The 55868-nt window shown below is 49.3% G+C and overlaps 1 pseudogene; it reads left to right on the top strand.

The window, feature by feature from the left end:
* Positions 1 to 22283: 22283 nt before the first annotated feature.
* Positions 22284 to 38145, top strand: LOC123107083 (glutamate receptor 2.8-like; annotated as a pseudogene).
* Positions 38146 to 55868: the final 17723 nt, after the last annotated feature.

The raw sequence follows: 55868 nt of genomic DNA on the forward strand, positions 1-55868 counted from the left end.
CGCACCCCGCAGCGCCGACCACTGTAGCGCCGCTCTGCTGCTGGTGCTCTACGCTGCCGCCGCCTACAGCCTCTCCCCGCTCACGCGCGCCCCTGCTCCCCGCACCCGCCTCGCCTTCGTCCGGCCGCGCCCTCGTCGCCCTAGCGCATGCGCGTCATTGCCCTGAGTCGCCTCCACCTGCCGTGCCCCGCTGGCGAGCCGCGCCATGACCACACGCCCGGCGCCGGCGCTCCGGCGCACACACGCGCCCGCCCCGTCGCCTCGGGTCCGCCTCGATGGGTGCTTGCGCCGCGGCCCGTTACGCCCAAACCCGCCAAGACCCCCCCGCCAATGACACAGGGGGCCCACGCCCCAGAATGTTAAAAAAAGGAGGTTAAATAAATAAATAAATAATAAAATTAATTAATTAATTAACTAATTAACTTAATTAATTCTGGTTAAATAAGCTAATTAAGATTAATTAACCTAATGACTAATTAACCTAATTAACTATTGTTAATTAGCTAACAGAGTATGACAGTGGGGCCCACCCCCCTAATTAATACTAATTAGGTTAATTAAAATGTGTCACTGACCAGTAGGACCCACTGGTGAGGTTGACCAGTCAACCCTGTTGGCTGCTGACGTCAGCATGACATCATGCTGATGTCATAAATCCATTTTTGAAATTAAATTAAATAATTAATTAAATTCCAGAAATTAATAAAATATTTAGAAAATCATATCTTTTAATACGTAACTCGGATTAAAATATTTTCAACATGAAAGTTGCTCAAAACGACGAGACAAATCCGGATACGCAGCCCGTTCGTCCGCCACGCATCCCTAGCATGGCGAACATGCAACTTTCCCCCTTCGGCTCCTCTGCCCGAAAACGCAAAACACCGGGGATATTTTCCCGGATGTTTCCCCCTTCACCGGTATCACTTCATACCGCGTTAGGGCACCCCTAGCACCGCTACTTGCCATGTCATGCATCGCCATGCATTTGTTTGCATTATATTTATTGTTTCTTCCCCCTCTTCTCTCGCTAGACACCAAGACCAACGCCGCTGCTACCCAGTACGACTGCGGAGTTGACGACCACTCTCTCTTGCCAGAGCAACCAGGCAAGCCCCCCCTTGATCACCAGATATCGCCTACTCTCCTCTATACTGCTTGCATTAGAGTAGTGTAGCCTGTTACTGCTTTCCGTTAATCCTATTCTGATGCATAGCCTGTCATTGTTGCTACAACTGTTGATACCTTACCTGCAATCCTAAATGCTTAGTATAGGATGCTAGTTTACCATCAGTGGCCCTACATTCTTGTCCGTCTGCCATGCTATACTATCGGGCCGTGATCACTCGGGAGGTGATCACGGGTATATACTATATACTTTATATATGATACATGTGATGACTAAAAGACGGGTCGGCTCGTAGGAGTACCCGCAGTGGATCTTTGTGGCGAAGCGACAGGGCAGGTTGAGACCACCTAGGAGAGAGGTGGGCCTGGCCCTGGTCGGCGTTCGCGGTTATTTCAAAATAACACGTTTAACGAGATCTTGGTATTTGATCTGAGTCTGGCTACTGGCCTATACGCACTAACCATCTACGCGGGGACAGTTATGGGCACTCGACGTCGTGGTATCAGCCGAAGCCTTCATGACGTCAGCGACTGAGCGGCGCGCGCCGGATTGGAACGTAAGCCTGCTCTTGTATTAAGGGGAATAGTTCTGCTTCCGGCCGCCCTCGCAACGTGCAGGTGTGCAATGGGCGATGGGCCCAGACCCCTGCGCCATAGGATTTAGACCGGCGTGCTGACCTCTCTGTTGTGCCTAGGTAGGGCTACGACGTGTTGATCTTTCGAGGCCGGGCATGACCCAGGAAAGTGTGTCCGACCAAATGGGATCGAGCGTGTTGGGTTATGTGGTGCACCCCTGCAGGGAAGTTAATCTATTCGAATAGCCGTGATCTTCGGTAACAGGACGACTTGGAGTTGTACCTTGACCTTATGACAACTAGAACCGGATACTTAATAAAACACACCCTTCCAAGTGCCAGATACAATCTGGTGGTCGCTCTCTAACAGGGCGACGAGGAGAGGATCATCGGTTAGGTTTATACTATGCGATGCTACTTGGTGAACTTACCATCTACTCTCTTCTCTTGCTGCAAGATGGAGGTTACCAGAAGCGTAGTCTTCGATAGGACTAGCTATCCCCCTCTTATTCCGGCATTCTGCAGTTCAGTCCACATATGATACCCTTATTCCATTTGATACCAATGCATACATATGTAGTGTAGCTCCTTGCTTGCGAGTACTTCGGATGAGTACTCACGATTGCTTTGCTCCCTCTTTTCACCCTTTTTATATCCGATTGCTGCGACCAGACGTTGGAGCCCAGGAGCCAGACGCCACCGTCGACGACGACTATTACTACTCGGGAGGTGCCTACTACTACGTGTAGCCCGCTGACGGCGATCAGGAGTAGTTTAGGAGGATCCCAGGCAGGAGGCCTGCACCTCTTTCGATCTGTATCCCAGTTTGTGCTAGCCTTCTTAAGGCAAACTTGTTTAACTTATGTCTGTACTCAGATATTGTTGCTTCCGCTGACTCGTCTATGATCGAGCTCTTGTATTCGAGCCCTCGAGGCCCCTGGCTTGTAATATGATGCTTGTATGACTTATTTTATTTGTAGAGTGGTGTTGTGATATCTTCCCGTGAGTCCCTGATCTTGATCGTACACATTTGCGTGTATGATTAATGTACGATTGAATCGGGGGCGTCACACTTCCGCGAGAGGTACGGCCGTGCCCTCTGTTGGAAAATGCAGTGCTTAGGAAGCGCTGAGGCACGCTTAGACGCTAGACAATGGTCAAACGCCTCTTTTAGGGTATAAGTAGAAGTCTAAGGAGGGCAAGTAAGAAATTATCTACCCAAGTGAAAAATCATATCATATTACAATGATATACCAAACGGACATATTCCAATGACAGTAACTATTAGTTAACTTATTCATATGCCCTGAATTAACATAATACACATATAGTAACTTTAGATACATCTTGATCTTGATAGTAAAAAGTATCTAACCGCCTAGGTTGTGCCTAGGACACTTAAGCAGCGTCTATGCATTAGGCGAAGATCAACCGCCTTGGAAACGGAAAAAAGGTCAGGATTTGCACGGTAAACGCTATTTCACTCTCAATGTATGAAGTAGTCGTTGTTTAACACAGGAGCCGACCGAATGAAGATAAGATGGGGTGACCGGTTCCTAATGGAATATTGTTTCTTTTTTCCTTTGAAGGTTATTTTGGGTTTTTATTTTTCTTTATAAAAATAAAAAATTCAAAAAATATTTGGAATTTTGACATGCATATTTTTCAAAAATGATCACATTTAAAAAAATATGATTTAATAAATCAAAACTAGTAAAAATGTTGTGTTTCAAAAAAATCATATTTTGGAAAAAAGTCCATTTAAAAAACATGTTTTAGAAAATATTCACTTTTTCCCCAAAAAAATCTTTGCAAACTATTATTTTTTGTGTTTTGAATAAATGTTTAGTTTTTGTAAAACATGTACGCAATTTTTGAAAAATGTCCGTACTTATTGAAATATTTTCATGCTCTATTTTACAAATGTTGAATGACAAAAAAAATCGCCTCCACATGCATGAGACCCTTAACCACTGTTGTCGTAATATGAATGTCGGGAGGAATAATGATGGCATGTGATATGGAGCTGCTGCATGTATGTATGTATTTGTACTTGGCTGCGCACAGTTGTAAAAACATATCAGGCGGATCGGTTATGTGAACCTAGAATTATGCATCCACATATTGATGATTCCATGATAGTTTTTTTAACTCTATAGTTGTTTTCATCATTTCCATTACTCTCGTGTTTTTTTATTTTATTCTTGTGTACTTTAAATTCTTGTCACGACACTCTTGCAATATTTTGACCTCCGTAACACTTCTCTTTTACCGAATTAACATGCAGGCACATTCTAATATACCTCTATAAGAGGCAAAGACCATTTCATATGCTTCTCGTGGAATCGATACTCTTACTTCGACAATGTTACAACTAAAACTTGTGCACTTGCAGGGCATCAGTCACCGTAACACACTTCTCGGACACATGAGCTTCAATACGACCACAAATGATGCAATTGAAGATCTCGATACATTCCTTCATTACATATCCTGGCTTGAGACATCTATAACGACCTAAAGCTTTAGGTGCATTAGATTCAACAACATTCATTGCCATAGCTAAAGAAATTTCACCCTTGCTAACTCTTTAGACTGAACCTGCTGCACATATTCTCCACCCGCCTGCATACCACCAGACAAACTAGAGTCCACACCAAATGACTGCCCAACCCCTGTACTATTGCTATGTTGCCCACTAACATCATGAAACTAAGCTTGGAGTTGATCCCCCTATGGGTTTGCCGATGGCGACAAACGGTGAAACTATTATGGGAACATGTTATGCGAGGGACACTGCTGCTGCCAGTCGAAAGGCGGAGGTGCACCTTGTGGGGGAAGCGCGTCTCTAGCATGAAAGGACCACTGTAATGGAAGTCCTTGTATTGGTATAACTCCGACGATGCGCATCCATACTGGCCTCCTAAAAGTGCAACCGATCCCGGGGTAGTTTTGATAATTAATAACAACATATACATCATTGAACTAATGCATATTAAAATATTATTTCTGGAAAAGTTCAATATAGGAATGGTAAGGACATGTGAATGTGGATGTGACGCCCCCGATTCAATTGTACACTAATCATGCACGCAAATGTGTACGATCAAGATCAGAGACTCACGAGAAGATATCACAACACAACTCTAAAACATAAGTAAGTCATACAAGCATCATAATACAAGCCAGGGGCCTCGAGGGCTAGAATACAAGTGCTCGATCATAGACGAGTCCGCGGAAGCAACAATATCTGAGCACAGACATAAGTTAAACAAGTTTGCCTTAAGAAGGCTAGCACAACTGGGATATAGATCGAAAGAGGCGCAGGCCTCCTGCTTGGGATCCTCCTAAACTACTCATGGTCGTCGTTAGCAGCCTGCACGTAGTAGTAGGCACCTCCAGTGTAGTAGGAATCATCGTCGACGGTGGCGTCTGGCTCCAGGGCTCCAGCATCTGGTTGCGACAACCAGGTAGAAGGGAAAGGGGAAAAGAGGGAGAAAAGCAACCGTGAGTACTCATCCAAAGTACTCGCAAGCAAGGAGCTACACTACATATGCATGGGTATATGTGTAAAAGGCCATATCGGTGGACTGAACTGCAGAATGCCAGAATAAAAGGGGGATAGCTAATCCTGTCGAAGACTACGCTTTTGGCAGCCTCCGTCTTGCAGCATGTAGAAGAGAGTAGATTGAAGTCCTCCAAGTAGTATCTCCAAGTAGCATCTCCAAGTAGCATCTCCAGCAGCATCGCAGTAGCATAATCCTACCCGGCGATCCTCCCCTCGTCGCCCTGTGGAAAAGCGATCACCGGGTTGTCTGTGGAACTTGGAAGGGTGTGTTTTATTAAGTATCCGGTTCTAGTTGTCATAAGGTCAAGGTACAACTCCAAGTCGTCCTGTTACGAAAGATCACGGCTATTCGAATAGATTAACTTCCCTGCAGGGGTGCACCAACTTACCCAACACGCTTGATCCCATTTGGCCGGACACACTTTCCTGGGTCATGCCCGGCCTCGGAAGATCAACACGTCGCAGCCCCACCTAGGCAAAACAGAGAGGCCAGCACGCCGGTCTAAACCTAAGCACACAGGGGTCTGGGCCCATCGCCCATAGCACACCTGCACGTTGCGAGGGCGGCCGGAAGCAGACCTAGCCTAGCAGGCGTTCCAGTCCAATCCGGCGCGCGCCGCTCCGTCGCTGACGTCTGAAGTGCTTCGGCTGATACCACGACGTCGGGATACCCATAACTACTCCCACGTAGATGGTTAGTACATATAGGCTCGTAGCCAACTCAGATCAAATACCAAGATCTCGTTAAGCGTGTTAAATATCCGCGAACGCCGAACAGGGCCAGGCCCACCTGTCTCCTAGGTGGTCTCAACCTGCCCTGTCGCTCCGCCACAAAGATCCACACAGAGGGCCGTCGGGACAAAGGTCCTTTCAGCCCCCAATCCGTGAATCACTCGCGGGTACTCTTCGAGCTGACCCGACTTTAGTCACCATCTGTATAGTATGTATGCATGAATAATATATACCCGTGATCACCTCTCGAGTGATCACGACCCAATAGTATAGCAAGACAGACTGACAAGAATGTAGGGCCAATGGTGATAAACTAGCATCCTATACTAAGCATGTAAGATTGCAGGTAAGGGTAACAACAGTAGTAGCAAGGACAGGCTATGCAGCAGTATAGGATTAACTGAAAGCAGTAACATGCTAAACTACTCTAATGCAAGCAGTATAGAGTAGAATAGGCGATATCTGGTGATCAAGGGGGGGGGGCTTGCCTGGTTGCTCTGGCAAGAGAGAGAGGTCGTCAACTCCGTAGTCGAACTGGGCAGCAGCAGTGTCGGTCTCGTAGTCTACCGGAGAGAAGAGGGGGAAGAAACAATGAATACCATGTAAACAGATGCATATCGATGCATGACATGACAAGTAACGATGCTAGGCGTGACCTGACGTGGTATGAGGTGATGCCGGTTAAGGGGGGAAACATCCGGGAAAATATCCTCGGTGTTTCGTGTTTTCGGGCAGAGGAGCCGGAGGGGGAAAGTTGCGGGTTACATAGGTTAGGGGTGTGCGGCGGACGAACGGACTGCGTATCCGGATTCGTCCCGTCGTTCTGAGCAACTTTCATGTAGAAAGTATTTTAATCCGAGTTACGGATTAAAAGATATGATTTTCTAAAGATTTTATTAATTTCTGGAATTTAATTATTTATTTAATTCAACATTATCCAGAATAGTAAATGCTGACGTCAGCATGACATCATAGTGATGTCAGCATGTCAACTGGTCGGTTGACCAGTCAAACCAGACAGGTGGGTCCAGTGGGACCCACATGTCATTGACAGGGTACTAACAGAGTTTTTAAAACTAACTAAATAGGTTAATTAGCAGGTAAGGCCCAGTAGTCAGTGAGAGATTAGGTTTTAATTAATTAATTTAATTAATTAGCAGTTTATCTAATTGTTATTATTTGTTTTAAGACATGGGGCCCGCATGTCAGTGGCAGTAGCTGCCACGTCAGCAGTTGACTGGGTCAACCCAGTCAACTAGGACCCGCAGGGCCCACTGGCAGTGGCGCTGGGTTCGCCCCAGGCCAACCACGTAGGCGACGGCCGGCGTTTAGCCGCCGGCGACGTCAGAACGCGGCGGGGGCACCCGGGCCTCGTCGGGATTTCGCTACACGGCGTCCTTCGGCGCGCAGCTTGGTCTAATCGAACGGCCACTCGATGCCGCGTCGAGTGGGGGTGGTGGTATGGCCGGACTTGGACGGAATCGGCACCGGCGATGAGCAGAGGCGGTGGCGTCGTTCGGGACATCATCGGGATTGCGCTAGGGAGCACCAAACCGCGCGCAACAACTTGCGTTCGAACCGCATAGGCATTCCGCGTCGTTTGGCGGTGGCGCTGGACCAAATGGTTGCCGAAAACACGGCCGGCGACGAGCTTTGGCGGCAGCGCGGTCGGGCCCCCGACGGGAAACACACTAGGAGGCACGGGAGGGAGTGTGCGCGTGCGCGTTGGGCTCCTGTGAGCATCAGGAGTACGATGCCGTGCTCAGGCGAGCACGACAGAGGCCATGGCCACGGCGGCGAAGCGACCGGCGGCGGTGAGCTCTCGGGCGCGACACCGAGCTAGCTAGAGTGTGAGCTAGGGGAGCTAGAGGGCAGCGGGGGGAAGGCAGCTCACCTAGCGGCACGCAGGGTGGCCCTTGGTGGCTTAGTAGCAGCAGAGGGGTGTCGCCGGAGTTGGTGAAGAACGCGGCAGCCGGAGATGTGGACGAAGGGGATCCGGCGATTCGGGGCTCCCCCGCTCCAGCTGAGGCCTCTGATGGACGAGGAAGACGATGGAGGCATCGACGGACACGCAGGCGCGGCGAGGCGGCGACTGTGGCCGCGCGATTCACGGCGGCGAGGCCATGGCGGCGCTCGGTTGCGGTGGGGAACGAGGAGATGGATCTGGAGGGGAGAGGGAGAGGCGCGGGGGGCCGAGGGCGAGCATGGGGGCGAATGGGAGGCGGGATCGAGGAGGCGGGGGGTGCTGGCGATCTTATCCCCCGTCGTCGCCGGCGAGAGGGTGCGGCGGGGACGCACCCCTGTTCCGACCCGGGTCGGGGGAACAAGGAAAGGAGGCGGCAGGGGGAGGCGGGCCGGTTCGGCCGGGTGGGCCAGGTGGCAGCGGCGGTGGCTAGCTGGGCCTTTCGGCCCAGGGGGGAAGGGGGGTTTCTTCTTTTTCCCTTTCTTTTCCTTTTCCTTTTTTTTATGTTCTGTTTTCTTTAATTTGGGCATTTAAGCAATTTATAAATTTGTGTCATCTACACCATAATTGCCTATGCCATATTTGGCATTGTCCGAACATTTTTGTTTCAATTTTTGAAAACTTTTATTGTTGACATTAATTTGAATTTGAATTTTGAAGCGGTTTCGAATTAACCCAAGATTAATTACAGTGACAGAGGTGATGTGGCACCATTAACGTGAGATTACTGTAGCATGATTATCCGGGCGTCACAATTCTCCTCCACTAGAAGAAATCTCGTCCCGAGATTTAGGAGGTAGAAGGAAATAGTGCGGGGTATTCATCACGCACGCGATCCTCTTGTTCCCAAGTGGCTTCATCTTCAGAATGGTGCGACCACTGAACTTTGAGGAACTTGATCGCCTTCTGGCGTGTGCGGCGTTCAGCTTGGTCGAGAATGCGGACCGGATGCTCTTTATAGGAGAGGTCCTGTTGCAATTCGAGCACTTCATGATCCACTGCTCGGATTGGGTCCTTGAAGCAGCGACGGAGCTGTGACACGTGGAATACATCGTGAACCTGAGAAAGGTTCGACGGGAGCTCCAGTTGATATGCCACTTTTCCACGCCTTTCCAGAATAGTGAATGGGCCAATATAGCGAGGAGCTAGCTTGCCCTTGATCCCGAAGCGGTGAGCACCCTTCATTGGTGTAACTCGAAGATAGGCCTTTTCGCCAGGTTGATAGACCATGTCTTTATGATGACGGTCATACTGACTCTTCTGACGTGACTGAGCAGTCTTGAGATGCTCGCGAATAATGCGGACTTGTTCTTTAGCATGTTGAATAATATCCGGACCGAAGAGTGGACGTTCCCCAGTTTCTGACCAGTTCAGAGGGGTTTGGCACTTTCGTCCATATAACACTTCAAAGGGGGCCATCTTCAGACTAGCTTGATAGCTATTATTATAAGAGAACTCAGCATACGGGAGAGATTCCTCCCATTTCTTGCCGAAGGAAATAACACAAGCTCAAAGCATGTCTTCGAGAATTTGGTTGACACGTTCAACTTGCCCTTGCGACTGCGGATGAAACGCAGTACTGAATGACAGATGAGTTCCCATAGCTTCTTGGAAACTTGCCCAGAATCTTGAAGTGAATAAGCTGCCACGGTCCGAACTGGTAACCAGTGGAATACCGTGAAGTGAAACAATTCTGGACATATAGAGAGTTGCAAGCTGACTAGCAATGATCGTTTCTTTGACCGCCAGAAAATGTGCAACTTTAGAAAGTCGGTCAATGACGACAAGAATAGCATCATTACCTTTCTGCGATTTGGGAAATCCAGTGACGAAGTCCATCTCGACATGGTCCCATTTCCATTCAGGAATAGAGATAGGTTGTAGAGTTCCAGCAGGCCTTTGATGTTCTGCTTTGATACGACGGCAAATGTCACATTCAGCAACATAACGAGCAATGTCTTGCTTCATGTTAGACCACCAGAATCTCTGGCGGATGTCTTGGTACATCTTTGTACCACCAGGATGGATACATAGAGGCGTATCATGAGCTTCTTTCATAACCTCCTGAGTCATATTCAGGTTTTCCTTCTTACATGGCACCACTAGGCGGCCTTTGAAGTACAAGGCGCCATCATCAACAATAGTGAAGAATGATGGCTTTCCTTCTTTAAGGTCGCGCTTAATCTTGTGGGCTTCAGAGTCATATCCCTGTAATGTCTTGATGGAGCTCACGAGATCAGGTTCGACAGCCAGGGTATAGAGGGAACCCTTGGAAACAACACGGAGATTCATCTTGCGAGACTCCTCAGGAGGGGGAGCGAGTGCACCCGGAGGAACAATATGGAGGTTCAGCTTTCTGAATTCTTCAACAAGTGAGGGCCGAACTTTGTGAATCTGGAGGTGGTTGCAGTAAGACTTGCGGCTCAAGGCATCAGCCATTACATTAGCCTTGCCTGGTGTATAGGAAATACCCAAGTCAAAGTCTACAACAATCTCCATCCATCTCTGCTGACGGAGGTTCACGTCTGGCTGAGTAAACAGATACTTCAGACTTTGGTGGTCGGTGAAGATCTCGCAACGATTACCGAGAAGGTAATGTCGCCACTATTTCAGTGAATGGATAACAGCAGCAAGCTCGAGGTCGTGAACTGGGTAGTTCTCTTCGTGAGGGCGCAATTGTCGAGAGGCATAGGCAATCACTTTGCGCTCCTGCATTAGGACACAGCCTAATCCTTGACGGGAAGCGTCGCAGTAAATGACGAAGTCCTTCTTAGTATCAGGTGGAGCTAGTACTGGGGCAGAAGTCAACTTGTCTTTGAGTGCCTGGAAGCTTTCCTGACACTTATCTGTCCACAGAAACTTGACGCCCTTATGAAGCAGGTTAGTCAGAGGTCTGGCGATCTTGGAGAAGTTCTCGAAGAATCGACGGCAATAGCTGGCGAGACCGAGAAAACTTCTGACTTGCTTAACATTCTTCGGAGGAGTCCAATCAAGAATAGCCTGGACTCGTTCAGGGTTGACGGCAATACCATCCTTAGAGATGACATGCCCAAGATAGGTTACTTTGGGGAGCCAGAATTCACATTTGGAGAACTTGGCATAAAGTTGATGCTCTCGTAGCTTTTCTAGCACAAGACGGAGATGTTCAGCATGTTCCTCTTCATTCTTGGAAAATACTAGAATATCATCCAGATAAACCACGACAAACTTGTCGAGGTAATCCATGAATATATAGTTCATCAGGCGAGAGAAGGTGGCTGGAGCATTGGTTAAGCTGAAAGACATGACGGTGTACTCGTATGAACCATATCGAGTCACAAAGGCAGTCTTTGGGATATCCTCTTCACGAACATGGATCTGGTGGTAACCCAACCTCAAGTCGAGTTTGGAGAACACTGACGAACCAGCCAGTTGATCATACAGATCATTGATCCGAGGAAGAGGATACTTATTCTGAATGGTAGCTTGGTTTATAGGACGGTAGTCTTGGACTAATCGGTTTGTCCCATCTTTCTTCTTGACAAAGAGAGAAGGTGCTCCCCAAGGAGAGCAACTTGGGCGAATGAAACCACTGCGAAGAGACTTGTCGATTTCCTCCTTAAGCTCAAGGAGTTCATGCGGCGGCATCTTGTAGGGTCGCTTGGCTATAGGAGTGGTGCCAGGTTTCAAGTCGATGACGAATTCGACAGCTCTAACAGGGGGAATCCCTGGGAGTTCTTCAGGAAAGACGTCTAGGAATTCACACACGACGGGAATGTTTTCAATGCCCTCGAGTGGTGCAGCGTTCAATGCATTCAATGCATAGAGCCTTGCCTCGGCATTCTGAACCAGACGAGCATTGTAGCTTATTATTTCATCAGAAGGGTGTAGCAGATGGACGGTCTTGGTGGCGCAAACGATAGAAGCAGTATGCGCCTTTAACCAATTCATTCCCAGAATGAGATCAATGCTACAGGACTTCAATACGATGGGGGAGACAAGGAATTCTAGTCCTTCGATTTCAACGGGGACGTTGTTGCAAATCATGGAGGTCCGACATTGGCCCGCAGGGGTGTGCACTAATAGAGAAGCGTTCATGTCTTCACTTTTAATGCCATGCATGAATGCAAAATCTTCTGACATGAATGAATGTGATGCTCCTGTATCAAATAAAACAGATGCTGGTACTGAATTTACGAGGAGTGTACCCATCACAGTAGCAGGCTGGTCTTGAGCTTCGTTCAGATCAACGTGGTTGGCATGAACACGGCCATAAGACTTGGCATTGTTGTTGCGGGGCTGGTTGTTACCACGACCAGCTGCTGGAAGGGCCAATTGATTCTGGTTCTGGTTGCATTCCCTAGCACGGTGTCCTGGCTGACCACACCTGAAGCACAGACCATTATTGGGAGTGGGAGCAAGAGCTCGGGGTGGTGGAGCTGGAAGCCTTGGCTGCCTAGTTGGAGCAGCCGGCAGACGAGGTGCAGCATAAGACTGCCTTGGGGCAGGTGCATTTGGACGGTACATGCTGTTCGGGATCCATATCTTACGCTTCTGCGAGGGCGGGCCCGAAGATGAGCCCGTGTCACGGTTGCGCCTCTGAGAGCTCTGGTGTTCCTGCAGACCAGTCTCGACATTGATGGCCTTGTTCACCAAGGTGGCGAAATCGGCAAAGTCATGCACTAGAAGTGCGAGCTTGATGTCAGCTTGAAGGCCTTCACGGAACTTCTCCTGTCTGCGAGCATCAGTTGCAATGTCTTCTTCAGCATAGCGGGATAAGTCCAGAAACTCCCGCTGATAAGCTTCCACAATTTTGTTGCCCTGGGTGAGGTTGCGGAACTCGCGCTTCTTCCTGTCCATGATCCCCTGAGGAATGAAGCGGGCACGGAAGGCAGCTTGAAAGTCTGGCCAGGTGATGATTGTCCCAACTGGCAGAGTACGCCTGTGGCTGTCCCACCATTGAGCTGCGGGTCCCTTCAGAAAGAAGGAAGCAAAGGTGACATAGCGGGCAGGGGCTACTTCAGCAGACTCCGTCTCATAGGTGATGTCTCGGAGCCAGTCATCAGCATCCAGCGGCTGAGTTGAGCTGCGGTACACGGTTGGGTTGAGGCACATGAAATCTTGCAGAGTTACGTGGGCTGGCTGCTCGTTCATATTGGGACGAGGGAACTGAGCCATCACATTCTCCATGAACTGGCGATTCATCTCGAGCTGTTGGACCATACCAGCCATGTACTCAGGCGGTGGTGGGGCGTTGCCGCCACGACCACGACCAGCTGGTCTAACCATCCTGTTAATATATAACAGGGGTAGTTCAGTATTGAGAAATTTGCATAGACAAGAGTCATTCATGATGAAACACGCATAATGAAAGGAGCACGATAGATACCACATAGATAGTCCGCATAACTTACAAAAGGGGCCGGACATAGAGTTCAGTACACAGAGTTCAGTACATAGACTAAGTCATTATAGGCAGCACGCAGGCTCACGAATGCATCTAATACTAATGAGCAAGACTACATCAGTCCCAGGAGGTACTGTGAAGGTAGCTGTAACCTGACAGCTAGTAGTGAGGCAACGGATAGTCCTCCACGTCAGTGGCCTGGGGGCCGCGGATACTCTGGTGTAGAACCCGACGCTCAGGTGGCAGAAGAGGACCAAGTGCAGGAGAGTAGCCTCCCACCTCTGGCCATCCGACACTGTGGGGCATCACGGTCCTGGCTGGGTAGATCGCAGAACGCGGCAGCTGTCCAGACCGGACAAAGGGGTGCAACAGCGTTAGAGCCCTGTAAAGGTGCTGACGAGTGGTGTACAACTCGTGGCGAAGAGCTCTGTTAGCTCGGTCCAGCCCATCAGCATGCAGAACCAGGCGCTGATGGTGGAAGGGCTCTCGGGTGACGGTGGAGTAGGCGGCAGTGTAGTATCCCTCCGCACCAACGTCAGATGCGATAGGAATGTGCCTGAAAGGGGAAGTGTCCAATGCCTGATACTCTCCACGAAGACGTGTTAGAGCAGCATGAGCAGCATCGTGGACTGCCATCTCGATGGTCACTCCAACACCATGAGCGGTGTGCAGCACGGTAGTGGACTCATACTCCCGAGAGTAGAGGTGGACGATGGCACGGTACTGCTCCTGATTAAAGTCCTGGTACTCCTCGTAGACGGTGTACTCAGGGTGCCAGCGATGACCCAGATAGGTCATCATATCAGCTAGCACAGCAGGTGATCCTGAGGCACCAATGGCCGCAGTGTGGCGCACGACCTACCTCGTGGGTTCCATCTGAAAACAAAGATGTTTCAATGGAGTCAAATGACAATATGGGCACTATTCAAAATGCTATCCTATAGAATAACTATGGCTTATCCAACTTTGGGGTGAACGTGGTAACAGGATCCTAATGTCAGAGTTAGTAAATTCGTTTAACCCGAGTAGGAGAGAGTTCAGAGCCCCAGAGTAAAAGTCGAGGAGTAAAAGATCCTAATACCACCCAATGGCGACGTGGGCCCGTAAGCCACACAGCCATGTTAGTAAAAAGTTTTTCAACGACTAGACTCAACTTCGGCCAAGGAGTTGGAAAGGGGGATTCCTACAGGCAGTCGGCTCTGATAACAACTTGTGACGCCCCCGATTCAATCGTACACTAATCATGCACGCAAATGTGTACGATCAAGATCAGGGACTCACGGGAAGATATCACAACACAACTCTAAAACATAAGTAAGTCATACAAGCATCATAACACAAGCCAGGGGCCTCGAGGGCTCGAATACAAGTGCTCGATCATAGACGAGTCCGCGGAAGCAACAATATCTGAGCACGGACATAAGTTAAACAAGTTTGCCTTAAGAAGGCTAGCACAACTGGGATACAGATCGAAAGAGGCGCAGGCCTCCTGCCTGGGATCCTCCTAAACTACTCATGGTCGTCGTCAGCAGCCTGCACGTAGTAGTAGGCACCTCCAGTGTAGTAGGAATCATCATCGACGGTGGCGTCTGGCTCCAGGGCTCCAGCATCTGGTTGCGACAACCAGGTAGAAGGGAAAGGGGAAAAGAGGGAGAAAAGCAACCGTGAGTACTCATCCAAAGTACTCGCAAGCAAGGAGCTACACTACATATTCATGGGTATATGTGTAAAAGGCCATATCGGTGGACTAAACTGCAGAATGCCAGAATAAAAGGGGGATAGCTAATCCTGTCGAAGACTGCGCTTCTAGCAGCCTCCGTCTTGCAGCATGTAGAAGAGAGTATATTGAAGTCCTCCAAGTAGTATCTCCAAGTAGCATCTCCAAGTAGCATCTCCAGCAGCATCGCAGTAGCATAATCCTACCCGGCGATCCTCCCCTCGTCGCCCTGTGGAAAAGCGATCACCGGGTTGTCTGTGGAACTTGGAAGGGTGTGTTTTATTAAGTATCCGATTCTAGTTGTCATAAGGTCAAGGTACAACTCCAAGTCGTCCTGTTACCGAAGATCACGGCTATTCGAATAGATTAACTTCCCTGCAGGGGTGCACCAACTTACCCAACACGCTTGATCCTATTTGGCCGGACACACTTTCCTGGGTCATGCCCGGCCTCAGAAGATCAACACGTCGCAGCCCCACCTAGGCAAAACAGAGAGGCCAACACGCCGGTCTAAACCTAAGCGCACAGGGGTCTGGGCCCATCGCCCATAGCACACCTGCATGTTGCGAGGGCGGCCGGAAGCAGACCTAGCCTAGCAGGCGTTCCAGTCCAATCCGGCGCGCGCCGCTCCGTCGCTGACGTCTGAAGTGCTTCGGCTGATACCACGACGTCGGGATACCCATAACTACTCTCACGTAGATGGTTAGTGCGTATAGGCTCGTAGCCAACTCAGATCAAATACCAAGATCTCGTTAAGCGTGTTAAATATCCGCGAACGCCGAACAGGGCCAGGCCCACCTGTCTCCTAGGTGGTCTCAACCTGCCCTGTCGCTCCGCCACAAAGATCCACACAGAGGGCCGTCGGGACAAAGGTCCTTTCAGCCCCCAATCCGTGAATCACTCGCGGGTACTCTTCGAGCTGACCCGACTTTAGTCACCATCTGTATAGTATGTATGCATGAATAATATATACCCGTGATCACCTCCCGAGTGATCACGGCCCAATAGTATAGCAAGGCAGACTGACAAGAATGTAGGGCCAATGGTGATAAACTAGCATCCTATACTAAGCATGTAGGATTGCAGGTAAGGGTAACAACAGTAGTAGCAAGGACAGGCTATGCAGCAGTATAGGATTAACTGAAAGCAGTAACATGCTAAACTACTCTAATGCAAGCAGTATAGAGTAGAATAGGCGATATCTGGTGATCAAGGGGGGGGGCTTGCCTGGTTGCTCTGGCAAGAGAGAGAGGTCATCAACTCCGTAGTCGAACTGGGCAGCAGCAGTGTCGGTCTCGTAGTCTACCGGAGAGAAGAGGGGGAAGAAACAATGAATACCATGTAAACAGATGCATATCGATGCATGACATGACAAGTAACGATGCTAGGCGTGACCTGACGTGGTATGAGGTGATGCCGGTTAAGGGGGGAAACATCCGGGAAAATATCCTCGGTGTTTCGTGTTTTCGGGCAGAGGAGCCGGAGGGGGAAAGTTGCGGGTTACATAGGTTAGGGGTGTGCGGCGGACGAACGGACTGCGTATCCGGATTCGTCCCGTCGTTCTGAGCAACTTTCATGTAGAAAGTATTTTAATCCGAGTTACGGATTAAAAGATATGATTTTCTAAAGATTTTATTAATTTCTGGAATTTAATTATTTATTTAATTCAACATTATCCAGAATAGTAAATGCTGACGTCAGCATGACATCATAGTGATGTCAGCATGTCAACTGGTCGGTTGACCAGTCAAACCAGACAGGTGGGTCCAGTGGGACCCACATGTCATTGACAGGGTACTAACAAAGTTTTTAAAACTAACTAAATAGGTTAATTAGCAGGTAGGGCCCAGTAGTAAGTGAGAGATTAGGTTTTAATTAATTTATTTAATTAATTAGCAGTTTATCTAATTGTTATTATTTGTTTTAAGACATGGGGCCCGCATGTCAGTGGCAGTAGCTGCCACGTCAGCAGTTGACTGGGTCAACCCAGTCAACTAGGACCCGCAGGGCCCACTGGCAGTGGCGCTGGGTTGGCCCTAGGCCAACCACGTAGGCGACGGCCGGCGTTTAGCCGCCGGCGACGTCAGAACGCGGCGGGGGCACCCGGGCCTCGTCGGGATTTCGCTACACGGCGTCGTTCGGCGCGCAGCTTGGTCTAATCGAACGGCCACTCGATGCCGCGTCGAGTGGGGGTGGTGGTATGGCCGGACTTGGCCGGAATCGGCACCGGCGACGAGCAGAGGCGGCGGCGTCGTTCGGGACATCATCGGGATCGCGCTAGGGAGCACCAAACCGCGCGCAACAACTTGCGTTCGAACCGCATAGGCATTCCGCGTCGTTTGGCGGTGGCGCTGGACCAAATGGTTGCCGGAAACACGGCCGGCGACGAGCTTTGGCGGCAGCGCGGTCGGGCCCCCGACGGGAAACACACTAGGAGGCACGGGAGGGAGTGTGCGCGTGCGCGTTGGGCTCCTGTGAGCATCAGGAGTACGATCCCGTGCTCAGGCGAGCACGACAGAGGCCATGGCCACGGCGGCGAAGCGACCGGCGGCGGTGAGCTCTCGGGCGCGACACCGAGCTAGCTAGAGTGTGAGCTAGGGGAGCTAGAGGGCAGCGGGGGGAAGGCAGCTCACCTAGCGGCATGCACGGTGGCCCTTGGTGGCTTAGTAGCAGCAGAGGGGTGTCGCCGGAGTTGGTGAAGAACGCGGCAGCCGGAGATGTGGACGAAGGGGATCCGGCGATTCGGGGCTCCCCCGCTCCAGCTGAGGCCTCCGGTGGACGAGGAAGACGATGGAGGCATCGACGGACACGCAGGCGCAGCGAGGCGGCGACTGTGGCCGCGCGATTCACGGCGGCGAGGCCATGGCGGCGCTCGGTTGCGGTGGGGAACGAGGGGGAGATGGATCTGGAGGGGAGAGGGAGAGGCGCGGGGGGCCGAGGGCGAGCGTGGGGGCGAGTGGGAGGCGGGATCGAGGAGGCGGGGGGTGCTAGCGATCTTATCCCCCGTCGTCGCCGGCGAGAGGGTGCGGCGGGGACGCACCCCTGTTCCGACCCGGGTCGGGGGAACAGGGAAAGGAGGCGACAGGGGGAGGCGGGCCGGTTCGGCCGGGTGGGCCAGGTGGCAGGGGCGGTGGCTAGCTGGGCCTTTCGGCCCAGGGGGGAAGGGGGGTTTCTTCTTTTTCCCTTTCTTTTCCTTTTCCTTTTTTTTATGTTCTGTTTTCTTTAATTTGGGCATTTAAGCAATTTATAAATTTGTGTCATCTACACCATAATTGCCTATGCCATATTTGGCATTGTCCGAACATTTTTGTTTCAATTTTTAAAAACTTTTATTGTTGACATTAATTTGAATTTGAATTTTGAAGCGGTTTCGAATTAACCCAAGATTAACTACAGTGACAGAGGTGATGTGGCACCATTAACGTGAGATTACTGTAGCATGATTATCCGGGCGTCACAGTGGACCCCTCAAAGTGCAAAGAACATGGATTGGCAAAAGCTCCAAGAATCTACATTTTTTGTTAAGTGATCCAAGATCACATTGAGTTCATAGGAAAGCCAATACTATTAAAAGGGAATGAGGTTTTGATCATGATTCATTTGCTCAAGTGCTTGAATATATTGCTCCAGAAACCTCAGCTGCACTCTCACAATCCAATTTGTACAAAACCCTAAAGTCATTCTCGATCCCACCTGAATAGATACACCCGAACCCACCGAGATACACCAGACACAGCCACTGCCTAAACCCTAGAAACTCAGTTCCACTGAGATGACATTTGGTCCCACCAAAGTGCAAGTGCCAAGTTTCTATAACCCATCGTTTTCACTTCGGAATCTCCGAGTGAAACCGATCGGAATTACGAGATGAGGTAACTGCTTAGGTCATCATGAATCGGTCCCATCGAGTGCATTCATCTGGTCCCATCAAAACATCTAACATTCGAATCTTTTGCACTAGTCGGTGCCTCCGAGAATTTCTTTTTGGTCTCACTGAGTTGTGCATAAAGGTGTGTAACGACTAGATCTTTGGTGAAGGCTATATATACCCTGCCCACACCACCTACTCTTAGAGAGAGCAACCAGGACGAAGCCACCACTTTCCATATCCATTTTCTGAGAGAGAACCACCTACACTTGTATTGAGATCAAGGCATTTCATTCCAACCATTTGATCCTTGATTTCTAGCCCCAGCAAGTTTCTTGCCACTCCAATTATTCTCCCACTACCATGCCCAATCTGTGAGAGAGTGAACGAGTGTTGAGGAGACTATCTTTTGAATCACAAGAGTAAGGAGTTCATCATCAACAACAATATTTATTACCTTTTGGAGAGTGATGTCCCCTAGATTGGTCAGGTGTCACTTGAGAGGCTCCAAATCACGCGGAGTTGAACCAAGAGTTTGTAAGTGCAAGGAGATTGCCTACTTCGTGAAGATCTACCCCGAGCGAGGCTAGTCCTTCGTTGATGTAAGTCATGGTGGAATAGAAAAAGTTGCTTCTTATTGGACCCTTCATGGGTGAAGCTCCGCCCTCCGTGGACTCGCACAGCTGTTACCCTCTGTGGGTTGAAGTCTCCATCAATGTGGATGTATGATAGCACCACCTATCGGAACCACGCCAAAAGTCTCTCTGTCTTCATTGCATTTGATATCTCTGATCCCCTCCTTTACATTCATATGCAAAGTCTTTACTTTCCTCTGCATACTCTTAAAACTTGCATGTGTACGGTATTGCTTGACTTATGTGAATTGCTAAAACTTGCCAAGAACTAAAATTGGGAAAATGCTAGGTTTTTATTTGGTCAAGTAGTCTAATTACCCCCTCTAGACCTATTTATGATCCTACACCTCCTCCACCACTCCCTTCCCTCCCACCGCATGTGTTCATCCCTTGCTAGTTGCCTCTGCCTCTGAAACCACCCCTTCGCCCCAATCTTCTCTCCAATTTTAGCTACCACCGCCCTCCATGACTGCCTCAACATAGGGTTTTTTTGGCGGCAACACAACCACACAGTTGTCCCCAAGCCCTAGCCTCATTCGCCTCTCCATTTGTTTCCCTGATCCGATCCACAAGCCCTGAGAAGTTGTTGAATAAGAACTAAACCACGCAGACAAAAATGCCCATATTCCACCGGGCCCAACCCATGATTTTGTAGCAAACCCCCTTCTCACCCGTTGACATCATCAATGCCAGCCTCAACAGATCTAGGAAACACCGACCTCCCCAATCTTCAAAACCTACGGAATAACAACAGGGAGCACCTCGATTACCATAAACCCGAGCTATATGCAATCACAATGACTTACCCTCCGCTTCACACCACGCCATCCAAGCGACCGCTGCGGCAACCCGATCCCGCCGATTCGAGCGCAACCGCGACGCTCCGAGCTTTAAGGATCAAACCCAGCTCCCAGTCTCCCACTTTGTAGGTTGTCACTGACAGAGTCCCTCTGGATCTCCACGATGACGTGCAACCACCAACCTCCTTTCTCCTCACCTCTTCACATCCTCCTCACTCGTTGCCGGTCACAGCTAGTTCAAAGTAGCTAACTAGAGAGATTAATTAGTTAGGTAGCTAGATCTAGGACTAATAAGCTAGCTAGCTAGATGTAAAAATGTGCAACAATGTGTGTGAGAGATTAATTTTGACAAAAGAACAAGGGAGAGGAGCAAGAAGGGGAGAGAGAGAGGAAGAAGAAGGGAGCTAGTGCGAGAGGCTCACATGCGTACAATGAGTTTTTCTCAAATATGTCAAAGCTATTAGTGGCGTGTAGCCAACTTGCACAAACTAATAATCCAACTACTAGCGACAAGTCATTCACTGCGAACGTCATTAGTAAGTGGGAGCCACGCAACAAATGCCAGTGGTACACCACGCAAGGGCACAATCCACTGCTAGTGTATACACTAGTGATGTGTGATAAAGCATGCATGCAACAAGTACATGGGCCCACATGCGGGCCCTGAAGTAATTACTAGTGGCGTGTGCACGTGCAACACACACCACTAGTTTGTTCAGTATTAGTGGTGTGCGACCTAACTTACGCGCTACATGGTAAAGATAATTTCGATGCCACCACCCATTCATTCCACTATTAAAATGGTGTGTTCGTTGGGGAGACAATATAGTTTTACCAGACCCCATCGCATCTCTGGCGGCAGGGTTTCTCCATCTCCTGTTGGCGCCGCCGTCGGTCCACCTCCTCTCTAATGGCCTTAGGTCCATGGAAGCGCGGTGGACCTTTGCCCTTGCCGGTGGGAAGGTTTGTACTCCGTTTTAGGTGTTCTTTTGAGGATGATTAGGGTTTATGTCCTGCTCAGAAAGGCAAGGTGGTGGTGGTTCCCTAAAGAAGAAATAAGGCTCCCCACCTAGCCCATGTCCTGATGGTGCATCTAGTGTCGTCGAAGGGCATATGGAGGTGTGTCTCCAGCAGATCTTGTGAGATTCGGTCGGTGTTGGTCTTCTGTGGATCTCCGTGGATCTAGTCTTCGTTTGTGTGTCTTCAAGTTGGATCTTTTCGATTTACGCATGTTTTTATCGATGACGGTTGTTGTTTTAGTGTGCTAGTCCTATGGGGCCCCGGCACAACGACTTTCTAACTGTCTACCGCAACAAGCTTGTGCCCCGACTCCAATGAGGAATGGGCAATGACGGCGGTGCACACTCCAGTGCTTGTAATCATAGTTAGGTGGTCTACAAACAAGGACACAATTTTTATGTTCCTTCTATTGTCATGATAGATTATGAATAGATCGAAAGTTCTCTTTTAAGGGTGTGTCTAGAAATCAGTCGATTGAGACTTGACGAAGTCTTGCTCGAGTGATGTTGGCGTTTTTTTTTGCTACAAGTGGCATGGGTAGATGCTACAAATGGCGACGAAAAATGTTGCGATGGTATTGCAAGCAACAACAACAAATGCTACAAACGTTCTAACTAAAATGCTACAACCGTCAATGAAGGATGTTGCAACCGGTGAGATGACGTGCTACACAACCAATGAGGTATGACGTGCTTCAACCAACAAGACGAATGTTGCAACCGGTAGGAAAAAATGGTTGCAAACGGTCAAAAGAAATGCTGCATGGTCAACTGAAACTTGGTTAAATCTCAGTTGACTGATTTTTAGTAGGCCCTTTTTCTTTAAATACAGTTTTACCAGACAAACAGATGGCGCGCACCACAGCTAACAAGAACAGTATACTCCGAGGCCATGGCGCTCTCTAGTGACAGGCCTCTCTTTGACCGCAAGGTTGTGCTCAGTACGTACTGAGCATGCCGGCGCCGAGGTCCCGTCCTGGTCAGTCGCCAAGTTGACGCGAACTGGGGAAGAAGGCCTTGAGTTGCTTCGAAATCCATGCCAGGCACGTGTCACCTGGTCATTATGTGGGTCCAGCTTGACGGGCAAAGTTTGAATCTAGACTTGGTCCTGTAGAAATATTGTTTTTCCAGCGTATACTTTCCATGATTCCATTTGATTTGCATGTGTTCAGGCCACAATCGATCATGACGAACCAACCACTACATAAACTGATGGATAAATCAGAAGGCCAATTATGCAGACGCCTCAAGTCTTCCACTATCAAAATCTGATTCTCAAATGTTTAACAGAATCCTAGCCACCAGCAAATATCACAATGACATGGCTTGACTTCTGCTCCTGTAAAAATAATTGCAACAACAGGAAATTATTTCCAGCAGTGCCATTTTTCAGGCTGCATGAATCTGTTATCCCTCGCGCTCTTAAAAAGAGACTATTCGAATATGAATGTAATCAGCGTAGCACATATGCCACTACTCAATAGTCATTAACTAGCTCGTTCCTCTATTTTCTCGAGAAGAAACGATTAAGTACAGTTACCTAAGCACCTAGAGGTCATGGGTTCAAGTCCTGAAAACAGCCTCTTACAGAAATGTAGGGAAAGGCTGCGTACTATAGACCCAAAGTGGTCGGACCCTTCCCTGGACCCTGCGCAAGCGGGAGCTACATGCACCAGGTTGCCCTTTACCTAAGCACCTAGAGGGGGACATATTTCTGATCTTTTGATCGATTCTGGAAAGTGCAACTTCAGTTTGATGAAAAATGCAACTTGCACTATTCAAAAATAAACCTTCCACCACACAACACAAGCATGGAAGAGTATAAGCTGAGCTCCTTGACTTGTCACAATCCCATTCCTTAAGGATCAAAGTCTTGGATTCAGAAGATTCAACGGATGAGGAATTTACCAACGTCATTCTTCATGGGTTTGGCACAGGAACTTTCCTCGAACTTGCCGAGCCATCGCTTCAAAGTACAGGTGTCATCCACTTTATACATAGAACGGTAGATTCTTCCAGAAGAAAAAGATGGTCGAAACAGACAGTTGACATTATAGCTCTGAGCTGACCAATCTGAAATGTCATTTGACTTGGTTAGAATAACGCCAATTATTGTTCCTGCCCCGGTGCAATGAACATAACCATTGATATAAGAGACTGCATTGGCCCTACACCACCCTGTTCCCGTAGAAACAGCTCAAGAGATGGACGGCGCGGCAAGGGCCACCTTGTTGGTGTTGTTCTTGCCGTTCCTCAGTCTCAGTGTTGCTCAAAATGTTACCCAGAGTAGAGCGGGTATACTCGATGTCGGAGTGATCCTCCATCTGAAGTCTTTGGTGGGCAAAATAGCACGTACCAGCATATTGATGGCTATGGAAGATTTCTATGCAGTCCACAGGAATTATACGACAAAGCTAGTTCTCCACATCAGGGATTCCAACGGAGACAATATGCGAGCTGCATCACAAGGTACATATCACATTTTGAGAATTGTTGTCCGTCACCGAATTTTGTACGAAAAGAAGCTATGAAACATAAGAAAGGAACTGTTAAACTTGGTATCTGTGATGAAGCGAAATCCTGTGCTGTTCTTATTTTGTTGTGTATCATGATAGCAAAATCAAAACATTAGGAACTTTTGCTGATTTCCTCATAAAACTCCAAAACATAGATTTATGTAGAGAGAAGCAAACCAAAGAAGCACTGAAACTGTAATTTTCCTTAATTCATTCAGTATACGACTTCTACAAATGTATTGTGATTGTTTTCTATTTCCACTGCAAGTCTGAAACAAATTAAGATTTTTTTTACAATATACTACTTTCAAAAAGATGACTTCGTGAATTTGCGCAAAGATAAAAATAGGGAACTTTGGAATTTCCCTATGAACCTGATTCCTTGATATACTTATGCCCCTCAAAGTCAGAAACCACCAGTACCTGAAGAAATGATCATGTAGCCCAAGTCGTTATACTTTTCAGCTATAAAATCAGAGATTGCCTAATGTACATGCACTAGATACCTTAGCTGCAACCAGAATCTACACAAATTTTCTTTAAATATTTTCTCTTGACTGAATTGCACATTCGTACAGCTGTTGACCTGCTGGAAAATTACTATGTACGGGCCATAATTGGTCCACAAAAATCTTCAGAGGCAACTTTTGTGTCTGATATTGGGAACAACAGTCAGGTCCCAGTTATCTCCTTCACAGCAACGAATCCCACCCTTTCATCTGCTGAAGTGCCATATTTTTTACGTGCAACTGTAAGTGATGCTGCTCAAGTGAATAGCCTTGCTGCTCTCATTAAGGCATATGGCTGGAAGGAAGTAGTGCCCATCTATGAGGACACAGACTATGGCAGGGGCATCCTACCCTACCTGGTTGATGCCCTCCAAGAGTTTGGAGCTTCTATGCCATACCGCAGTGCAATCTCTCGATCAGCAAACAGTGACCAAGTTGAGAAAGAACTATACAAGCTAATGACAATGCCAACAAGGGTCTACATTGTGCACATGTCATTGGCCTTTGGCTCCATTCTCTTCACAAAGGCCAAAGAGTTAGGAATGATGAGTGGAGCCTATGCGTGGATTTTGACAGATGGGATTGCAAATGTTGTCGACTCGCTAAGCCCTTCGGTTCTTGATGCAATGGATGGTGCATTGGGTGTGAGATTCCATGTGCCTAAATCGAAGGAACTTGGTGATTTTACTAAGAGATGGAATGCGAGGTACAGGCAAGACAACCTGGATGACCCACCATTGCCACTAAGCATTTTTGGGCTCTGGGGTTATGACACTATTTGGGCCTTGGCACAAGCAGCAGAAAAGGTAAGCATGTACAATGCAACATTTCAGAAGCAGCAAGACATAAAAAACTCAACGTGTCTTGGAACTTTGGGTATTTCTACAATTGGTCACAAACTTCTAGATGCAATCCTACAGCGTAAGTTACCGAAAAAGGCTCGCGCCCCTCTTTATATATAAAGCAAATGCCAAAGCCAACATCCAACAAGGTTCACACAAACACAAAGCCCACACGCACACAAAGTCCAAGCACAAGCAAGCAACAAGGGTTACTGCTGAGGGCACAGCTCAACAAGCCCAACACACACACACAAAAAGGCACAAGCGCCAGGAGGGAAACATCCTCTAGTCGGGCTCCGGTGGTGGCGGCGGGAGCGGAGGCGCCAGGCGAAAGGCCAACGAACGGAGGTCGGTGAGGAGTCTGTCGATGGCGTCCCGGTCCTGCGGGCGGCTAAGCGGCCGCCAGAGCTGCAAGTAACCACACATTTTAAAGATGGAGTCAGTCGCACGCCGAAGGGGCACCTTCTGAATGACAAGCTTATTGCGAACCGTCCACAGGGTCCAGGCTAGAACCCCGACGCACAGCCATCTAATATGTCTGTAGCGAGGGGGGGGGGAGGCTTGAATTTCCGCAAGCAGGTCAGGGAAGTTGGTGTTGCACCACTGTCCCCCAACCGTTTCGCGGAAACAAGACCAAAGGAACTGTGCCGTGTAGCACAGGAAGAAGATGTGATTAGCGTCCTCTACCGTGCCACACAGGGGGCACATTCCATCGCCAGGACCATGGCGCTTAAGAACCTCAACGCCGGTCGGGAGGCGGCCGCGGATCCATTGCCAAAGAAAGATCCGAATCTTAAGTGGGAGGCGGATGTCCCAGATAAGACCAAAGGGCTCCGGGGCTGACGAAGGGGCAATGGCCGCGTAGAGGGATTTGGTGGAGAAGCGGCCGGAGGGGTCTAGGCGCCAGGAGATGGAGTCCGGAGAATCTGCCACGTCCATAGGTAGCAGGGCGATGTCCTGGAGGAGGACATCCCAGGCAGCCACCTCAGCGGGGCCAAAAGGGCGGCGGAACGCGAGGCGCCCTAAGTCAATAAGGGCCGCCTCGACTGAGACCCGAGGGTCAACTACAATGTCGAAGAGGATGGGGAACCGGGCGGCTAGAGGGGAGCCTCCGAGCCACCTGTCCAGCCAGAACAAGGTCGAAGCTCCAGAGCCCACAGAGATGGAAGTGCCTATACGTAAGACCGGAAGCAGCCGGACGACGGCCTGCCAAAACTGGGAACCGCCCGAGCGTTGGCAGAACGCCAGTGGCTGTCCACGCAGGTACTTGTTCTGGATGATAGTAAGCCAGAGGCCACCGTCCCCATTGACGATGCACCAGAGCCAGCGGGTCAAGAGGGCGATGTTCATGCGCCGAGAGGACAGAATCCCAAGACCGCCCTGGTCTTTGGGTTTGCAGATGTCTGGCCAGCTGACCATGTGGTATTTCTGCTTGCCCTCCTCCCCAGCCCAGAAGAATCTGGACTGGTATTTGGCGACCTCCTGATGGAGCGTTTCATGAAGGCTATAGAAGCTCATAAGGAACCACAGGAGGCTGGCTAGCGATGAGTTGATAAGGATCACGCGCGCCGCCTTCGATAGCCAACGCCCTTTCCAGGGCTCTACGCGATGTTGCATACGGGTCACCGTGGGGCGGAGGTCCGCCACGGTGAGGCGCGAGTCACTAATGGGGATCCCTAGATAGGTCGTGGGGAAAGAACCCAGCCGACAGTTAAGCCGGTCGGCAATGGACTGTGCGTCCTCAGAGGGGTAACCGAGCACCATCACTTCGCTTTTATCAAAGTTGATGGTGAGGCCCGACATTTGTTGGAAGCACAGAAGAAGGAACTTCAGGTTGGAGATCTCTAAGGCAGACCCCTCGACCATAATAATGGTGTCATCCGCGTATTGTAGAAGGGAGACCCCTCCCCCTCCAACAAGGTGCGGGACAAGGCCTCTAATATGCCCAGCAGCCTTGGCCTTATCCAAGATGGCGGCCAAGGCATCCACAACCATGTTGAACAAGAACGGCGAGAAGGGATCTCCCTGCCGGACCCCGCAGAGGGTAGGGAAGAAGGGCCCAATGTCGCCGTTGATGTTCACCGCAGTCCGACCACAAGAGACGAGCTGCATGACTCGGGTCACCCAACGGTCATCGAAGCCCTTGCGAAGGACTTCCCTCAGGAACGGCCAGTGCACCGTGTCGTAGGCTTTGTGGAAGTCCAACTTGAGAAAGACCGCCCTATGGCGCTTCAGGCGGACCTCGTGGAGCACTTCGTGGAACACCAACACCCCATCCAGGATAAATCGGCCTTGAATGAAGGCGGATTGGTTCGGGTGGGTGATAGTGTCCGCAAGGAGGGTCACCCTATTGGCGAACCCCTTAGCCAGGATCCGAAAAATCACATTAATCACTGTGATGGGGCGGAACTGACGAATATCGGAGGCGCCCGGGACCTTGGGGATGAGGGTCACCACCCCATAATTAAGGCGACCCAGGTCCATGGAGCCCGAGTAGAATTCCTCAAAGAGAGCCATGACCTCCAGCTTGATGGTCGGCCAGAACGTCTTGAAGAAAGCCACTGGAAGACCGTCAGGTCCCGGGGCCGAGGAGGGGTTCATCCCCTTAATGGCAGCGAGGACCTCCTCCTCGCTGAAGGGGGCAACCAAAGCCGCATTGGCTTCAGCCGAGACTACGTGTGCGCCCGACCAAATGTCGGGGGCGAGACTAGCCCCACCGCGCGGGGTGGGGGTAAATAAGGCCCTATAGAAGCCATCCACATGACAGCGGATGGCCGCTGGAAGAACTAACGACGAGTCTCCATCCCACAGGCAGTGGATGGAGTTGCGACGGCGCCAGCCGTTCGCGACCGCCTGGAAATAGGCGGTGTTGGCATCGCCCTGTAGCACCCACCTCTGGGTACCACGCAAGCGCCAGTACGCCTCCTCATCCGTGTAGATGGTGGAGAGCTGGTCCTCCAGGTCGTAACGAATCAGCCACTCGTCCGAGGAGAGCCCGGTCGAGTCCGCGCGAGCATCCAGGGTTTGAATAGCAATCAGGATGGACTTCTTGCGCTCTCTAAGGTCTCGGCCAAGATTAGCCCCCCAATCCTTCATGAACTGGCGGGCTAGCTTGGCACAAAAGTGCCATGAATCGACCGCGGACATGGAGCGATGGGGTGCCGACCTAGCGAAAATCCAGCGGGCGACGACGGCCTCCCGGAAGCCGGTCTGGTTGAGCCAGAAGAGCTCAAACCGGAACCGCGGCGGGGAGGGGGGGCGCTCGTCGGCGGTGGAGAGGAGAAGGGGGACATGATCGGAGCCAATTCGGGTGACCTCCCGGAGCGATGCCAAGGGGCATCGCAATTCCCACTCCGGGGAAACTAGGACACGATCCAGCACGGATTGTGTCTGTACAGCTTGCCGGTTGGTCCAAGTGAATCTGGCACCTGACCGGTCAAGCTCACGGAGCCCCAGCTCTGCGATCCAATCGTTGAATAATTGCATCCGGGGGAAATTAATCCGGGAATTATTCTTCTCATCCGGGGATCGGATGAGATTGAAGTCACCCCCCACTAAAACTGGGAGGGGAGAGTTAGAGATCTTCAGCTGCAGCTCGTCAAGGAACGCCGGGGAGCGGCGGTGGTCCGCCGGTCCGTAGACAACAATGACCTCCCATTTGAAGTTCAGGGCCCGCTCGAAGATCTCCATACTAACGAAAAATTCCCCTCTATCCATGCCTCCCACCTCAAATGTGGTATCCTTAACCCCTAAGAGGATGCCACCCGAGTGGCCTGAGGTCCCGCTAGAAGGGAGCCAGTGCCACGCGAAGAGGTGGGGGCTCAGATGTTCAAGTTCCTGCAGGGTGAACTCAGAGCGGAGGGTTTCTTGGATGGCCACAATGTCAATATGTTCATCCCGGATGTACTCGATGAGCTGGCGGCGACGACCATCATGGCCGAAGCCGCGGAGGTTCCAGAAAAGGGCCCGCATCTAAACCCCCATCGGGGGGCTACTTGACCCCAGAACACGAGAGGCGCTTTGCGCGCGAAGGGCGGCCGTGCGAGACCGAGTGCGTCCACGGATAATCCCGTCGGCCACCGGAGGAGCCGGAGCCGGGGGCCGCAGTAGGCGGGCACGAGTCTCAGCCAGCCTGCCGTCGAGGATCTCCCGGGCCCTAATGGCCGCGATCTGTTCTAAGGGGGGACCGACCTCCCCCCTGAAGACAATGGCCGAGTCATTGGCCACCTTAGCGAGGTGGCCGAGGGGGGCGGCCTCGAGAGCAGAAAAGGAGCAACGAGAAGAACTGGGAGGGGCGGGATCCACACCTGACTCGAGGTTCCGGACCGCGGCGCGGAGCTCCGCCCGCTCGACGACGGAAGGCGCAGGAGAGTCGCCCGGCCGCGACGCCTCCAGGTGGGCGCTGCGGCGAGAGGACCTCACCGGCGTCGAGGTGGAGCGGGGCCTCCTGGCGTACGCCACCGTCGGAGGGGGGTGCGCGGAGGCCGGGGAGGAGACGTCCACTGCCACCGAGGCGTCAGGAGAGGCCGGCGAGGCGAGGTGGGAGCTGGACGGCACCGCCGCGGGGTGAGGATCGGCCGACCCCAGCGCCGCCCCGACCGCGGCCCCCGAGGGTGGAGGAGATGGGGCAGACGGGGCAAGGGCGACGGGCTCCTCAACACCACCAACCCCGGAAGACACCGGGGAAGGTGAGTCGGCGGAGGGCGTGGGCGCAGCCACTGGTGGCGTGAGGCGGCGGGCAGAGGCGGCGTCGGGGGAGCGGGGTGACGATGGAGGGGCGACGAGGAGACTCACGCTGGAGATGATGCCGGTCGACGCCGACGAAGACGGGGAGGGAACCAGAGGGGTGGCCAGGCGGAGGGCCACCGCGAGATCGGTGGCCGACACCCGGGTACGCCCCGCCCCCGACCCGCAGGAGGGTTGGGGGGTCCCGAGACGGGGAGCGAGAGTGCTCCGACTCATCCTCATCCTCGGCCGGGTCGTCGAAGCGGGAGGAGCGCGAGCGGCGGTGGTGAGAGTCGTCAGCATCAGCAGGCCCCCCCCCCCAAGAGGTCGCCAGCAGAGAGGCGGGGGCGGCCGACGTGGGACGGAGGCTCGGGGCGGATCTTGAGGTCGTAGCCGTCATCGTTGAAGAAGACACGGATCGTGACGTGGAGCTTGGAGGAGTCCAGGCATTTCACCTTAACCCGGACCTCCTCCTCCTTGCGCAGGGAGAGCTCATCCACCACCACCACCCTGCCCAGGATCTTGGACATACTGCGGATGACCCGCTCGGAACGGGCAACATCAGGGAGGCCGGAGATGAGGAGCCAAGCCGTGTCCAGGGTAGCGACGGCTCTGGGATCCCACTGCGGCTCAGAGATGTTCACCACGATGTCGTTGAGAGCCAGGGTGATGTTGTTGCTGCGCGTGCAGAAGCCCATGCTCATCGCGTCAGGGAAGACCACTGAGAAGGAGCTGGGAGCCGTGGGGGTCACCTGCCAGTCCCACGTGCATCTGCACAAGTGGTTGAGCTCAGCCTCAATCAACTCCGGGGTGGCGACGGCCTCGCCACAACCGTCACCAAAGCCAGTAGCGAGGGGGAAGGCGGGGCGAGCTCGGGCACCTCGATGTGGAAGAAGGCCAAGTCCTCGATGCCGTGCCCATACATCATGAGCTCCTCCGACACCGGGCGGTCCGGACAGAGAATCGCGGGGTGCCCGGTATCCTTGCAAAGGTAGCACGTCGGTGGGTTGGAGCACGCCACCTGGAAGTGTCCGGTCAGGCCGCAGTTGAAGCACGGCTGAGCCACGGCCGAGGGGGTGGTACCCGGAGGAGGAGCTGCGGTACCGGTGGAGGTGGCGACTTGTGGGCGCGGCGGGCCCTTCTTCTTCTTCTTCTTGGATCCCGGGCGTCCCCGGTTGCCGTTGCCGCCGTTGGCCGGCGGAAACGCAGCCTGGGAGCGGGGGGGGGGGGCTGGTAGCGGCGGGAGGGGGGAGCGTCGGCGTCGTTGTTGGATGGGAGCGGGCGGGGCATCGAAGGGGACCGGTCCCGGCGCCGGGTCGGCGAGGGGGACCGACGCCGAGGGGGCGGCCTAGCCTCCCGGGCCGGAGACCGGCCCCGGTCGCGGGGCTCCCCCCGCGGAGAGGGGCGGCGTGAGGGCGAGCGGGAACGGCGGTCGCCGCGGGCCGGGGAGCGGCGCGAGGTGCGGGAGGGGGAGAGGCGGGTCTCGCGCGCCGGAGAGGGCCGCGCCGGTCGGGAAGAAAGCTGCTGCCGCAGGTCTTCCTCGCGCCGGCGGCCGTCGGGTGAGGGGCGTGGGGGATCGCGGCGGTCGTCCGCCCGGCGCTTGGGGCGCCCCGCATCGTCCCCCCATTCCCGAGGCATGGGTGGCGCGGAGGGGGACGGGGGAGGGCCGGTGGCGCCGGCGAGGAGGAGTCGAGGCAGGGCGGCCGTGGCCGAGGGGACGGGGCTGGGAGCCGGCGGCGCGGGGGTGGGAAGGAGTGGGGAGCGAGGGAACCCTGCCGGCGGCCAAATAGACCGACGCGGTGGGCCGGCCGTCGCCATGGGGCGAGATTGGGCCAGTCGGGGCCCATCCGGCCTGCCAAGTCGACCCACCCAGGTCACCGAGGCCGGTCGCCCATGGGCTGCACCCACCGTTGCCGTCCCGAGAGGGGGCCCAGGAACCCGGTTCGTGGGCCGGCCCAAAAGCAACGCGGCCCGAAACGTCCGCCCCGGGGTGACCAAGCGGGGCGCTAGGGTTTCCCCGAGCACCACCGCGGTGGCCGCCGGCGGGGGCGTACGGGGGCGGCGAGGGGAGGCGGGCCGGAGGACCGGCCGTGGGGATGGGGACCAGCGGGCCGACCGGAGGGGAGGAAGGGACGGAACGGGTTCCGGCAAGGAGCGACCGGAGCGAGCGCGGGCGGGGACGCCGGGGTCGGGCCGGCCGGTGCAGGCGACGACGGAGCAGAGGGGAGGCCGGCGGCGGGCGTGGGCTTCCAGGAGGCAAGCGCCGGGCCCCGGTCGGCGCGGCCGGCAACACCCCAGCTGCCAGCGCGACGCCGCCGGGGGGGGGAGCCCAGCCCCAAAGGCCGAGGCTTGCGGCACCCGAGCCGGGGGGGCGGCCGGGGGAGATGCCGGCGCCGGCCCGACCCGCGGGCGGCCGATCCCCCACCCCTGGGAGAAGGGCCACCGGCGAGGACAGGCGGCGGCCGTGGCGGCGCCTTAGGGGGGACTCGATCCCGGCAAACGACGGGACGGCCGGCCGCCAAGTCATCGGCCTCGGCGATGTCAGCCCACAGCAGCCGCGGCGAGCCGGAAGGGGGCGGCGAGGGGGGGGCGGGGCTCGAGGGCGGGGAAGGCGGAGGGGGCGTCCGGGCGGCCACGGCGCCCGCGCCGCCGGGAGCGTCGCCAATCGCCAGAGCGCCAGTCGCAAACGCACTCATCACCAGAGGAAACTTCGCTCCCTAACTTACAATTAAGCATATTGGCAACATCTACAGCGTAAGTTCAGAGGCTTAAGTGGTGATTTTCACCTGAGGAGCAGGCAGCTTCAATCTTCCATATTCCAGATAATTAATGTGGTTACAAGAGAGCCGAAAGGAATAGGTTTCTGGACGGCAAAGCATGGAATAATACAGAATTTGATTCAAAATGGATCAGAACACACATACCTAAATTCTGGGCCGAATCTGACTCAAGTGGTTTGGCCAGGAGAAGTATCTGCCGTGCCTAAAGGGTGGCAAATTCCTACCAATGGAAAGAAGCTCCAAGTAGGTGTACTGACAAGTGGGTATCCTGAGCTTATAAAGGTTGAAAGGGATCCGCTAACCAATGCAATAACTGCCACTGGGTATGCAATTGACGTATTTGAAGAGGTGTTAAAGCGACTCCCATATGCAATCCCTTATGAATATGTAGCATTTGATCAAGGAGTAAGCAATGGGAGCTATAATGATTTTGTCTACCAAGTTAATCTTGGGGTAAGTAAATCTTGGTTCTCGCACTATCCATATCGTTATTGCAGAAATTGGGCATGCTCTCTTTATTGCACAAAATATTTTACTAAATTTACTATGTATATTGTAGTGTTTTATTTTTGCAAAATTGTCTGCATCTATGCCTACTTGTACAATCTAATCATATTTTAGCAATTTTGTACCGTTTTATTTTTTCCGGGCAACTGTTTCCACCAGTTAGTCATACTGAATGCTGATTGGTACTCCCTCTTTAAAGAAATATAAGATCGTTTAGATCACTAAAGTAGTGATCTAAACGATCTTATATTTCTTTACAGAGGGGGTACAAGTATTAGATAGATGGGCACAAGGGCTAATTATGTCAGGAATTAAGGCATTCCTTTCCTCCTTGTTCTATGTGCATATACCTAAACAATATTTATTCTGGGCGAAAAGATTATTACTAACTGTATGATTCAACCAGTTAAGGTTTGACTAGATGTATGCCCATAAATGGCACTACTAGTGTTTTTCTAAGATTATGGTAGAATTGTTGCATGCGTGCTGTTTGCTAATGTTTTCCGCAAGCCCTAATAATTCGTAACTTTTGTGGAGATTAAGGAGTAGTATAGAGTATACTGATCAAGTGATCATTAGTTTAAAGAAACATGGGTATGCAACACTAAATGACATGCTTGCAGGTGTACCAAGTTGCAGTCGCGGATATAACTATCAGGTACAACAGAACTTCCTATGCTGATTTCACATTACCTTATACTGAATCTGGGATAGCAATGATTGTGCCAGTAAAGGATGGAACGACAAAGGATACATGGATTTTCTTGAAGCCATTAACTACTGACTTGTGGTTTGGAAGCATTGTATTCTTCATATTCACAGGGGCTGTGATCTGGCTATTGGAGCGACGAATCGATAACACTGAACTGACTGGCTCCATTTCCCGCCAGCTTGGGATAGCAATATATTTCCCCTTCTTTGCTGATAGTAAGTGACGATGTTACCATATTATACTTTCTTATTTCTGTACAGAATATTGCATATATAAGACATCCCCCCCCCCCCCCCTCTCTCTTACTTTATGTTTTAAAGTACAGCCTCCAATTCTGGAACCACTAAAAAAAATCCCCATTGCCTGTTTTGACTATGGCCGACCGTGTTTTTGTCCTACGTGTCTGCCACCTCACCTTCTCCCTCGGCTCCTCCATGCCAACACATTGCAACAAACTTTCAAACTAATTTTCTCCTAAATTGTTTCTGTGTTTGCCTGAAATTTGAATAATACTGTCAGGAGATCACCTTTCAGATTTTTTTCTGAGAAGTTTGCATTTTGAGGCAAAATCTGAAGCGAAAACTTAAGAACTACTCCCTCTATTCCTAAATATAAGTCTTTCTAGAGATTTCACTATGGACTACATACGGATGTATATAGATGTAGTTTAGAGTGTAGATTCATCCATTTTGCTCTGTATGTAGTTCATATTGGAATCTCTAGAAAGACTTCTACTCCCTCCGTTCCTAAATATAAGTCTTTCTAGAGATTCCACCAAGTGACTACATACGGAGCAAAATGAGTGAATCTACACTCTAAAATATGTCTACATACATCCGTATGTTGCATTCCATTTGAAATGTCTAAAAAGACTTATATTTAGGAACGGAGGGAGTATGTAGGAACGAAGGGGGTAGTTTTATCCTAAATTGTTGGATGAAATCTGAAAACTAGAATCAGAGGATCATCTTTGATTATATATAATTATTTATATTTTTCTGGGAAGTTCAAATGTTGACAAAAGATTTGAAGCAACAAAACTCATAATTCAAACTGTCCAGAAAAATGTGAAACAATTACAGAAAATCAAAGATGATCCCCTTAATCTACTGGTCAAATTCAGCCAAATGGAACAAAGCTTTAGGAAACCATCAATTCTGAAGTTTGTTGTGTCATGTTGACGTGGAGGGGAGTAGATAGAAGTTGAGGTGGCAGACACGTAGGACAAAACCGCAATCAACCACAGTTGGAGTTTACACTTTAAACAGAGAAGTTGGGGAGGGTTGTAACTTAAACTTCATCAAGAAATGAGGGAGGTAATGCAGACTTCTCTCTGTTAGGAAATTCAGACCGATAAATTTCTTGTTTCAAAAAAACAACTGAACTTTATATAGTGTATAGAGTGAGCAGGAACCAGTACATAATTAGGTAATAAAATTTTCATGTCCTGTACCAGTAGTCCAGAATCGCAGAATGTAACGCACAGCTGTCAGAGACTGGGGAACTTTGGTCTATAGCCTCACAGTCCCAGAGTCATGATCCAGGTAGTTTAGGGTAGAAACAACAGCAGCATGCACATGGGAAGGGTGTGCTGGGGTCAGGAGGGAAGAAATATCCCGCAAAGAAAAAACGAGAGATAGATTAGTAACTTTAAGTTCATTCACTTTATATGTACCGGTGGCCAGGAGCTTGAAGCCAATAGTTTTTTTTTTTTTGAAAGGGGTACTTGAAGCCCATAGCTGGGCGGGCCAAACAGAAGGAAATACCTTGTGGAATGTTGTTCCAAGGCCCAGGATTAGATGTATAGTGTACAAGATCCCCATTGGGTGGGCGGGCCACACCACGGGCTGGCCCTAACGTACCTCCGCACCTGCTGGTGGCACTGCAAACATCGCAATTTTATTTTGGCGAAGTAGCACTTGATGGTATCAGGTCAATTATTCCTAATTGATTTGTGTTACTATTTACTAATGATCAGTTACCTGGTGTTCTGTGAAATGTACTCAATTTGTTTTCATAATTGTTTGATTTTGTATTAAGAAAACAAAGGATGCTATCATGCTAAGAATTAATTCAGTATTCGTCTTCCCTTTGGACCTGCTGATAGATGGTTGTTCACCATTTTGCAGGGGAGAGGGTGGAAAGTATTTTGTCTAGATTGGTCATCATTGTATGGGTTTTGGTTCTCCTCGTTATTACATCAAGTTATACAGCGAATTTATCATCAATGCTTACCGTGCAGCAGCTTCAACCCACAGTAACTGATGTCCATGAACTCCTTGCGAAAGGAGAATATGTAGGCTACACAAATGGCTCTTACTTAGGGGACCTATTAGAACAAATTGGTTTTGACAGAAGAAAGACCAAGCCATACAGTAATCCGGATGATTTTGATGATGCACTCTATAAAGGTAGCAAAAATGGTGATATTGCTGCTGTGATAGAAGAAGTCCCATACATCAAAATATTCCTCTCTAAGTATTGCAAAGGTTATACAATGATCGGACCAATTTACAAATCTGAAGGTTTTGGCTTTGTAAGTTAGCTATACCAGATAATTTTTGTACATTACATACCTCTAAAGTGTCAAGTATAAAATGACTAGGAAAGTTATACTTGAAAGATACTCAGACACAGAAAAGGAACCGACACGTCAAAGAACATACTTACGTAAACATGAGTATATATGGAAATATAAGATATAGATTAACAAAGTTGCGGCATGATCAATGAGCAGTGCTAAGATCCAAGATGATAACAAAGCAATGCAGTTTAACAAGACAATACCTGGTATGGAGGTCATCATTCTCCGCAATCTTTTACTGCAGTTAGTACTTTCAAAAACTTTTAAGCCATACTGTTAGTTGTAGTAGTTTGTTACAAGGAACAACTTATAGTAACAAAAACTATTGGCCAGTGATGTAAGGTTCACGAACTATGCAGTGCACATTTGAACATATAGGTACACTGGACGAGAAGCATATGCAGTGAAAATCATATATTTAGTTCTAGAAAAAAATTATATTGACCAAAGACACCAAATTACATGCACAAAGAACTATAGGCAGCAGAGTGGCATATCACAGCTAGTATCAGGTTGATAGCTTCTATCGACCAAAACTTGAAATTACATCACTCAAAAAGAAAGAAAAAACAATTCAATCCAGGGGCACTTGTTTGCAGAAAGTGTAAATACGTACCATGCTATTTGTGTTCACTTTCGTGTGGAAAATAATTTTTGAATTCCTATTACTCAAGTAGTTTGTATAATATTGAATATGTTTACTTGCGTAGGCATTCCCCAAGCGTTCCCCTCTGGTCGAGGACTTCTCAAGGGCAATCCTCAGCATAACAGAGGGAGATACTATCATTCAGATAGAAAGGAAATGGATAGGAGACCAACATGCCTGTCAGAATGACGGCCCCACCATCGGCTCAAGCAGTCTAAACTTCAAAAACTTTTCAGGACTCTTTCTGCTCACAGGAGTTGCTTCAACTTCTGCCCTTTTGATATCCCTCATGATGTTTCTCTACAAGAGGTACAAGATAAGGAACGGCACAGGTCAGATTGAGACGACTGCAGATTCTAACCCGTCCCACGATATGCAGTTAACTGTACCTGATGATTCAGATAGCTACGCCTGCCAACAAGAGATAGAGATATCCAGAGAACTCACAAGCCCGTGTTCAGAAGTCCAAACAACTCCGGATTTTATGCCTCATGGAACACCAGGCAATGGTTTGTAGCGCCATGTTAAGTCAGCCTTATTCAGGTTCTCAGTCTCCAGAGTAAACCTGGTCAGCTTTTGTTCTCATGTGTGTATTTGCCTGTGTAGTATGTATGAATGCTGACAGTCATGCCAGCTAACTGCATGCCAGTGCAACTGCAATGCAACTGTAAGCTTATTATGTAATGTATTCTAATTTTGCTCAGGTTCCAAGTGTAAATCAAAAATCTATCAGTGTAAGACTGTAATCCAAGGAGTATCAGGGTAGCCTGAACTACAATTTGGCACCTGTGCATTGTGTCTGTGCCCCTTATCGAGGTCTTCCGAGAGCATCGCCCCCTTTCTTCCAGTTTCAACCATGACCACTGCACAGCTTCCTCTCAACCTGAACCAATGCTCAGGTTCCAATGCTCGCATTTCATCAGACACCCTAGAGTGGGGCAGGCACAATGTGTATCCACCGTATCTGAAGGCGGAAGCAGATTTTTTCTAGACTAGATAATTGCCCGTGTGTTGCAATGCGCATAAATATTCTAGTATGTTAGCCAGTGATTTATCTGCCCATATTAATGTGATTGTATAAATAAAGGTGCACCGTGCACCGTGCAAGTGATTTACCAACCTAAATAAATTTTAGGATTATACTTGGTAAAAACTTGTTGACTTGTCAAATGGAACATATTTTTATTTGGTAAGTCAATAAAAGGCTGGGCAGTTAAGATGGTTTTCAAGGAAAACCGGTGAAAAAAACAAAGATATAGGAAGGGAAAATTCAAAACGCAGAGAAAGGGGAACATACAGGTTGGACGAAGGACAAGGTGGACGACGGATCTCTGCGTTCTTTTTGAGTAGGAGAGAAATAGGGGCAACTCCAACGTCAGTCCCAACTGACAGAGTTAAGGAGGCAGCCATCCAATGCTAGTCATCAAAAAATTTCTCACTGGTCCGCCTCTCTTTTCTCAGACATTTCATCGAACATGCTGTGTTCACTCCCGGCAATGGCACACACTGCACTCACACGCCGGCGGCCGAGCTCGCTGGAGAGGCCGGGCCGTCGCACACACGCACTGCACACACACACACACGACGCAAGGTGCACACACGCGCGCATGTCACGCGCCCAGCCGGCAAGCACGCGCTGACTGGCACGCACGCACGCGCCTCTGCGAGGAGACCGCGCTCCTGGAGCTCGATGGCGGATGCCGGACGGAGCGCACCGTCGGAGAAGGACGACGACCCGCTGGGCGCGAAGCATCGTGGTGTCCGCTCCTCCTCGGCCGCCATGCCGCGCGGACGGACGCGCGCGCCACGCAGCAGATCATGGCCACGGACCACGGACAGGCGCGTATGTAACTGCAGCCTCGTCGGTTCAGTTGCATTTGCATCGTCAGACCAGTGCATGCACCACCAGATTAGTTAGTCCGTACTCGGAGCGAACGACGACGCCCACCATGCACTCCGCCGACGAGCCCATGTCCACTCCGGCCGCGAGAAGTAGCACCACGGCAGCAAGGGAGGCACCACGGAAGGTCGCAGCGGAGGACGGCGGCAAGAGCACGGTGTCGCCGTCAATTGAGCATGAGCAGCAGATGACCCGGTCTCGCTGCGGCACCTGGGCATGGTGGCTGACCCGGACTCCGAGCCTTCCGTGCTCACGGAGGTGGGCGCGCAGTCGTCCCCCTCCTTTCGCCGCTCGGCGAGTGAATTGGAGAAAACCACCGCATTAAAGCCTAGGGGTGCAGAAAAGACTCTTCTACATTTTTGTGTCAAAAAACATTGATTTTGATCCTAATCATTTGCAGAAAATACCTAACCGTCTGTTCGGGCAGTTTAACCTCTATTATGACAGGTGGGGCCCTGTTTCGTCTATGTGGCGTCACGGCCACGAGTTGACGCCGTCTAACGGCGTGGCGGCCGCTACTGGTCCGTCGTGTGAGTAAAAACTGGATCGATCCAGCTCTCTCCTCACACTCTCGCCTCTGCCTCACCCTCTCCTCACTCTGTTCTTCTCCCCGGCGCCGCCACACAGCCGACCGCTGTTCTGCTGCTCCCCGGTGCCATGGTGTCGTGGAGCGACGAGACCAGTGAGGATTCAGTCCTGAACATCTCCTCCTCTTGTGATGGCATCATCAAGGTCAGTTGATTAGATAGCTAGAGCTAGAGTTAGGGTTAGTGAATTGGGGATTTTGTTTGAGCTTGATCTGAACCTAGCCTTCTCTTTGCTTGCTCCCGCAGCTTCCAGCTACGATGCACGATCCGAATTTCAATGGCACTGATGCAGATGTGAATGTCTTGTGTGAACACGGTGAGCCGGCCGAGCGCTTTGTAGCATTTGAAGGGATGCACACGGGCAGGAGGTTTCTTGGATGTGCTAAGAAGGTATGATTCACATCCTGTGTAAAGGAAGTTGTTTGCTTAATGCTTTGTTTATCAAGATGTTAAGATTTTTTTAGTTTGGTCTTTGTTTAGCTTGTTCTGACATGCCTTGTCATTAGTGGATTGTACACATTGTTTATTGTGGTCAGTGCTTACTCCTTTGTTTATCAAGTTGTTAAGCTTGGTTAAGTGCTTTGTCTTTGTTTAATTTGCTTTAACCACCGTTGGAGTGTGTTCTCATTAGTGGATGGTAGTCATTGTTTATTTTGGTCAGTGCTTAATGACTTGTTTACTAGTGGGCAATGTTAATTTGTCTGTTGTATGGTAAGGAACCTGTCAGTGCTTAGTGACTTGTTTATTTGTCTGTTTAACAGTGCACATATTAGATACCTGAACCTGTTGGTTTGATGGTCTTGAAAATACGATGGAGTATGGCAGTTAATAGTGGTCTTCATCCTAGTCACGTAGACAATTATTTATTCTTTTATTGTTTATAATACAGGAAGGCATAAACTGTGGAGTAGTTCAATGGATTGATTTTGAATGGCCAGACTCAATGGAGAAGGCATTGGCCAAGCTATGGGATATGTATGAGGAGATTAAGTCAGCTAGGACCAATGACAATCTAGAGAGTTCCTTTGCAATTCACAACCTGACAGAAAAGAAGAAGAAACTACAGAAGAACTATGACAGTTTGTATGCTGATGTGAATGCTCTTTTGGATGCCTAGCAGCAGAGGGGTGTGGAGTTAACCAATCAAAAGGAGCAGAAGCAATATTTGAAGTGAAGATTGCTGAGCTAGAAACTGTAGTTGGCAACTTGAAGGCAGAGTTGTCAAAGAAAAAGGAGGAGAAGAAGAAAGGAGAACTATGACAGTTTGTATGCTGATGTGAATTCTCTCTTGGATGCCCAGCAGCAGAGGGGTGTGGAGTTAAACAATCAGAAGGAGCAGAAGGAATATGTTGATGTGAAGATTGTTGAGCTTGAGACTGTAGTGGGGAACTTGAAGGCAGAGCTGTCAAAGAGAGAGGAGGAGAAGAAGAAGATGCTGCAAAACTATGAAACTCTGAAGAACCTGACATGTGCTCAAGCCAATGTGATTAGGAACTTGAAGTTCAATCATTTGAAGGAGAAGGAGAGGCTGACAGAAGAGAGGCTTAAACTGTAGTATCACATTTCTGAACTTCAAAAGTCCGAGGAAAAGATAAAGTTAAAACTTCAGGGTGTGAAGGCCATCTTAGATGAGTAGGGTGCCTTCTAGTATGATAATCATCTATCAGTTTCTAGATGATAATCTTCTATCCAGTACTTTAGTATGAATTTGTGACCCAAGTACTTCAGTGATGAATTTGTGATCTATAGTGTTGGATCCAGTAGTGTTGTAATCTAGATGATAATCATCTATTAAGTACTTTAGTATCTATTTCCGAACCTTTATGTATGTATTTTGTGAGTCAGGTGTTGGATCCAACCTTGATGAACCTTTATGAATATGAGTGCATTTTGATTGTTATGTGGTGTTTGTGCTTAGTAGAATCACATGTGCTCAAGCCAAGGTGGTGCATGTGCTAAGTTAGTAAATTATGTCATCTAGATTCATGGATTAACCTTGAGGGTCATTTCATAGATATATGGACAAGGTAACCATAGTGTCACCTTGAGCCTCATCTTGTCGACATATCGATGAAATGACCCTAGAGTTTACCTAGAGCCTCATCTTGTCGACATATCGATGAAATGACCCTAGAGTTTACCTAGAGTCTCATCTTGTCGACATATCGATGAAATGACCCTAGGGTTTACCTTGCGCCTCATCTTGTCGATATATCGATGATTTGACCCTAGGGTTACCTAGAGCCTCATCTTGTCGATATATCGATGATTTGACCCTAGGGTTTACCTTGAGCCTCATCTTGTCGACATATCGATGAAATGACCCTAGAGTTTACCTACAGCCTCATCTTGTCGACATATTGATGAAATGACCCTAGGGTTTACCTTGAGCCTCATCTTGTTGACATATCGATGAAATGACCCTAGAGTTTACCTAGAGCCTCATCTTGTCGATATATCGATGAAATGACCCTAGGGTTTACCTTGAGCCTCATCTTGTCGACATATCGATGAAATGACCCTAGAGTTTACCTTTGTGCATAATTAGATGTGTGATCTGCTCTCTGGAGTAAAACTGTATTGGATATGCCTCCTGCTCATCAACTTGTGCAACTCTCCTTGTTTTTTTGGATGGCGACCTATACACCACACCTTCATCACTGACCTCATACACAATCCTCTCTCCAACACTGCCTATAGGGACCTGCTGCTCACAAACATGACCTATGTTTAAATCTCCAGGTCTGGGCTCACTACCCCTAACTACTGTCAGATTAACTATGGTCTGATCTCTGTTGGCAATGTGGTCTAGCATTTCATCAACCTTGGCATCATCACAGATCTCTTTCAAACCAGCTACTCCCAAGCCAGCATCCCTAACAAAGTACATGTAGTCATCCTCTCTGTAGCCTGCTATCTCTATTAGTGCTATTAGATTCAGAAATGTTATGTCTGAAACACACATGGTCCTTTCCAAATTGTCCCTGTCATGGAAGTGGAGCCTAACTTCCCACACATCATCAACTACAAAGCAAAGAAGCTACACATTAATTTCTATGCATACATTTCTAATAATTAAAATCAATAACAAACTGAAGTATATATAGTGCACAAATAAATAATTAGCACACATACAGTTCCAATGCACTGACTACACTATATACAGTGCATATTAAGTTAACTGAAATATTACATATTACTAGGTGAAACTGACACATATTCAGTTAACTGAAATATTTTGAACACTAAAAAAATTCAGTTAAGTTCATACAGTGAAGCAAATCCATTTAACTTCATACACTACCCTAATCCAGTTAACTTCAGACGTTGATAGAATTCAGTTAACTATTGACACTAAACAATATTCAGTCAACTGAAAACCTTTTGTACACTGAGAAAATTCAGTTAACTTCATACACAGAAGCAAATTCATCTAACAGATAGGATAAATATCAGAGGTTAGACTACAAACAATAATGACCTACAGTTCATTCAAATCGAAGCCTAACTATTGAACTATGAGAAATTAATCCCTAACCCTAACCCTAGAAATTGATCCCTAACCCTAACCCTAGAAATTGATCCCTAACCCTAGAATCCACAGTAAAGGAGGGGGACAACTTACTCAACACTGCCAAATCCAGAAGCCCATTGATGGCTACCCGTCGGAGTAGCTTGCACAGCACGGGCAAGAGCGCCGGCGACGCGGTACTCAAGCGACGGCGACGACGCTCTCCTCTTCGGGGCCCGACTAGGGTTTGAGCTGCCGCACACCTCCTCCACTTCGTTCGATTCGCCGCCGCGAAGCAACCCTCCGCTGCAGCCTCCATCCACTCCCCCGCCGGCGGCATCCACTCCATCGCCGTTGTCAGGGCTAGCCGTCGCCATGGAGCACGGGGAGAAAGGGAGATAGAGGAGAGTAGAGTGGTGAAAGGGGAAGAATGAAGTGGATAAGGGACCCGTGCCGTTTTGACCGAGACGGCACGTCCGTTGCCACTGTAGCACCGTCAGACGGCGTGAGCTCGTGGGCGTTACGCCACGTCCTCAAAATCGGGGCCCACCTGTCATGATAGAGGTTAAACTACCCGAACAGACGGTTAGGTGTTTTCTGCAAATGATTAGGACCAAAATCAGTGTTTTCTGGCACAAAAACGTAGAAGAGTCTTTTCTGCAACCCTAGACTTCAATGTGGTGATTTTCTGCAATTCACTCCCGCTCGGCCGACCCACGTTCGCTGGCGCCAGCCTCCCGTGCAACTGAGAAGCTCGAGCTGCGCGAGTTCGAGGGAGGGGAGCGGGCGCCGCTCCAGCGAAGCTTCGTGCTGCTCCCCGTCCGTGTCGAGGTGGCCAGCGACAGACGGTACAACGGAGCTCCGCGTGCGGGCGGCGATGCGTGCATCGACGGACGGCGGGAGACGGCGGCAAGACGAGGATAGCGGCGGACTTGGGAATTTTTGCGAGGGAGGGAGATCATGGCTGAGATGAGAGAGAGAGAGAGAGGCTGTGGTGTGGGTCCACGGTGGCTTTTGCTGGGCCAGGTGGACATCTGGATGCCGGCAAACTACCTCCAGTTTGGTTTTCGCTTACAAAGAGGACGGGACGTCGACCCGTTGGACTAAGGTTGCTTCCAGACCACTCGAGTTCGAGTTCCGGCTTGCACGCGTGGTGCTCGCGGAATTTCTCCTATAAAAAAATGCCAACCAGGGTTAGCCTTTGAATTGGTCTCATTTTTTGGTTTTCGCCTACAAAATTTAAACACTTCGAATTAGGACAAATTTATGAGCCGCGTTGGAGTTGTCTTGAAACCACCACAAAAACAATGACAATATGTGCCAATGTTGGATGCTTGGTTTTACTGCACGCAAAACTCTTTTGCCTTACATGAGATTCTGTCGATTGAGCGTTGTTTTAGTGAACAATGACAATTTGTGGCTTGATTTTGCCGTGGGCTAAGCTCTTCTACCTTACATGAGAAAAATATCTCGTGTATCAGAGCTTGTGGTGCTACTGGTGCACCGAACTCACATTATGCTTTTAAAATGTTCAAAAAATTCTGAAAAAAAATTAGCCCAGTCATACAACATCAATGTAGCTTGTCATAACAAATCAAGTTAAAATTTGGAATATAACTCGAAAAACAAAAATGACAAATTCAACACTAAATAGTACATAGCATAACTTGGGCTTTAGATTTGACCCATTATCACACTGATGTCAAATTTGTCATTTTTGTAGCTCAATTTTTTTTCAAATTTTGATACGATTTTTTGTGACATCATACATTGATATTGCATTAACGTGCTGGAATTTTTTTTCAGATTTTTTAAAACATTCTATAGCATACACACCGGTAGCACCACAAGTGCGGATGCACTGGATACATTCCCGCCTTACATGAGATCCCGTTGATTGGGCGCCGTTTCGAGCAGTCCCCTCCAACTCTAGTCAAGTTGGACCGGGCATCTTCAACATGGATTGGGAGATATGTTTACCAACTGCTAAGATGTTGCCCCGGTCCTATGCAATTTTTTATCATTGTCTGCTACTTTTAGTGAATGATAATGTGATTAAAATGTGTCATTGATTAAGATTTGAAATATACTGGCAATTTATTAAATGGTCTTCAGGAAGGGGTGGCCGCCTGTGACGCTAGGAATAAAGGTTACTCCAACGTAGATGATCAATATGGACCTCACCAAATGTCGTGGACACGTCCAGACGTGTTTGCGGATATTTATAGGCGTGGAGGCTATCCAACCATAGACAACAAATATTCAGACCAATTCAAACGTTTCGTACACAAACACAGATGAAATACATGTTAAACGCACACACAATTTGTTAAATTTGGTACATTTACAACTAAATGGACGAAATTTAACAAATTTTAACCTAACCTAAACTAAATGGGGTACCCAACGGGGACCTTGCAGGCATGTCCTCCTTGGCCATATGAACCTCCGTCACCATCTACGTCATTGCCGAGCTGTTATACGTGTCGCTGTCGTCGGAGTCGTCGTCTTTCTAGTGACAGAAGGCCCGCCAGGTGTTGCGGCATCCATGCCCGGCCACCGCAAGCCGTCGTCCTTCCAGTGGCGGAAGACCCGCCAGGCATTGCAGCATCCCTGCCCGGCCGCCGCAGCACGCTTGATGTGCAACCACTCGGCTGCCTCCACCTGGTGCAGATGCTCGGCCACCTCTACCTGTCGGTTACAGTGGTCACAGACTCTACCCGACGACGCCTACCCTTGCGTTGGAGCCTGTCAGCGTTTCTGTCTTTCGGGAGATCCTTTTTTAGGAGATAAGCAAGGTTTGGTTTGGTCCACTCCAGGATTACAGCCAAGATCATTGCTCCCTGGCCTTTGAGTTCTTGATCCGGCTCCATTTTGATGGAGATGCTCGGGCAAGGTGTCCAATGGACTTAGTCCTAAAGGGCGCCCATCCTCACGTGGGTGTCAACCTGTTGGGGAACGTAGTAATTTCAGAAATTTTCCTACGCACACGCAAGATCATGGTGATGCATAGTAACGAGAGGGGAGAGTGTTGTCTACGTACCCTCGTAGACTGAAGCGGAAGCGTTGACGCAACGTAGAGGAAGTAGTCGTACGTCTTCCCGATCCGACCGATCCAAGCACCGTTACTCCGGCACCTCCGAGTTCTTGGCACACGTTCAGCTCGATGACGATCCCCGGGCTCCGATCCAGCAAAGCGTCGGGGAGGAGTTCCGTCAGCACGACGGCGTGGTGACGATCTTGATGTTCTACCATCGCAGGGCTTCGCCTAAGCACTGCTACAATATGACCGAGGTGAAATATGGTGGAGGGGGGCACCGCACACGGCTAAGGAACGATCACGAAGATCAACTTGTGTGTCTATGGGATGCCCCCTGCCCCCGTATATAAAGGAGTGGAGGAGGGGAGGGCCGGCCCTCTCTATGGCGCGCCCTAGGGGAGGCCTACTCCCACCGGGAGTAGGATTCCCCCTTTCCTAGTCCAACTAGGAGTCCTTCCAATTCGGACTAGGCCTTGGGGGGGCGCGCGGCCTGCCCTAGGCAGCCCCTCTCTCTTTCTCATATGGCCCAATAAGGCCCAATACTTCTTCCGGCGAATTCCCGTAACTCTCCGGTACTCCGAAAAATACCCGAATCACTCGGAACCTTTCCGAAGTCCGAATATAGTCGTCCAATATATCGATCTTTACGTCTCGACCATTTCGAGACTCCTCGTCATGTCCCCGATCTCATCCGGGACTCCGAACTCCTTCGGTACATCAAAACTCATAAACTCATAATATAACTGTCATCGAAACCTTAAGCGTGCGGACCCTACGGTTCGAGAACAATGTAGACATGACCGAGACACTGTTGGAAATATGCCCTAGAGGCAATAATAAAAGCATTATTATTATATTTCCTTGTTCATGATAATTGTCTTTATTCATGCTATAATTGTGTTATCCGGAAATCGTAATACATGTGTGAATAATAGATACTAACATGTCCCTAGTAATCCTCTAGTTGACTAGCTCGTTGATCAACAGATAGTCATGGTTTCCTGACTATGGACATTGGATGTCATTGATAACGGGATCACATCATTAGGACAATGATATGATGGACAAGACCCAATCTTAAACATAGCATAAGATCGTATAGTTCGTTTGCTAGAGTTTTCCAATGTCAAGTATCTTTTCCTTAGACCATGAGATCGTGTAACTCCCGGATACCGTAGGAGTGCTTTGGGTGTGCCGAACGTCATAACGTAACTGGGTGACTATAAAGGTATACTACGGGTATCTCCGAAAGTGTCTGTTGGGTTGACACGGATCAAGACTGGGATTTGTCACTCCGTATGACGGAGAGGTATCACTGGGCCCACTCGGTAATGCATCATCATTATGAGCTCAAAGTGACCAAGTGTCTGGTCACGGGATCATGCGTTACGGTACGAGTAAAGTGACTTGCCGGTAACGAGATTGAACGAGGTATTGGGATACCGACGATCAGATCACGGGCAAGTAACATACCGATTGACAAAGGGAATTGTATATGGGGTTGCTTGAATCCTCGACATTGTGATTCATCCGATGAGATCATCGAGGAGCATGAGGGAGCCAACATGGGTATCCAGATCCCGCTGTTGGTTATTGACCGGAGAGCGATCTCGGTCATGTCTACATGTCTCCCGAACCCGTAGGGTCTACACACTTAAGGTTCGGTGACGCTAGGGTTGTAGGGATATGTATATGCAGTAACCCGAATGTTGTTCGGAGTCCCGGATGAGATCCCGGATGTCACGAGGAGTTCTGGAATGGTCCGGAGGTAAAGAATTATATATAGGAAGTACTATTTCGGGCATCGGGACAAGTTTCGGGGTCACCGGTATTGTACCGGGACCACCGGAAGGGTCCCGGGAGTCCACCGGGTGGGGCCACCTGCCCCGGGGGGCCACATGGGCTGTAGGGGGTGCGCCTTGGCCTGTATGGGCCAAGGGCACCAGCCCCAAGAGGCCCATGCGCCTAGGGTTCAAGAAGGGAAGAGTCTCAAAAGGGGAAGGCACTTCCTAGGTGCCTTGGGGAGGAGGGATTCCTCCCCTTGGCCGCACCCCCCTAGGAGATTGGATCTCCTAGGGCCGGCGCCCCCCCTTGGCCCTCCTATATATAGTGGGGAGATGGAGGACTTCTTACCCCACGCCTTTGGTGCCTCCCTCTCCCTCTCCAACACATCCTCCTCCTCCATAGTGCTTGGCGAAGCCCTGCTGGAGCACTGCAGCTCCACCACCACCACGCCGCCGTGCTGCTGCTGGAGCCATCTTCCTCAACCTCTCCTTCCCCCTTGCTGGATAAAGAAGAAGGAGACGTCACGCTAACCGTACGTGTGTTGAACGCGGAGGTGCCGTCCGTTCGGCGCTAGGATCTTCGGTGATTTGGATCACGTCGAGTACACCTTCCTCATCCCCGTTCTTTGAATGCTTCCGCGCGTGATCTACAAAGGTATGCAGATGCAATCCGATCACTCGTTGCTAGATGAACTCTTAGATGGATCTTGGTGAAACCGTAGGAAAATTTTTGTTTTCTGCAACGTTCCCCAATAGTGGCATCATGAGCTAGGTCTATGCGTAGTTCTCTTGCACGAGTAGAACACAATTTATTGTGGGCGTTGATGTTGTCAACTTTCTTGCCGCTACTAGTCTTATCTTGCTTCAACGGTATTGTGGGATAAAGCGGCCCGGACCAACCTTACACGTACGCTTACGTGAGACCGGTTTCACCGACTAACATGCACAAGTTGCATAAAGGTGGCTGGCGGGTGTCTGTCTCTCCCACTTTAGTTGGAGCGGATTCGATGAAAAGGGTCCTTATGAAGGGTAAATAGAAGTTGACAAATCACGTTGTGGCTTACACGTAGGTAAGAAAACGTTCTTGCTAGAACCCTATTTCAGCCACGTAAAACTTGCAACAACAATTAGAGGACGTCTAACTTGTTTTTGCAGCAAGTTCTTTGTGATATGATATGGCCAAAGTTGTGATGAATGATGAATGATCCATATGTGATGTATGAGATGTTCATGCTATTGTAATAGGAATCACGACTTGCATGTCGATGAGTATGACAACCGGCAGGAGCCATAGGAGTTGTCTTTATTTTTTTGTATGACTTGCGTGTCATTGAGAAACGCCATGTAAATTACTTTACTTTATTGCTAAACGCGTTAGCCATAGTAGTAGAAGTAATAGTTGGCAAGCAACTTCATGGAGACACGATGATGGAGATCATGATGATGGAGATCATGGTGTCATGCCGATGACAAGATGATCATGGAGCCCCAAGATGGAGATCAAAGGAGCTATGTGATATTGGCCATATCATGTCACTTTTATTATTTGATTGCATGTGATGTTTATCATATTTATGCATCTTGTTTACTTAGAACGATGGTAGTAAATAAGATGATCCCTCATAATAATTTCAAGAAAGTGTTCCCCCTAACTGTGCACCGTTGCGACAGTTCGTTGTTTCAAAGCACCATGTGATGATCGGGTGTTAGATTCTAACGTTCACATACAACGGGTGTAAGCCAGATTTACACATGCAAACACTTAGGTTGACTTGACGAGCCTAGCATGTACAGACATGGCCTCGGAACACAGAAGACCGAAAGGTCGAGCATGAGTCGTATAGAAGATACGATCAACATGAAGATGTTCACCGATGTTGACTAGTCCGTCTCACGTGATGATCGAACACGACCTAGTTAACTCGGATCATGTTATACTTAGATTATAGGAGGGATGTTTATCTAAGTGGGAGTTCATTGAATAATTTGATTAGATGAACTTAATTATCATGAACTTAGTCTAAAATATTTACAATATGTCTTGTAGATCAAATGGCCAATGTAGTCCTCAACTTCAACGCGTTCCTAGAGAAAACCAAGCTGAAAGACAATGGCAGCAACTACACGGACTGGGTCCGGAATCTGAGGATCATCCTCATAGCTGCCAAGAAAGATTATGTCTTACAAGCACCGCTAGGTGACGCACCTATTCTCCCTGCAGAACAAGACGTTATGAACGCTTGGTAGGCACGTACCGATGACTACTCCCTCGTTCAGTGCAGTATGCTTTACAGCTTAGAGCCGGGGCTCCAAAAGCGTTTTGAGAGACACGGAGCATATGAGATGTTCGAAGAGCTGAAAATGGTTTTCCAAGCTCATGCCCGGGTCGAGAGATATCAAGTCTCCGACAAGTTCTTCAGCTGTAAGATGGAGGAAAACAGTTCTGTCAGTGAGCACATACTCACTATGTCTGGGTTGCATAACCGCTTGACTCAGCTGGGAGTTAATCTCCCGGATGACGCGGTCATTGACAGAATCCTTCAGTCGCTTCCACCGAGCTACAAGAGCTTTGTGATGAACTTCAATATGCAGGGGATGGAAAAGACCATTCCTGAAGTATTTGCAATGCTGAAATCAGCAGAGGTAGAAGTCAAAAAGGAACATCAAGTGTTGATGGTGAATAAAACCACTAAGTTCAAGAAAGGCAAGGGTAAGAAAACCTTCAAGAAGGACGGCAAGGGAGTTGCCGCGCCCGGCAAGCAAGCTGCCGGGAAGAAGCCAAAGAATGGACCCAAGCCCGAGACTGAGTGCTTTTATTGCAAGGAGAGTGGTCACTAGAAGCGGAACTGCCCCAAATACTTAGCGGACAAGAAGGCCGGCAAAACAAAAGGTATATGTGATATACATGTAATTGATGTGTACCTTACCAGTACTCGTAGTAGCTCCTGGATATTCGATACCGGTGCAGTTGCTCACATTTGTAACTCAAAACAGGAGCTGCGGAATAAGCGGAGACTGGCAAAGGACGAGGTGACGATGCGCGTCGGGAATGGTTCCAAGGTCAATGTGATCGCCATCGGCATGCTACCTCTACATTTACCTTCGGGATTAGTTTTAAACCTTAATAATTGTTATTTAGTGCCAGCTTTGAGCATGAACATTGTATCAAGATCTCGTTTAATTCGAGATGGCTACTCATTTAAATCCGAGAATAATGGTTGTTCTATTTATATGAGAGATATGTTTTATGGTCATGCTCCGATGGTGAATGGTTTATTCTTAATGAATCTCGAGCGTAATGCTACACATGTTCATAGTGTGAGTACCAAAAGATGTAAGATTGATAATGATAGTCCCACATACTTGTGGCACTGCCGCCTTGGTCACATAGGTGTCAAACGCATGAAGAAGCTCCATGCTGATGGACTTTTAGAGTCTCTTGATTATGAATCATTTGACACGTGCGAACCATGCCTCATGGGTAAAATGACCAAGACTCCGTTCTCAGGAACAATGGAGCAAGCAAACAACTTATTGGAAATCATACATACTGATGTGTGCGGTCCAATGAGTGTTGAGGCTCGCGGTGGCTATCGTTATGTTCTCACCATCACTGATGACTTGAGTAGATATGGGTATATCTACTTAATGAAACACAAGTCTGAAACCTTTGAAAAGTTCAAGGAATTTCATAGTGAGGTTGAGAATCAACGTGACAGGAAAATCAAGTTCCTGCGATCAGATCGTGGAGGAGAATACTTGAGTCATGAGTTTGGCACACACTTAAGAAAATGTGGAATAGTTTCACAGCTCACGCCACCTGGAACACCTCAGCGTAATGGTGTGTCCGAACGTCGTAATCGCACTCTATTAGATATGGTGCGATCTATGATGTCTCTTACCGATTTACCGCTATCTTTTTGGGGCTATGCTTTAGAGACTGCCGCATTCACTTTAAATAGGGCTCCGTCGAAATCCGTTGAGACGACACCGTATGAATTATGGTTTGGGAAGAAACCTAAGCTGTCGTTTCTAAAAGTTTGGGGATGCGATGCTTATGTCAAGAAACTTCAACCTGAAAAGCTCGAATCCAAGTCGGAAAAATGCGTCTTCATAAGATACCCTAAAGAAACTATTGGGTATACCTTCTACCTCAGATCCGAAGGCAAGATCTTTGTTGCCAAGAATGGATCCTTTCTAAAGAAAGAGTTTCTCTCAAAAGAAGTAAGTGGGAGGAAAGTAGAACTTGATGAAGTATTACCTCTTGAACCGGAAAATGGCGCAACTCAAGAAAATGTTCCTGAGGTGCCTGCACCGACTAGAGAGGAAGTTAATGATGATGATCAAGATACTTCTGATCAAGCTCCTACTAAAATTCGAAGGTCCACAAGGACACGTTCCGCACCAGAGTGGTACGGCAACCCTGTCTTGGAAATCATGTTGTTAGACAACGGTGAACCTTCGAACTATGAAGAAGCGATGGCGGGCCCGGATTCCGACAAATGGCTAGAAGCCATGAAATCCGAGATAGGATCCATGTATGAAAACGAAGTATGGACTTTGACTGACTTGCCCGTTGAGCGGCGAGCCATAGAAAATAAATGGATCTTTAAGAAGAAGACAGACGCGGATGGTAATGTGACCATCTATAAAGCTCGGCTTGTCGCTAAGGATTATCGACAAGTTCAAGGGGTTGACTACGATGAGACTTTCTCACCAGTAGCGAAGCTAAAGTCCGTCCGAATCATGTTAGCAATTGCCGCATTATATGATTATGAAATATGGCAAATGGACGTCAAAACAGCATTCCTTAATGGTTTCCTTAAGGAAGAGTTGTATATGATGCAGCCGGAAGGTTTTGTCGATCCTAAGAATGCTGACAAGGTGTGCAAGCTCCAACGCTCGATTTATGGGCTGGTGCAAGCATCTCGGAGTTGGAACATTCGCTTTGATGAGATGATCAAAGCGTTTGGGTTTACGCAGACTTATGGAGAAGCCTGCGTTTACAAGAAAGTGAGTGGGAGCTCTGTAGCATTTCTCATATTATATGTAGATGACATACTTTTGATGGGAAATGATATAGAACTCTTGAACAGCATTAAGGCCTACTTGAATAAGAGTTTTTCAATGAAGGACCTTGGAGAAGCTGCTTATATATTAGGCATCAAGATCTACAGAGATAGATCAAGACGCCTCATAGGTCTTTCACAAAGCACATATCTTGATAAAATATTGAAGAAGTTCAATATGGATCAGTCTAAGAAGGGGTTCTTGCCTGTGTTGCAAGGTGTGAAATTGAGCTCAGCTCAACGTCCGACCACGGCAGAAGATATAGAAGAGATGAGTGTCATCCCCTATGCCTCAGCCATAGGTTCTATTATGTATGCCATGCTATGTACCAGACCTGATGTAAACCTTGCCGTAAGTTTGGTAGGAAGGTACCAAAGTAATCCCGGCAAGGAACACTGGACAGCGGTCAAGAATATCCTGAAGTACCTGAAAAGGACTAAGGAAATGTTTCTCGTTTATGGAGGTGACGAAGAGCTCGTCGTAAAGGGTTACGTCGATGCTAGTTTCGACACAGATCTGGATGACTCTAAATCACAAACCGGATACGTGTATATTTTGAATGGTGGGGCAGTAAGCTGGTGCAGTTGCAAGCAGAGCGTCGTGGCGGGATCTACATGTGAAGCGGAGTACATGGCAGCCTCGGAGGCAGCGCATGAAGCAATTTGGGTGAAGGAGTTCATCACCGACCTAGGAGTCATACCCAATGCGTCGGGGCCGATCAAGCTCTTCTGTGACAACACTGGAGCTATTGCACTTGCCAAGGAGCCCAGGTTTCACAAGAAGACAAGGCACATCAAGCGTCGCTTCAACTCCATTCGTGAAAATGTTCAAGATGGAGACATAGATATTTGTAAAGTACACACAGACCTGAATGTAGCAGATCCGTTGACTAAACCTCTCCCTAGAGCAAAACATGATCAACACCAGAATTCCATGGGTGTTCGATTCATCACAATGTAACTAGATTATTGACTCTAGTGCAAGTGGGAGACTGTTGGAAATATGCCCTAGAGGCAATAATAAAAGCATTATTATTATATTTCCTTGTTCATGATAATTGTCTTTATTCATGCTATAATTGTGTTATCCGGAAATCGTAATACATGTGTGAATAATAGACACCAACATGTCCCTAGTAAGCCTCTAGTTGACTAGCTCGTTGATCAACAGATAGTCATGGTTTCCTGACTATGGACATTGGATGTCATTGATAACGAGATCACATCATTAGGAGAATGATGTGATGGACAAGACCCAATCCTAAACATAGCATAAGATCGTATAGTTCGTTTGCTAGAGTTTTCCAATGTCAAGTATCTTTTCCTTAGACCATGAGATCGTGTAACTCCCGGATACCGTAGGAGTGCTTTGGGTGTGCCAAACGTCACAACGTAACTGAGTGACTATAAAGGTATACTACGGGTATCTCCGAAAGTGTCTGTTGGGTTGACACGGATCAAGACTGGGATTTGTCACTCCGTATGACGGAGAGGTATCACTGGGCCCACTCGGTAATGCATCATCATTATGAGCTCAAAGTGACCAAGTGTCTGGTCACGGGATCATGCATTACGGTACGAGTAAAGTGACTTGCCGATAACGAGATTGAACGAGGTATTGGGATACCGACGATCAGATCTCGGGCAAGTAACATACCGATTGACAAAGGGAATTGTATACGGGGTTGCTTGAATCCTCGACATCGTGGTTCATCCGATGAGATCATCGAGGAGCATGAGGGAGCCAACATGGGTATCCAGATCCCGCTGTTGGTTATTGACCAGAGAGCGATCTCGGTCATGTCTACATGTCTCCCGAACCCGTAGGGTCTACACACTTAAGGTTCGGTGACGCTAGGGTTATAGGGATATGTATATGCAGTAACCCGAATGTTGTTCGGAGTCCCGGATGAGATCCCGGACGTCACGAGAAGTTCTGGAATGGTCCGAAGGTAAAGAATTATATATAGGAAGTACTATTTCGGGCATCGGGACAAGTTTTGGGGTCACCGGTATTGTACCGGGACCACCGGAAGGGTCCCGGGGGTCCACCGGGTGGGGCCATCTGCCCCGGGGGGGCACATGGGCTGTAGGGGGTGCGCCTTGGCCTGTATGGGCCAAGGGCACCAGCCCCAAGAGTCCCATGCGCCTAGGGTTCAAGAAGGGAAGAGTCCCAAAAGGGGAAGGCACCTCCTAGGTGCCTTGGGGAGGAGGGATTCCTCCCCTTGGCCGCACCCCCCTAGGAGATTGGATCTCCTAGGGCCGGCGCCCCCCCCCCCTTGGCCCTCCTATATATAGTGGGGAGATGGAGGACTTCTTACCCCACGCCTTTGGTGCCTCCCTCTTCCTCTCCAACACATCCTCCTCCTCCATAGTGCTTGGCGAAGCCCTGACGGAGCACTGCAGCTCCACCACCACCACGCCGTCGTGCTGCTGCTGGAGCCATCTTCCTCAACCTCTCCTTCCCCCTTGCTGGATCAAGAAGAAGGAGACGTCACGCTGACCGTACGTGTGTTGAACGCGGAGGTGTCGTCCGTTCGGCGCTAGGATCTCCGGTGATTTGGATCACGTCGAGTACACCTTCCTCATCCCTGTTCTTTGAACGCTTCCGCGCGTGATCTACAAAGGTATGTAGATGCAATCCGATCACTCGTTGCTAGATGAACTCCTAGATGGATCTTGGTGAAACCGTAGGAATTTTTTTGTTTTCTGCAACGTTCCCCAACAAACACGTCTCCGGTCAATAACCAATAGCGGGACCTGGA

The sequence above is a fragment of the Triticum aestivum genome, chromosome 5A, assembly GCF_018294505.1.
Source record: "Triticum aestivum cultivar Chinese Spring chromosome 5A, IWGSC CS RefSeq v2.1, whole genome shotgun sequence".
NCBI lineage: Eukaryota > Viridiplantae > Streptophyta > Magnoliopsida > Poales > Poaceae > Triticum > Triticum aestivum.